Source organism: Hydractinia symbiolongicarpus, chromosome 1 (assembly GCF_029227915.1).
Source record: "Hydractinia symbiolongicarpus strain clone_291-10 chromosome 1, HSymV2.1, whole genome shotgun sequence".
Classification (NCBI taxonomy): domain Eukaryota; kingdom Metazoa; phylum Cnidaria; class Hydrozoa; order Anthoathecata; family Hydractiniidae; genus Hydractinia; species Hydractinia symbiolongicarpus.
The window spans coordinates 10,346,235-10,407,182 of record NC_079875.1 but is presented as its reverse complement, the minus strand read 5'-3'; the positions used below and the strand labels follow the sequence as shown (position 1 = coordinate 10,407,182).

Below are 60,948 nucleotides of genomic sequence, written 5' to 3'. Positions count from 1 at the left end.
TGAGTTTTAAATTAAATTCGTATAAGTTTTAAATTAAACTCGTATGAGTTAAAGTCGTACGAGTTTAACAAAAATTCGTATGAGATTTTAATTAGATGCGTATGGTTTTAAAAAAAAGAAAATCGTTTGACATTGTATTAAATTCGTATATGAGTTTCAAAATAAAATATTTTTTAGATCGCATTTTAAAAGTTTAAAAACGAAAAACGGCGATAGAAATGTTTTTTTAGATCGCATTCTAAAAGTTTAAAAACGAAAAACAGCGATAGAAATGTTTTTTTAGATCGCATTTTAAAAAGTTTAAAAACGAAATATAATTCGTATAAAAATTCGTTTAAAAGAGAATATAATTTGAATGACAATTCGTATGAAAGAGAATATAATTTGTATGACAATTCGTATGAAAATCGTATAAAAGAGAATATAATTCGTATGACAATTCGTATGAAAATCGTATAAAATTCGTATTAGATTTTTTAAAAATCGTATAACTATTTAACACTATACGAATTGTATACAATTTTTAAAAGCAATTAAATTTGTATATATTCGTATAAAATATCATACGAAATTTGTAGACGACCCCTATGCGAGTTCTATGATTACTCAAGAAAAAAAATGGAACAAAAATGAGCACACGCCATCGCGTGCCATTGAAAATTATTTCGTGCGAACATCGCACACCTCAAAATGATTAAAAAGTATCATGACGTGCGAAGCTCGCACGCCAGTATTTTTCTTCCTGACGAGGCCTGAGCCTGCCATGTAAAAAAACACCAAATTTTGAGACTGGGTTTGTAATGTTGAAAAGGTTATTTAATTAGGTTCGTCGTATTATCAGCTAAAGACTAAGCTTAGTGGCAGTTCTACTAATACTTATTGGTACTCTGCACATTTGTATGTCTCATATTTTAGACTTTTTTCTTCTTAACCAAATTATTTGCTTGTTTTAGGCACAATGTTCCAAACTGGAATGGCCCAGATTAAATTTTTAATAAGAATGCTTAGTTAAACTTCAGTGCTCGTGCTGCATACTCTCATAGCTGTCTGTGCCGCTCGCAACTTTTTGTACTAAATATTTCCGTCTATAAGGAGTACGTGTCGCTATATACGAAGTTATACTTTCTATAAGCATGCCTATGCGGAGCCATACTTCGTATAGCTGCACACTCTGAATGGAACCAATATATATACAATATATATTTCTTTTCTGATCTAATGTAGCTGCTACTGAAAGTCACACAATTGTGAGTGCATATATGCGCAACACGCATAATCCACAAGGCTATCGCGATCTTCCCAATAGGAAAAAACATTGTAATTAACATTTTAAGGTTGCAATGATCAGAAAGGTTCACCATGTTTATTGTTAATTGTGAAATGTTAATGATACATTCTAATGATATATCATAGTGTGTTTAAAATAAAATATTTTGTTTGTTTCTTTAAATCACAATCAGTAATTATTTAGATTGTTAAAAATGTTTTTTTTTTTATTCTCTATGCACAACTTTTAAAGTGCAAAACATGTTAAAGATTTTTTAAAAAAAGTAAGTAATATTCTCATGTTTCTTGAAGAACATTATTATTTTTTGTGTTGGAAACAAGTGGGGGACATGAGAACCAAGCGTCTAAACTAGCCACTCTGTTAGTCTTGACTTTCTTGTCTCCCATACAGTACTGGAATCAGGACACCTAACATCGTGAGCGCATATCATGCACGACACGAACGATCCGCATTCCTATCTTGATCATCGCGATAGAAAAAATGTTAACGAAGAGCTTCGCGATAGTCGCGATGTATAAAAAAATAACGATGCTATCGCAATCGTCACTATTAATCGTGATTGTCGCGATGGATCGTGAATAACATTAAAAATATTAAACAATAGATGTGTATGGCTAATCTTGTGTCTTTGTTTTTGTTTTTTTACATTTAAAAATTCTTTTGCATCTTTTATTTTTATTAGAAATTGGATTTTAGAAATAAGGTGACTCCAACTTAATTACTTGTTGTACGAGCGAAGTAGATAGTAGTTTACGGTCTGTCGGTCGACGAAATAAAAATAATTTTACCGAGAATGTATAAATGGTCGGAACAACAAAAAAATAAAAAACAACAACGGAGGAGGGTGTGACGACAAGCATATTTTTCTATGTATGTTTTGCTTGTATTAGCGGATGTTAAATTAGCGAATGTCCGATTTAATGAAAGTTCATGGAAAAATAATAAATGTATGATCGGAACAACAAAAAATTAATAATGAAAAATAACAACAAAGAGGGTGTTACGACAACCGTTTTCTATGTATTTTCGCATAACGCACGCAGTTTATATTTTTTAGTTGTGAAGGAAAAATAATAATAATTTGTCTCACTAAAAAAATGTAACCAGTACTCAAGGTAAAAAGATTGCATCATAAAAAACTTGTTTTCAAAAGTTATGCAGCAAGTTTTTTTGTGTTGTTTTGAAAGCTGTACAGCAAGAATTATTCTTGTGCTGTTTCGAAAGTTATACAGAATATACCTGTGTTGTTTGAAAGATATACAGCAGATTATACTTAGGCTGTTTCGAAATTTATACAGCAAGTTATTATTTTCCCATTTAAAATAATAAAACACAAAATTTATTTTAATAAAAAAGTTAAGTGTTCTTTTAATGTTTTTTGCGCAGTCTTATAAGAAAATTAATATTTAACTGCAAAAAAGTTTCACGGACTATAGTTTAGTTGACAATATTTAAAGTCTTTCGCGACATTATAATTATTTATTTGTTTCATAAGGAGGAGGTTGTTACGATATGCGTATTTTATGTTGTTTTAATTATTTTTCTAATACCGTGAAAAAGATTTAATGTCATTAATTATTTTTCCTAAATGATATCAACTAAGAAATTCAAGATTTTAGCAAGCAGTGTAATTTTTAACATATATTAATCATAACGAAGGAGGGTGTTGCGACATTCATAATCTTTTTTTTCACGAGATGGGATAAGAAAATGTTTGTTTGTTGATATTTTTATTATTTTTTTTATCGTGAAAGTTAGGGTTGGGCAAGTCTAAACAAGAAAAAAGCTTACGACAACGAAAATGTTTTTGAATTAAAAAAACAACAAAAAACAATTGTTCATATTTAATTGTGCTATTCTCTCATGACATTAATGTATCATAGCGGTCGCGATATGGATCGCGGAAGTCACGATGCATCTTTAAAGTTGACTCCACGATGGATCGCGACCTTTACGATGCTAAAAAATTTTACTATCGCGACAGCATCGTGAATCGTGCGCGACGCGCATGATACGCGATCCACGATGTTATGTGTCCTGATTCCAGTACTGTAGCAGAAATAACGATTTATACAAAGAGAAAGCTTTCAAATATGTGTGTATTAAGTGCTTTAAAATGATCCACATCATTTTTTTTGCTTTCTATCATCTCATTTTAATTGTTTTTAAACAATGTATATACAACAATTTTTTTACTTTTTATGATCCCCTTTTGATGGTTTTTAAACAATCTACAGCGATGTTTCTGAGTTCTACGATCCCGTTTAAACTAGCAACTGTTTTTAAACTATCTAACGCAATATTTTCACTTTATACATTCCTGTTTTGTAAATTTTTAAATGATCTATGGCGATTGTGTCGACTTCCATGTTCCTGTTTTGATGGTTTTTAAACAATCTTAAGTGATTTTTTGCTTCATGATCCAGTTTTAATGCTTTTTTAAGTAATGTAAGGCAATGTTATAGCTTTCTAAGATCACATTTTGATGGTTTTAAAGCGATCTAGGGCTATGTTTTTACTTTTGCGATCCTATTTTGTTGATTGTTAAACAATCTAGCACGATTATATTCCTTTGTACAATCTCGTGTTAATGGTTTTTAAACGATCCACAGCAATTTTCTTATTTAGTTTTGTGATGAAGAATGCAGATGTATACATAATTTGATAATAGACCTATTTTGATATCAATTTCGTTCCATGAAATGTTCATGCAAAAATGCAAAATATATAACATGAAACAAGATTAGTTATGAGCAAATTTCGGGATGTTAATTGCTTACATGTAAGCTTGAAGAATGTATCAACAACTTATGGACTTTGGAATCCAAAAACTAGCCTAACTTGGAAAAAATTAAACAGGGTACATTACCCACATGGATAACTAAACTACTATTTTAAAACCACTGTCTAATGTTATTTTTACAGATGTTAAGAATAAGGTACACTCATTAACTGGAAACACAGGATATATACGAGCAAACACATCACCAATTTTGGTAAACAGCTTGAAATTTCATGTTTGTTTGGAACAAGTCAGCTTACCAACTAGGTACTCATATCATATTCTAGGCTAGCTAATACCTAGATCATTTAACACCAAGAATAATAAACAAAACTGATACATACTATTATCCCATATTATCACAAAATGTTAATAAAAATCTGTATGCCAAATAAATTTTGCAAATATTGCAACAACCCATTTCTGCACTGCTTCTCTGCAAACTGAAAATTTGCTCATAACTAACCTCATTTTCATGTTATGATATGTATATTCAGCGAAACGAAGATGGATATGGTAATAAGTCTATTGAAATGTCTTTAGAAATGTGTGATAAACATGTGTTATTAGAAGCGATGTGAAAACGCTCTGAACTGAAAAAAACTGTTGAAATGAACTAATTTTGATTCTTTTAAAATGATTGCGAAACAAACGCAAAATGATTTGGAAACGGTTATATACAAAATAAATTTCAATTCAACAAAATGATATAAACTCTTGAAATGAATTTGAAACAAGAAGCCCTGGGGGCTCTAAGGGATCGTCTCCGAGATCGTTTCAAAAAAAATCGTTTCAAATCGTTTCATTTTTTAATTAGCATAGCATGTGATACGAATTTGAAACGATTTTAAAGTAATGTTTAATTTTTTGAAATCGTTTCAGATCGTATGGAAATCGTTTCACTATTTTGTAAATTGTTTCATTAAAAAATAAAATCGTTTCATAATCGTTTCATAATCGTTTCAAGATTGTTTTATTATATTCTTGAAATCGTTTCACATAACCATAATTCGTTTCAAAATCGTATCATTATGATCGTTTCAGTATATTTATTTTAGATCGTTTCAAAATCGTTTCAAGGTGTTTGTTTTACATTTTTTTAACATAAAAGAAATTATTAATCTAATAAAGGTCTCTCCATAAAACCTACGCGCTGTCACATAGGTAAATTTCTACATCGTAAAAAATCGCGTATATAAAAACATTATTTATAAAGATTTGCTTTCGGAAATTGTTTCAGCATATTTATTTGAGATCGTTTCAGGATGTTTGATTTAAATTTTTTTTTACATAAGAAGAATAAAAGCAATAATTATTAATAGAACTCATTACGTTAGGGCATCATTAGGTTGTATATCGCAGAAGTCGCCGGTGACATGCTTCGAAAATGCTTGTCACCGGCACAGTTAAACATGAAGCAAAACTGTACAGGAGACTCAATTGTTAGAGTCTTCGCAGAACATCTCTTCTCACAAAACCGAGGGCAGGGCTGACTTATTGCCTGCTGTGTCGTGTGGGAGAAAGAACTTCTGGACTTCTTTTTAATACGATATACAATTTTTTCGATTATTATTACGAATCGAATGGTACCACAGTATTTCAGTAGCCTGAGTGATTTTAGTTAATGATAATGGCTTAACTTACTAAAAATAGATTTTTTTTCTCTGTAAACACCAGCTGTTCATTGACATCATACCGATTGTGAGTAAAATTGTACCTGTTTCAAAACATGAAATTGTTTAATATGATTTAAGAATGCTGAACGTCGAGAGCGTGTTTACGTTTTTCGGGGGCACTTGCTTATGACAAACTTTTTTAACTATCACTAATATAACGACGTGGGAGAAAAGAAAGAGAATAAATTTTTGCTGAAATATCATAACAAACACTATTTACACACTTTTTATAAAAACATATACAAAAATAACGGTATGTTAATGATTTTATTCGTTCATTACGTTGTTTTCTTTTTCTTCCAACATTTTTTTGACAACAACCCTTCTTTTTATTTGTCTACATTTTGAATTAACAAGTTCGTTCATATTTGTAATGGTTTCAAAATCGTCTTTAAAATTTTTTCTAGCCAGTGAAAGTATTGTTTTTAGTCGATTTGGAGAGAGGGCTGTTTTCTTTATGACTTCTCCATCATAAGTTCTTTTCCCTCCCTCCACGGTTTCTGCTACAATTTCAAACCCAGCATAAGTTTTTTGATGCCAGAATTTAGCACACTCTATTGTCGCATTGTCTAAAACTTTAGCCCAGTTTTTTTTATCACTCACCGCAGGCACAACTCCTTCAATGTTATCCGATAAAGTTACGCCAATGATTTGTTTAGTCAAATACGACCAACTCCTTTCGATCGGATTAAACTGTGAATGCCCAGGTGCATAGCATTGCACGATCAGCGAATCCAACTTGGAATTCTGCCACAGAAAACCCAACGACATAAAATTTATTATTCCTTTCACTGACCAATCAGGTCCGCCATCGGCAATAATACGACACTAAAAACATTTTTAAAACGTTTCTCAAGTTTGATAAGTTCCATCAAATGATTTACGTGCATTACGTTTGTACTTTCTACTAACCGCGACGGAAAAAGTTTTACAGTTAAATTTCCATTTCTTGGCCATTTAATTTTTTTTCTTTTGAGTTTGTCTTCACATGTTTCCGCTTTGCTGTTGATAAAATTTGTCACTGTGTCTCCTTTACACAATGACCGTTTTCTTGTTTTTCGAAACAAAGGTTTAGGAATGGAAAATGATCGACTCCTCTTTAACTTTGTCCGGAGTACTTGATAACCAGCAGGTACCAGTTTGCAATTCGCATGTGGCAAATCATGATCATCAAAATTTGGGGCGTCCTTTTTTAAATAAAAAGTTCGATGTCTCCTACGACGGCTGGTTGCCGGGATCCCAACCTCCACCTTGATTTTGTTGTCTACTGACAAACAAAGTGTGTCAACATCGCAAAGAGTCACCATCTGGCTCACTATGCTCACTTGCGCGCTTGTATAATGGAAATCTGGATGAAGCCTTTTTTCCATTGTGTTCCGTTTTGGCGGAACACGAGCATCTACCAAGTTTTTAAATCTCCTGCTCGAAGTTGTTTTTCGACGTGGCGGTACCATCAGTCTATGGATGGTATTTCTACTTACGGTGATACCCAGTGTACTTTTTACATGACGAACAATGTCCTGTAAAGTTACGCTATTTGTATACATCGTATCGCTTCGACGTCGAAGATGTGCTCCAGCTGAGCTTTGTTCAACATAATTTCTTATGCATGGAACAAGATCGTGGTGTTTTATATGCGTGGAAAGATTTTTATCTTTGCTTGTCATTTCTAAAAACAAAAGAAAAAGCTGCATAAAAAATTAAAAAAAGGCGCACCATTTCTCTTCGCGTTATCAAGATTTCTAAAAGAAAGTCTGAATAAAAAAACAAGAACAAAACAACGGTGCCGCGTACTGAATTTAAAATAAATCCAAACCTCGATAAAGTTGTTCAACTTTCTCTTCGTCACTATGTTCCGTTTCCGAATCACTGTCGAACATCCAGTCACTATCGTCAGTTTCATAAGTTTCTGAAATATTTTCCATTTTAAAGGAAATTGTTAGTTTTAAGAAAAACTGTTTATTTTTAGTTTTGAAAAACTGTTTTACGATATTTACGATAAAAGATGTTGTTGATGATGTCGATGTTGTGTTGAATAAAAGAAAGAGAAACAATAATTTTACATTTATAAGTTTAATTGGTTTTTAATTAGTTCGTCATCGTTTCAAAATTCGTTTCAATAACTTCAAAGACTTTTACATCGTATCACAAATAATATTTTGACAATCGTATCAAATCGTTTCAGAATTTTTTCTAATCGTTTCAAAATAGTTTCAAAATCGTTTCACAATCGTTTCACAATCGTTTCATTTTTAACAAAATCGTTTCGCAAATAAAATATGAAACATTTAATTCGTTTCATGATACGATTATGAAACGATGTAAAAAAATTATTGAAACGATTTACATCGTATGGAAATCGTTTCAATTCGTATCAAAACTGAAACGATAAGTATTTTCTAAAATTTCGCTCATTATTGACATGGTTTATTTCGCATGGCAGGCGCATCCGTCTAGCGTATTGGAAACGCTGCTGACCTAACCTACGCATCTGAAAAAGTAGTACGTCCACAGGGTGCTACAAGTGTGTGCATAATTTTGTGGAAAATTGCAGTTTTTGACCATTTCTCGAAATGGGAAAAGAGCATTGCCTGAAAAATGCTATGAAACACTGCGAATGTCCTACTGATTCTGTGAATGTCCTACTGATGCAGATGTTTGGGTGAAGAAGATAGGCTAGTTGCAGTTTCTGCGATGTCAGCATTATGAAAAAATTAACACAATGGCCCGGAAAGGAAGTGTTATTATAGCTTAAAGATATTTTGGATCTAAACTAAGATCGTAAGTCTTAAGTCCGTTCTTAACATTGACCAGTGAACTTTGTGCGTGAATCTAATAAGAATAGGTAATCATTGCTTGTGGGTATGATACTTGAGATTAAGCATTTATTTAAAAAAAAATCTTTAAAACGATTGTATTTGCGGAGAATTTGCGAGATTAAAGATTGAAGGGTACAGATTGATAGCAGTTTTTCACTGATTTGTACATCCTTCTAAAATATTCATAATAATAACAATAACAAGAAGCCCTGGGGGCTCTAAGAATTTCCGCGCGCTACCAAAATATTTGATGAAAACCTGCTAATTCGTTGTGTTATTGTGCCAAACATTCGAAGGGGTTTGGTGCATGAACCTCTGAAGATAAAGCCCATCAGTGACATTATATCTTACAACAAACGCAAACAAAACGAAACGTGTCATAATAAACTCACATTTTAAAAGAAATTGCTAACAAAAAATACAGCCTATCATTCATGGTTGAAAGTCTTGCGATTGAAACGTTTATGGTCTTAAACGGCATTAGTTGACAAAAAATCAAAATTTTGATGTGACCATCATTTTCAGCATACTTTTTTTATTAACTGTGTCAATTTTTGTCGAAAATAAAGCAGTTTTAATTTTAGGATAAATTTTGGCCTGAAATGACATTTAGGTGACAAAAACCAAACTTTTGTACCATCATCATTTTCAGCATACTTTATTTGTTAACTGTGCCAGATTTAGCCGAAAATGAAGTGGTTTTAATTTTTGGACCAATTTTAGCCTAAAATAGCATGTAGGTGACAAAAATCAAAATTTTGATGTCACCATTATGTTCAGCATACTTTTTTGTTAACTTTGCCAATTTTTGTTGAAAATAAAGTAGTTTTAATTTTTGGACCAATTTTGCCCTAAAATGACATTTAGGTAACAAGAAATCAAAATTTTGATGTCACCATCATGTTTAGCATACTTTATTTGTATACTGTGCCAAATTTTGTTAAAAATAAAGTAGTTTTAATTTTTGGACCAATTTTGGCCTAAAATGACATTTAGGTAAGAAGAAATCAAAATTTTGATGTCATCATCATGTTCAGCATACTTTTTTTGTTAATTGTGCCAAAATTTGTCAAAAATAAAGTAGTTTTAATTTTAAGACCAATTTTGGCCTAAAATAACATTTAGGTAACAAGAAATCAAAATTTTGATGTCACCATCATGTTCAGCATACTTTATTTGTTTACTGTGCCAAATTTTGTTGAAAATAAAGTAGTTCTAATTTTTGGACCAATTTTGGCCTAAAATGACATTTAGGTGACAAAAATCAAAATTTTAATGTCACCATTATGTTCAGCATACTTTTTTTGTTAACTTTGCCAATTTTTGTTGAAAATGAAGTAGTTTTAATTTTTGGACCAATTTTGGCCTAAAATGACATTTAGGTAACAAGAAATCAAAATTTTAATGTCACCATCATGTTTAGCATACTTTATTTGTTTACTGTGCCAAATTTTGTTAAAAATAAAGTAGTTTTAATTTTTGGACCAATTTTGGCCTGAAATGACATTTAGGTAAGAAGAAATCAAAATTTTGATGTCACCATCATGTTCAGCATACTTTTTTTGTTAATTGTGCCAAAATTTGTCAAAAATAAAGTAGTTTTAATTTTAAGACCAATTTTGGCCTAAAATAACATTTAGGTAACAAGAAATCAAAATTTTGATGTCACCATCATGTTCAGCATACTTTATTTGTTTACTGTGCCAAATTTTGTTGAAAATAAAAAGTAGTTCTAATTTTTGGACCAATTTTGGCCTAAAATGACATTTAGGTGACAAAAATCAAAATTATTATGTCACCATTATGTTCAGCATACTTTTTTTGTTAACTTTGCCAATTTTTGTTGAAAATGAAGTAGTTTTAATTTTTGGACCAATTTTGGCCTAAAATGACAATTAGGTAACAAGAAATCAAAATTTTAATGTCACCATCATGTTTAGCATACTTTATTTGTTTACTGTGCCAAATTTTGTTAAAAATAAAGTAGTTTTAATTTTTGGACCAATTTTGGCCTGAAATGACATTTAGGTAAGAAGAAATCAAAATTTTGATGTCACCATCATGTTCAGCATACTTTTTTTGTTAATTGTGCCAAAATTTGTCAAAAATAAAGTAGTTTTAATTTTAAGACCAATTTTGGCCTAAAATAACATTTAGGTAACAAGAAATCAAAATTTTGATGTCACCATCATGTTCAGCATACTTTATTTGTTTACTGTGCCAAATTTTGTTGAAAATAAAAAGTAGTTCTAATTTTTGGACCAATTTTGGCCTAAAATGACATTTAGGTGACAAAAATCAAAATTATTATGTCACCATTATGTTCAGCATACTTTTTTTGTTAACTGTGTCAAATTTTGTCGAAAACAAATACCAATTTTGGCCTGAAGCATCAATACTAGACTTCTCAGTAGTTAAGGAGCTTGAGTACGAAGTTTACATCTTTGACGGACCAACGTGAAATCCCAGGGTCGATTTTTTCTCAAAAAATGCTCCGAAAGAAAAAACGACGGTTTTAAAGAATTTCCTACGCCTTCGGGCGCGGAAATTCAATAAAATTTTGGTAAAAATTATTTTTAAGATTTTTTTTAAAATCATATAGAGGTTGTTTTAAATGACATATTGTACAAATTAAAATAATTATTTTTGAAACATGAAGACAAACCCAACAACATGTAAGGTAATACCTCTAACGTCAAAAGTCAATGTTGATGAAAGTCTTTCTTTTAAATAATTAATCATTTTTTTAAATGAATGATTTTTAAAGGAAGCAGGTATTTGCATATGGCATTAAAAGTAAATAGGAAAATCCAGGTTTACTTTGCAAATGTTTCCTCTAAAAAGTATTGAAGATATCTTCAGCGTTTTTAATCAGTTTGTGTCATACTTCTTACAGCTTTGAAGAACATTCTTGCTTTGCAATTGTTTTAGAAATTCATTGAGAAAGATAAATTTAAGTTACAGCCGTTAAAATTAGAATTATTTTAAGTTGGCAATAAAACTGCCGACGTGAGATACATTTTAACTGATTTGTGTCAGCAATATTTTTTTGTAGTAAATTTTTTCAGCTGGCAATAACTTTCGTCATTCATCTTTTATTAGGGCTAGATCTCTCATAAGTTCAATGCATTGATCTCCTAAGACGATGACGAATGGGAATGGAGTACAAGTCTTATTGACATACCTTCCTGATGGTAACTTCGTTAGGTTAATAGTTCACTGCCAACTGGCTTTTTATGTTTCGAGATGAAATCATTAGGTTGAGGCATCATTAGGTTGTTATCACAGAAGTCACCAGTGACATGGTTTAAAAATGCATGTCACTGGCACAGTTTAACATGAAGCAGAACTGTACAGGAGACCCAATTGTTAAGAACATCTCTCCTCACAAAACTGAGGGCAGAGCTGACTTATTGCCTGCTGTGTCATGTGGAAGAAAGAACTTCTCGACCTCTTTTTAATACGATATACAATTTTTTTGATCACTATTATTACGAAGCGAATGGCACCACAGTCTTTCTGTAGCCTAAATGATTTTGGTTAGTTATAATGGCCTAACTTACTGAAAATCGAATGTAATTATTTTGTAGTCGCAAGGAGTGGGAGTAGCTTAAACAAAACCAAAATATTGTTATTTAAAAACTTCACAACAAAATTATGTTGGCCTTTTAGGCTAATTTTAAGGGTTAAATTTTGCATCGTGAGTAAACTAAAATACTGTCATTTATGTCCTTGCAAGTAAATAACAAAAAGAAAGTACACTCCCTCAGGAAAAACAGATAAATTATTGATTTTTAAGTTAAATGAAAAGTTTAGAGGGAATAAGTTTCAAAGCAAAACGATTTGGTAGATTAAGCAGTTTTATTTTCAGATAAGCATTGTAACGAAATTGTTGTTTGTATAAAAAGTAAAACAGAAATCTTAATAATTTTTTTAGTAAATAGGCATTTACATAAACATTACCACCATCATTGTAATGATGACATTTGCACTAAAGAATTTATTGGATAACTTTATAACATGGTAAGCATGTCTACTTTTTTTTCTCATGGCTATCTGATTTGTTTTTATTATCTACTCCTTTTGTAACTTTGAAAGAGAATTTTTTTCCAATCTATTGTTATACTGGTCCAACAAGCAAAAATAATTGCTATTTTTTTATTTTTAGGCACTGATTCCAGAAAATGTCCTTGATGTTATTTCTTTCTCTCTTGCTGGAGATTGGAAACGATTTGGTAGATTAATGCGACTAGAAGAATCACAGATAGAATGCATTGACTTAGAAAATGATTTAGTCTATGAAAAATGCAGACAAGTTTTAAAAGAATGCACTCGAAAGCAACCAAGCATTGAGTGGGATGATGTAAGAGTGGTTTTGGAGCAGATCAATAGAAACGATGTTGTGAAAAAATGTGAGAAGATAGAAGGATGTGGTATGTAAGATTTTAACTTTATTTGATGTAGTGTGTAGTGCTGTAAGATGTGTAAAACATTCTTAGAAAAATACATGGCAAATGTCAGTGGCTGGATAGGTTTTTCTACAGAAATTGTTATAAAAGTCCTTTTTCATAAACAGAAAATTTTTGTTCCATTAAATCCAGCATGTTGCATGGTAAGCCTTATACTTATAATAACTCCAAAAAGAGTAAAATTTCTTTTGAAAAACATATTTAAATATTTTCTCAAGTACTTTTTAATCTCCTACATATTAACATCTTTTAATTGGCATCTTGTAGAAGGGATTGAAGTTATCTTGAATACCAATAATTTCACAGGGTTTTCACTCTTGGGTTTCCGCTGACAATACTGCATTGTCTTAAATTATGCAAAATTTATAATTCTTATTGCTTGAAATTTTTATGTAACAGAGATAAATTTTTATGTGCCTGCTCATTTCTTTGTACCTTTGAATTGGCTTGTAGATGATATTTTTTTTGATAAAAGTTGCTAAATATTCTATTTTTTAACATTTAATTTTAGCTGTAAAAGTATCACTAAATTCGACCATGGAAAAAAGCTTTGGTGAGTATATAGTTTATTTCATATTCAGTAACAAAAACTTTATATGTAATTACTTTAAAAAGATATCTAGATATTTATTTTGTTTTTAGAAAAAGCCAAGGAGCAGCTGAGAGAGAGATATTTACATCAATATAAGTGTTTATTTAACGAGAATTCTAATGAGCAACACAATTTAGACCGCATATCAGCCTTTGTTGAACTAGCTATATCATCTTCCAACGATGTGCATGAATACTGGAGTCGTAACAGTGACCGAGATTATCACCTGAATCAACATCTGTTTAAGGGCAAAACCATAACTATCGAAGATATAATGTGTGAAAATAAAGACCTGGTTTGTTTGGGAGGTGTAGCAGGCAGTGGCAAAAGCACGCTTCTTCTTTATATGCTGTTAAAATGGGCAAGACAAGAATTGTGGACTGGCAGTGTTGGCCAACAATTTGATTTTGTTTTTACTATTATTTGTCGTGAAATCAATTTTATTGAGAATTGTAGTTCCTTGGAGTCTATATTGAAGAAACTTTATCCAAAAGTTTTTCAGTTAATTTCATTTGAACAATTGCTCTTGATTGCAGACAAGGTTCTAGTAATTGTGGATGGTGTCGATGAATTTATTGGCTTGGATGACATGATATCACAGCAGGATGGTTCACAAAGTGGCTTAGATCTGTCCAGGTCCCTGTTTCAAGCTGTTAACCCTCTTCATCCATCCTTATTCAGACATAAAGTCTTAATATCTGGTCGACCAGAAGCTATATCTAAGGTTCAAAAAAGATTTCAGAAAATTGTTGATGTTAGATCGATAGAAGTACTTGGCTTTAACAATGAAAATGTGGCCCTTTTTGTTCAGAGTTATTTTTCAAACAATCGTCAGCAGTATCAAACAGTGTTGCAGAAAATCAAAGAATCAACTAATCTGTCTGTGATGGCAAGTTTACCTGTTTATTTATCCATCATATGCAATTTGTTTTTCAATGAAAGTAATGCTACTGTGAACACGTCTGTTGAATTGTTTTGCTGGGCGTTAGGCCTGTATCTGAAGGATCATTTTCGTGGAAAAGCTGTATCCACTATGAACTTAAGGGAGCTGTTTAAACAGGAATTTGTTCGCAATATGTTGGCTGTCGTAGCTGCAATGGCGTATGAAATGTTATGTTGTGGTACTGTTGTCTTTGATGCTGATTCTCTATCTGGTCAGTTTGAAGAATCTCTAGAATACTGCGGATTGGTAACAAAAGTTTTTGTTGATGAATTTACAGTCAAGTATCAGTTTCGACATCTCAGCTTGCAAGAATTCTGTGCAGCTGCTCACATTTTGAGAAAAGACATACCTCGAAAGGATGTTATAAACAATAACCGTTTACGTGGTTGTGTTCCATTGTTATGTGGTTTAGAATCTGTATTTTCAACAAGCAGTAATTCACCTCCCATTTTAAAAGCTATCGTTCATGCAATGGAGGTACAAAACTTAACACAGGAGCCTGTTTTAAGTTATCTTGTTGATAATTTATTTAGTTATGGTCATCAACCATGTGTTTTAACAGGTATATATATATATACTTACTTGTTTTTATTTGGATGTAAATTTCTTTTCAGTGTCTTCATATACGTTATTACACGAATTTATATAATTGGAAAAGTAGGGTTAACTATTTTTTCTTTTAAGAATTATATAAGGTTTTCCTTTCAAAACTGTTTGTTTTACATACTCATGTCCCTGTGTTTTTTACGTCAACCTACAATTTTGATCTTCTACACTTAAATGCACTTTTACTAGACAACATAATCCATGAAATTATATGCACATGAATGATAAATTTGTTTTATTTCTTTTACTTTGTGTGTTAGGTTCAAATGATGCTTGGAATCTTTTTGCGACATCTTATTACGAGCACCACAAACCATTGAATCAATCATTAAAGTCTGTTATATCGAAAAGCGAGATTATTTTGTATTTGAAGAATATTTCACGTATTCAAATGACATTCATGATTTATTTCCTTGATCAAATAATAGCAATAAATCCATTTCCCGTTCAGGATATTTACTTGCAAGTATGGCGAAATGATGTCTCAGAAAGTGAGTGCAAAAGAATGGCAAAGTATATTTGTTTGACCAAGCGTGTTCACATAGAGAGAATGAATGTTCTCCTTCCAGATGATTTAAAATTGATCAACAATGAGTTTGAAAGTATGACAGAGAAAAAAGCCACCCCCGCTATTAAAGAATTGCGTTTTTATGCCTGTAAACTGTCTTCCCACCATTTATTTTCTATGGAATCAGTTTTGACAAACTTACACACACTTGTTTTAAGTTATAACAAAAATATTTCCTTGGACGGATGGAAATTAGTGGCAAGTTTATTTGAAACCTGTTGCTTTCTACAAAAGCTGCATGTTAGGGATTGTAACTTGAAAGATCATGCATTTGCCAGCCTTGCTGCAGTCGCTCCAAAGTTATTAGAGTTTGAAGTATCTGACAATCCTTCAATCACAAACCAAGGTTGGATTAAATTAGTTGAATCAGTGAATAATGGAAGTGTATTAGAGAAGCTTTATCTTCGTGGTTGTTATCTAACTGATTCCTCTCTGGAATCATTGCTTCCAGTTTTCACTTACTTAAAGGAGCTTGATTTGAGTTTCAACAAAGCAATTACATATGGTGGATGGAACAAGCTGTGTGATTTCTTTCTGCAAGGAAAAGGTGAATCACTACAGCGATTGTGTATTAAAAATTGTTTTGTTACTCAATCGTCCATCGAAGTTTTGAAAAAATGCATGCATTCTTTGGAACATTCTGTCGCTTTGCCTACCATATCTAACCAACAAAAAGATGATTTAAACGATGATGGTTCATCTCAAATGATAAAAATAAAGTGCAATTTGAATGATGGAAGTTTAAAAAAGCTCTGCAAGGAGATACAAAGCCCAAGAAGAATTGACCTGAGTTCCAATGAAAACATAACCACGCTAGGTTGGCAACATTTGGCTAATTCTGTGCAAAGCAAGACAAGTAATCTGGAGGAACTAGTCCTATGCGATTGTAATTTAAAAGATGATGATGTATTGGTTTTATCACCATTATATCCAGGTCTTAAAAAACTGAGACTTTCAAAAAACCCTGGAATTACCAATGTTGGATGGAATATATTAGGTTCAATTAAACGAGATGCAGCAGGTCGTTTTTTAAAAGGTCTAAACCTTCGTAGTTGTCGGCTTAATGACTCATCTATGGCGATCCTGCAACCTATACTAGGACATTTAAACTATCTTAGTTTAGGTAATAATTCTCATATCACACCTATTGGGTGGAAATGTTTATCTACTGCTGTCATTGATAGTAAAAAAGTGTGTCTAAAGTTTCTGAGTGTTCGCGATTGTGACATAAACGATGCTTCTTTGAAAGAAATACAACCTGTGATCCCCTTTTTGCATTCTCTGAAGCTTGGGGGAAATCTCAAAATCACTCCAGTTGGATGGAAAGGTATAGGAGAATGCATTAATAATGAAATATGCAATTTGTACGAGTTGGGTGTCATCAGGTGCTTGTTAACAGATGAGGATCTAATTACTTTATTACCACTACTTCCGTTTCTTCAAATGTTTGACGTGCGATTCAATAGATGCATCACAACAATTGGTTGGAAATTATTATCCAGCGCGGTCAGGAAACACCCTTCGGCCAAGTTGAAATCAATGAATATACATGGTTGTTTCATATCAAATTCAGATTTAAAATCTCTTCTAGAAGTAGTGGATATTGTGTAAAGTTATTGTGTAATTTTTTGAAAAATGTCGATTTAATTTGATTTTTATTCTTATTATTTTTAATATTTTATACTTTTGCTGCTTATTTTTCTTTGTTTATCTACATTTATATATATACAAAGATCTATTTGTTGTTTATTTACACATCGTTTATTTTAAATTAAAATTTAGTATGAATTGTATTTTTACTAAACATAACATATACATATACATATTTTATCTTAATTTTTTTTATACAATATTTTTTATGTTAAATATACTTGATGTGGGGATAAGATGCAAATTCAATTTAGATTACCTTCTGAAATAATTGCAACATGAAGCTTTGTGACTATTGATATTTTTTATGATTACCATTTTTTTACTTATGGAGATTTTTCTTTAGACGTTTTGGGATAAAGTTATGCCACCTGTTTAATTTGTTTTTTCTCATTTTCACTATTCTAAGGCAATATATAAGGCTTTTTTACATTTTTCAGGAATTTTGGTGGTACTTGTTTTTTTTTACAAAAACCGAAAGATGTTATCATTTATATCACTAACAGAAATTATTATCTGCGAGGTTCACACCAATTGAGTTTCTACTAAGAAAGTCTTGTCCAAGTTCTTTTTTACTTTTTTAAACCTTTCTTGGTGCGTTACTAATAAAATTGATAATCCTTCTATAATTACCCAAAATAAGCAATTATCATTTGTTGTAGTTATTTTGAATTCATACTTTATAATATTTTTGAAATGCAATAAATTTTATTTGTGTTTGCAAGTTTATTGTTTTTTTAAACTATTTAAGGATTCATAACAAATTGGGCTTAAATCTTTCATTCAAGTGAATATGAATAAAATAAATTATGTTGTGATAAAAAAGTAAAATATAAAAACAAGTTTTAAAATAGCATATGCTTCTCGGTTAATACGATCCTCAGTGCATACATAGATGTAATAAATTTTATTGTGAACATATTTTAACATTGGTATGAGTTTTTAAAAAAGTAATTAACATAATTATACAATAAATAAAACTACCCTCAAGAAAGCAATTATCATTTACCACATAAATCGAAATCACATTTGTTATCACACATGTTTGTAAAACATTTTGTAATAGCGTAGACGTATAAATTTCTGTCATGTCACTCCATTTTTAAATAACAGAAGTTTTTTAGATTCAAGTCATTCCTATTGCTGAAACAATTGAGTATATTTTGGACAAAATTTATGTTCACTAAAAACTGCCCATCAATTGTAGCAGACTAATTTTCAGGAGGCTGTTGTTGAAACTGACAACGGAGAGCACATTAATTTTTCAGTCAAAGTTGTACAAACAAACTGATGGCTGTACAATGGGTGGCCATATCGTTTTCTCCAACATCTTCTTAACAAATTAGAGAAGAAATTTGTTAATCCATTTAAACCATGATTTTATAAATGACACGTAGATGACGTCATAAACAGGTGAATAAAGAAGCAGCCAGGCGAATTACTTGATAAACTGAATGCTTATCATCCAAAGATATCTTTCACTAGTGAAGTTAACCCTGAAAGGTTCTTGGACACTAAATTAGTAAACGAAAAGGGTATTTATCGTACACAAGTATACAGAAAACCATCCAAATATCCCACACATTGGTCATCGTAAATTCCAAAACTATACAAAAGGAATGCCATCAATGATGATCTCAGTGGTGCAAATTGTATCTTAAATGACTTCGAAATGGAAAAGAATGCAATAAGAAAATATTTTGAAATGCAAATTTCCCTTCCAGGATTGTGGAAAGCATCATTGAGCAATTTCAAGATTGACTTACTAATAACACCAACAATGACGAGTTTAAAATTCCACCCAACTTCTTTGACTTACCAAAACCATTCATTCCTATAAAAGTTCCATTTTGTTAAGAAAATATTTCCAAATCATTCATTTCAAAGTTTCACAAGTTTACAAACAATAAGTTCGAAATTGCAACAAATTGGAATACAAAAAAGATACGCAAACTGTTTTCATTAAAAGATCAAAATCCATACCTGTTATGAAGGAATGTGTACCACTTGTAACACATCTTACATTGGGGTAACAAGACAAAATGCTGTGGTTCGCTGAAATGAGCATAATAATCCAACCGAGAATTCAGAACCAGCTAACCATATTTACCATAATCCTGAGCATCAGTTTAGTTGGAAAATTTTGGTAAAAAAAAACTTGGAAACTACATTTATTGCATTGAAACGTCCAAAATTAAATGAACAACTTGAATCTAAAAAACTTCTGTTATTTAGAAATAGAGAATTACTTTTTTAAAAATTAATACTAGTTTAAAAATATGTTCACATTAAAATTTATTACATCTATGTATGCACTGAGGATGGTTTTACCCAAGAAGCTTATGCTATTTTAAAACTTGTTTTTATATTTTTATCACATTCTATGGCGAGTTACTATAATAATAAATTATGTTGTCTTTGAACATTGGTTCTCACGTTTTTTATTAAGGTGAAAGGCCACTTTAGTAGTCATGTTGGGAAGTCATCTGAAGGTTATAGAGGTGTGCATGGAGGCTATTGATTTGGGCGCAGAAATAAGGAATAATGGCAACGGACATGGTGGTTTGCAACACATCATTCAGTAGTAGGCTGATAACATATGAGTCAGTTGATTGTAAGACACAGATAGATTACTTCCTGGTTAGAAAGTCAGACAAGAAAGTGGTGAAGGACGCGAAAGTTATATCGGGGGAAGAGTGTGTTTTCCAGCATAGGTTGCTGTTTTGTCATATTATCTTAAAGAGTGTTAAAGAATCCAAGGGTAAGTACAGGCCCTGCTGTAAAGTCTGGAAGCTGAAGAAAGAGTTTGTAGCAAGACAATTTAGTGCAAAAGTTCAGGAGTTAGCTCACAATGGTCAATGTGATAGTGACAATGTTGAAAGTACTTGGACTGCTTTGCAGAATTGTCTTCTAGAAGCTTCTCATGATACCAGTGGGTGGACGAAAGGACCAGCTAGACATAGTCAGACGTTGTAGAAGGGCCAGCTATGCAGATCAAGACAGAATGGGTAGTGGAGGCTATTAGGAAATTGAAGATTGGCAAGGCTGCAGGAGTATCAGGTATTGTTGCAGAGATGGTAAAAGCATCTGGATATATTGGAGTTGAGCTTATTACAAGTCATGCTAATCAGATTATCAAGGATGGTGCTATTCCGAGTGAGTGGCAGTCGAGTGTAATAGTGAATTGTTTCGAGGGCAAGGGTGATGCATTAGAAAGAGGTAACTATAGATGTTTGAAGTTGGTTGATCAGGTAATGAAAGTTATTGAAAGAGAGAAAATGTTGGTGTACATCATGGTCCTGTACGTAGTCCTTTTTTGTTTGTTCTAGTCTTAGAGACGCTGTCGATGGAGTTCAGATCAGGTTGTCCATGGGAGTTATTATATGCAGATGATTTGGTTCTCATAGCAGAGTCGATGGAAGAACTAGTTGAAAAGTTTGAGAAGTGGAAGAAAGGACTATTATTATTATTTTGAATATTTATACAGGATATAGCCACTTCAGGAAACACTGTTATCAATGTGGTTCCTGTGTTCGGGATGTATACATTAAGTATACACCGGCATTACCTTCCCAATTTCCCTCACATGGCATGGGTTGACCCGTAGCTGTAGTAAAGACATTTGCTAAACATGCCCGCGCTGTGGACCGAACCACAGACCTTGTGATTACGAAGCGAACTCCATAACCACAAGGCCACACGCTACAGAAGAAGAAAGAAGAGAAAGCTAGAAGAAAAAGGGCTAAGGGTTAACACAGCAAAGTCTAAAGTCATGATTAGTAGCATTGCAGCCAAGTGTGACCTTGTAGTTAGAAAGTGACATACATTTCAACATGAGAGGATACCTGCATAGGGCATAATATTAAAAAAAATAACCAAAAACTAGTGAGTTACGCAGTAAATATTTTTTTCTTGGCAGTTTTTTTTTCATTGTTGGCATTTTAAAAAGGTTTTTTTACAGCTAGAAAACATGACTTTTGGCAATTTAGGTACATAGGCAGATGTAACAACCAATTACTAAATGAAAATAAATCTTATTTTTCTTTAAATTTTTTATTTATTTTATTTTATTTATTTAGGCTTGTGAGGTACAGTTTCTCATTATTTTTTATTGCCTATTTTTTTTTTCTTGTTGTGGTGTGAGTTTCATTATTTTTTATTACCTATAATTTTATTTCTTGGTGTGTTGTAGTATATCCAGCCTGCTAAAGCACACTAAGTTGCTTTTTAAATGCAGTATATGTTAGTTCTGGAAAGTTTTTTTCCATTGGTCAACTGGGAAGGTTGTTGTCAAAAGTAAAGGAAAGAAATCACAGAAACTTGCTAAGCAAGTTGCTTGATTTTTGGGCGAAATTTAAATCTAAAAAAATTATCTAGGTCACATGTATGGGGTTTTAAAAAAAAATGTTATTTTATACTTATCTGGCTAGCCTTTAGTAAAGTTTTTTAAATCTAGCTAGCTAGACGCTGCAATCTAAAACCTTGTCCCAACGAGGGGTACTTGCCTTGTAAATATAAAAGCTAGCCAGCTAGGTAACAAAATCAGCTTTCTAGTCACAAGTTTTTGATAAATAATGCTCCTTGAGTAATATCATCACTATAAAAATAGTTTCAGGGAAAACATAATGAACCAGGATCCTTCTACCGCACCATGTGCAAGTAAGGAACAAGGACTTGAACAAGCCATAGGAATTATAACAGCGAGACAGCCTCATTAATTATTTATAGTAACCAACATAGTGGTTATGAAAAGCAGCCTGTGCCAGGATCTTATTAGCTCTCAAGTAAGCGCTAGTGCCTTTGACATCTGGCAACAATCCCTGAGGACGAGGATATTTATTTTAAAAATGACCTTACCCCTAAATAAAGAATATAAGTTTTATGTTTACGAAAAAGTACCAAAAACTTAACCTGTTTCTTAAAATATGTTTAATGTTTTCATCCTTTGATTCATCTAACTATAGTAAATATTCTTTTATAGAATAGATAATTGAATAATAAACAGGAGTGTTAGATTCATTTAATGCATCCTAACAAAAATGGCAAACATTAAAGGTACACTACATTTCTTGAATTGTGTCACAACACTTGTATTGTCATTGTGTCACATCATAGGCAGTTTACTTTGTGTTTTGTTTTACAAAATTTCACATTGTCTGCCATTTGTCAGTCTAAAGTTAAAATTGGTTAGATCTTACCTACTGTGATTATTCTTTTGAAAATCCACATTTTACTCTGGAAGAGTTTTAAGTTGTAAAAGGGTTCCCTTGTTTTGTAATAACTGATTCTTGTTTCAATAGATCAATCCTTATCAGAGTCCATCTTGGATTGCGTCTCTTATTCTCTTGCCAGTGATTGGAAACGATTCGGTAGATTGATGCAACTGGAAGAATCACAAATAGATTGCATTGACTTAGAGAATAACTTGGTGTATGAAAAATGTCGAAAGTGTCTCGCAAAGTGTATTCAGATGCAACCTAATCTAAGGTGGTTGGATGTACAAAAAGTCTTGAAAGACATTGGGCGTAATGATGTCATAAAGAAATGTGAAACTCAAGGTAATTCAAAGCAAAGCAAACTTTATTGTGTTAGTGTTAAATGAAATTAACAATTTAAGTGAGAAGTAATGAATTGTTAATCATAGATTTTTGTAGCATTGTTGTTGAGCATATTTTAAACCAGACAAAAAAATTGTAATGTATAGTCTTGTTTTTGCATTGATTATAGCTACACAGATACCCTTTAAAGTTGGTAACCCCAAATTTGGTAAGTATTTTGCCAATGCAAATGCATAATTCAATTTTCTGTACGATTTCCAATGTTTATGCTTATATATATATATATTTTATACCAGACGAGGCCCGCAAAAAACTTCAAAAACAGTATCTCCGACAGTATGCAGAGCTCTTTGACACATCACATAACAATGTATCTCCACGTGGTATTGATCGGATATCCGCCTTTGTTGAGCTAGCTATTTCCCCTTCAAGAGATGTACGTGAATACTGGAAGCATAATAGTGAGCGAGACTATCATCTCAATCAACATTTGTTCAAAGGGAAAACAATCACAGTGGAGAATATTATGACAGAAAACTCACCCCTTGTTTGTTTAGGTGGAGTTGCAGGAAGTGGGAAGAGTACATTGCTACTTTATACAGTTTTAAAGTGGGCCAGAGAGGAGCTTTGGAACGTCACTGAAGGACAGCAGTATGATTTTGTCTTCACTATTATTTGTCGTGAAATTAACTCTATGGAAAAATTAGATTCCTTAGAATCTTTGTTAAAATTTTTATATCCAGATGTTTTCCATTGGGTTACGTTTGAGGAGCTACAGTCTATTGCAGACAGAGTTTTGATAATAATTGACGGCATTGATGAATTTATTGGTTTAACTGATATGATATCACAGCACCACGGTAAGATGATTGGAATCTCGAAATGCTTGTATCAAGCGATTAATCCTGTTAATGCATCATTATTTGATCACAAAGTTTTAATATCTGGTCGACCAGAAGCTATAGGAATGGTGCAACAGAAATTTCGTAAACTTGTAAGTTTAAAGTCCATTGAAGTTCTCGGATTTGATCAAAAGAACATTGAGTTGTTTGTTCATAATATATTTTATGATAACAAAGAAAAAGAGGTACTAGTTTTGCAAAAGTTGAAAGAATCCACTAACCTGTCACTGATGGCAAGTTTGCCTGTGTATTTGTCCATCATCTGCAGCCTTTTCTCGAGTGAAACAAGTATGAATGCTGATACATCTGTTGAACTCTATTCCTGGGCTTTAGGATTGTATCTAAAAAACCACTTTCGCACTGAAGATATGTCATACATGACGCTAAGGGATATATTTAAGCGAAAAGATGTTGGAAAAGTATTGACTGTTGTTTCTGAGATGGCATATCAGATGCTATGTAATGGAACAGTTGTATTCAATGCTGATTCGTTACCACAAATTTGTGAAGAATCTCTTGAGTACTGTGGTTTAGTAACAAAAGTGTTTGTAGATGAGTTCACAATTAAGTATCAATTTCGACATCTCAGTTTGCAAGAATTTTGTGCAGCTATTCACATACTGAAAGAAGGTTTTCCTAGAAAAGAAATCTTGGAGAATCATCGTTTGCGTGGCTGTATTCCTGTGCTATGTGGTTTGGAGTCAGCGCTGATCCCTGGTTGTCATACAGCAAATATAACCAAGGCCATTTTGAATGCTCTTGATGTAAAAAACGGTTTAGCTGAAAAGCCATGTATACATCTTCTGGCAGAAAATTTATTTGTAGAGGCTCGACATTGTGTATTAACAGGTATGTAATGTTTTTTTACTTAGGATTAAGTATATAGACCTATTTCAATATCGCCTTTTCATGATCAGCCGTGGTGGCAAAAAATCAAAACATTGCATGAAAACGAGGTTAGTTTATATAAAGTTCAGGATGTTAAGTAGCAAATGTTGGTTTTATAATTTTCAACTTTTTGTGGTAGTAAGACACGAGACGTTTGTTGGCTACCTAACTATAGTTAGCCAACATTAAATATATGGCATTGAAAGGATCGTAGTGAATAAAAGTATATTGAGGGTATAAGTAGTGGTAGTGTGACAATAATTGTGAATATTTACTGATATTAAGTGTGTATTTATGGCAACTTTAATGTTGGCTAGCTATAGTTAGGTAGCAAACAAACGTCTTGTGTCTTACTCCCACAAAAAGTTTATATTCTATACTGTAAGGTATAAGATGTTTACCTAGTTTATTGAAACTTCATATAACTTATGTAATTATAATTTATGTATATTATAATTATATAGGTTATAATATTTTTCCTAAAAAAGTTACCCAGCTTTTCATAGCCAGATATTATAGGTTGGATGTTATAGTACTCAGTGCTGCCCAGCTATGTATCATTATTATTGTCACACTTCCCTGCTAATATGCTTTAACCTTTCCATTTAGTACACATTTATAATAAACATATTTTGGCTTAACCTAGTGTTCTTAGCAATCACAAAGTGTTTATTGTTTTGGTTTGTTTGTTCAGATTCATATTAGCATTGTAGGTGTATCATTCCTTGAACATGTTCAAGAAATCACAAATTGTTTATTTTTTTGATTCTGGCATAAACCTATTTTTTTCAGAACGTGAAGAAACAACTGAACATACTGCTGTTCTTACGAAAAAGTTTTTATCACAGGACACATCTTTTCATAAATAAAAATATTTAGGTCTAGTGTTGTTCTATTCTCTAAGAAAATAGATTAAAGGTTCTTAAAATTGTTCTTATTCTCTTTGGAATTAACTTGACAGCAAGATTAGGCCTCTATCAACTATTTTGAAAATGACAGTGTTAAACTTGTAAGGTTGTTTGGGTTATCCTCAAGAAAATAAAGCGAAGCCATTTATTAGTTATAATGCCGTCCGTATATATTTAAAACTTTCTTAACTTTCTTAGGCCATCTGTTATAAGTTATTGTGGCAAATCGATCAAGTATTAAACATAGGTATCTAAGGGAGTGCTGCCCAACTTAACTGGCTAAACGTTATTGCATTGAAACAACATGTGACTTAAAACAAATTATGACTTGTTCATCTACTATTCTCTTAGCTTTTAATGGAATCATTGTTCCCCCCTCCCACTCCCCCCAAAAAAATGCCTACTGATTATTATTTCATTAGAATACATAGTTTTCTGTATAAAATATCTATTGCCCTCTTACAGTATCTTAAATTCGATAACTCAACAAGTATAATACGGAAAGGTTTTATGTTAATTCTATCAGGTTTTTCTAAGAAGAGGACCTTTCAAAAAAAGTTGTTTATCTTTGCTTTTACATACAATAAAATTACAACACCCATAGTTATACCTGACATGGAATAACAATCTGGCAATAGTTATAATTATAATATTACTTACAATATTACTAGAAATACTACTTATTGACAGAATGTTTTGTGAATTTAAAAAGCAACAACAAATATCTGTAACTAACTGCAACTGTAACTTATGAGTATACATGCTTTTACCTTAAGTGATTGCATTGCTCTTATTACATTTTGTTGAATATATAACACGATGAAGACCAATATTCAGTCTAATACCACCAACCCAACATGCTTAGGATAGCCAAGTTATGTTATTTACAGGTGTTTTAAAAAATAAAAGATATCCAATAACAAAGAGTAAAATGTATATATATGTTAACAACATTGGTTGAAGCTCCAACTAGCTAGCTAGTAGTAACGAATGCTAGTGCTAGTGTAGCTAAATATAAAATCCAATGCAATCAACCTTAGCTAGCTAAACACTAGAAAAAAATATAAATCAGCAACTTTAATAAGCCCACTGGGTATAAAATAAGTGCCACTTTCTATATACTTTACCAAAAGTTCAGAATTTGCCCATTTGACAAGTTAATTTGAGAAATAACAGGGTAAACAAACTATATGTGCATCACTTGGCCGACAAATTAAATTATCTCTATACTAACCTTGTTTTCATGTTGGTATGTCTGTTCTGGCTGTGTATTTTTTGGAATGGAATTGGTTATTAAAATAGGTCTATTGGATAGGTCTATTGGTCTCATCCATCTAATTTTTATCCACATAGTGTCTGCATATGCGGCAGTTTACTTCAGACTAACTGTGGAATAATTTTATTACTTCACACTAACAGTCAGATAAAAATACTTAAAGGAATGTTGTAGGATATATATGCAAACGGTAAAAAACGAAAAACAATAGATTCTTCCACAGGCCAACAACTAGTGCAATATATACACTAGAAGTCTAATGGATTCTCTACATAAAGCAACGTTTATGTGATTTAACTAGTTAAAGACACTTTAAGTTGCTCAACTTGTTCTGATGAATTTTCACAAACCAAAAATTTAGCAAGATATGATTACAGCAACTTATTTGAGGATGTAATTTTTTTAAAAGTCTTTGGAAGAATTTTTATTTCTCACTGTTTGTTCAGTATTAAGATTTAGTTTCATTTCAATGGTTCAAAATTTTGTTAAACAGAAATTTATTTTTTGGACACGTTCTGGACAAACTTTTCGAAAGAAGGATTATGTCCCCTGAAATATTTCTGTTAAAATAAAATTCTAACTGTATGTGTCTGTAGACAAAGTAGATATAATTTTAGCAAACCAGACACATTAGGAATTCAATGGGTTAAAATGAATTGAACTCAATAATGATTTTAAAATTAGTGTAACATTACACTTAAAAAGCTTGAGACACGAAAACTTAAAAACAAATGTAAAATATCTGACAATATCTCATGCATAGATAACTAAGTGCCACCTGGGAGCAAAATGGGAAGCTGGCTCAATTCCCAGTTTTGGAACCAACAGGTTGATGATGTCATCAGAATAATATCTCCCTAATCAAGCAGATTTTCCCATGGGCCATTTAACTAGTCATTTCTATAAAAGCAATTCTTTTCTTTGTGTTGCATATTTATGCTGTAATCTTTTTTGTATATATGTTTTATTTATTACTTTTTACTTCACCTATTTTTAGGCTCAAATGAGGACTGGAATCTTTTTGCTGCTGCTTGTTTTGAATACCACAACTTGTTAGATAAAGATTTATTATTTACTATCGCACACAGTGAAATTACCCTATACATTAAGAACTTCTCAAACATTCAGATAAATTTTATGGTTTATTTTCTTAACCAACTGACGTCACTCTCTCCATTTCCTGTAAAAGAGATCTATATACAAATAGGAAGAAGTGACATCTTCGGAGATGCATACAAAGTTCTTGCCAAGTGTATGTGCTTGGCTAGTCGTGTTCACATTGAAAAGGTTGATGTTGTAATGGCTAAAGATTTGTCTGTGATCAATTCAGAATTTTCAAGAAGTTTTGAAAATGGTGTAACGCCAGGAATAAAAGATATGCGTTTTTATGATTGTAAATTGACTTCTGATCATTTGTTGTCGTTAGGAGCTGTTTTGCGTAATCTTAATTCACTTGTTTTAAGTTACAACAAAACCATATCTCTAGATGGGTGGCGATTGATTGCTGAGATAATTGAGAATGAGCAGAGCTGTTTAAAAAAACTTCATGTTAGAGACTGCAGCATCAGTGATAGTTCGTTTGAAATTTTGGCACCAATTGTGCCCAAATTAAAGGAATTTGAAGTGTGTAATAACCCTGGAATTTCTCTCAAATCATGGAGTTGCTTGGCAAAGTATGCACTTTCTGAGAACTTGTTACAACGGTTCCGGGCACGTTGTTGCTACCTAACAGACTCCATCATAGAGAAACTAATTCCATTACTTTGGAAAGTGGAAGAGCTAGATGTAAGCTTTAATCAAGCTATCACATCAGTAGGTTGGAAGCACTTATCAGATTTTGTTCAGCAACGTTACGAAGATTCCAATCCGTTAAAACGATTGTTTATCAAAAATTGCTGCATTGATGATATATACCTGAAAAAAATATCGCTTTTTGTAGGGTTTCTGGAAAGTTCACCATCCCGACCCCACATGATTGCAGATCCTGATGAGAAAGAAAAGTCAGAACTGCTAATAATCAATTGTGATTTAAATGATAAAAGCATTAAGCATCATTGTCAGAATATGCTTCAATACGAAAGAATTGATTTAAGCTTTAATAGAAATGTTGGAACTGCAGGATGGAGGTACTTTGTTGAATCAATGCAAGACAAAAAAAGTAAATTGCAACAGTTAGCGGTGTGTGACTGTGAATTAAATGATAAACAAGTTTCAATTCTGTCAACATTGTTTCCACGATTGAAAGAATTGAGACTTTCGGGTAACAATAACATAACGGAAATTGGTTGGAGCATTGTGGGTAATGTAGATCTACACCAACTTCCTTTTCAAGAATTAAACTTTCGAAGTTGTAATTTAAGTGATGCATCTGTTAATATGTTAAAACAAGCATTTTGTCACTTGAGGTACGTGAGCTTTAAGAATAACCCGAATATTACAGAAGATGGATGGAAGGTGTTTGCAGAGAGCGTTCTCCATACGAATGTTGTGTCATTAAAGTATCTAAACATTTCGGACTGCAATATCGATGATTCAAAGTTGAAGATTTTGCTTCCTATTATACCGTGTTTACACACATTAAAACTTGGTGGCAACATGAAGGTGTCGACAATTGGGTGGAAAAGTCTTGGGGATTTTGGGAACAGTGATAAGTGCAAGTTGACTCAGCTTTATATTTTTCGTTGTCTGTTGACTGATGAAGACTTTTTTGTACTAGTTCCACTAATAGCAACTGTTGAAATTATCGATCTTAGATATAACAAGGGTATTACAAACACTGGCTGGCAGGAATTAGCGAGTTATCTTTGCAATCATCCGAAACGAAACTTGCAACAAATAGACATGTATGGCTGCCTGATAGCGAATACTAAGGTGGAATTGCTGAAAGATATGGTCAATTACGTTATTGCATAAAGGCTCTTAAAAAATTCTTTATTATTTCAATGTAAAATGCTTTTAGTATTTCGATGTAAAATGAAAAAAGTCTTATATTTTGTGGAAGTTAAGTTGCTGCTGCATTTATGTAAATAATATTTTTTTATTTAATTTTTTTTTAAATAATTCAATACATATACTTTATATCTTCTCAACATTATTTTATTTATGCTAATTTTGATGTAATGGAGTTTTTTAAAGAATTTTTATAAAAAGTCTTCTAAATAAAAATGTTTTTGAATGACAATTTTTTTTAGATCCCAACTTAAGGTGGATTCACATTAAAGGTCTGTGAAACACAGTGACACTGCAAATGTTTTTTTTTTATATGTGCTTTCCTTTTAACCCTGCAGTTTTGTTAAATTAAACTTCTCATTGTACAATAATCATGAGATTCAAATTAACGTAATATTGCTCTTATGGTAACACGTGTCTTACCGCAGAGAGCAGTTTCAAGCAATAAAAATGGATGCTGTGCCACAATGCGACAGCGTTAATTTTGCCATTGTGAATCTGCCTTAATGCGTTTTCAGTATAATCACCTAAGTCTAACCGTTCTTGTGTTTAATCTTGCCAGGTAAAACTCTATCCTGTGCAGTTTTTAAAAAACATTAATGTAAAACAATAAATTAATTGTCTATATAAAAATTAATTAGTTTTACTCTTGGTTTAGATGAAAAACCTTAAATGGCTTTATAAATTAATTGTCTATATACAATTTAATTGGTTTTACTCTCGGTTTAGATGAAAACCCTTAAATGGCTTTATGAACTTTTTCAGTTATTAATTGTCATATTTAAATTTGTTTTTAATCAAGAATTGTAATTTTTTTAGGAGCAATTTTCTTTTCAACTATAATCTTAAAAGTTGCATTTATTGTTTCAAATTTGTAGTATTAATTCCCTTTCTTTCTTAATATTTCTTTCTATTTTTAGTGATTAGAAGTATATATGTTTAGTAAAATGCAAATTAATATATTTATTTTTGTGTAAATGCAAAATGGCAGCAGCAAGTGTCGATACACCTGTGCAAGATGAAATCAAATTTTATTTTTGTCACTCTTGTAGCCGTGAAATGAGACCCATATTGCCAGTAGGTTACGTCATTGTCTTTATGTTATTGTCGCTGTTTTTGTCTTCATCGATATCATTGTTTTTTATGTTGTTTCTGTTGTTGCAAACCTATCAGGTGATGAATTTTGAATTATCACTACATCTTTTAAGATCCTTTGTCAGAACCTTATATTTTAACCTGTATGTTCATAGAAATCGTTGTTTTTTCCATTTGATAAACCAAAACCTAGAACTAAATATTTTAGTTGATGCGTGGCTTTAAATAGTTTGAAACCGCATAAAATAGCATTGAAAACGATGAAAAATGGCATTGAAACACCATACTGGTGTTGTTACTTTCGTTCGGTTTTGTTGTATTGTATATTTGTGGTTATTGTTGTTGTGGTTATTGTTAGTGTGGTTATTAGTTGTTGCGGTTATTGTTGTTGTGGTTATTAGTTTTTCCAGTTTTAGTTTTTCCAGTTATTGTTGTTGTGGTTATTGTTAGTGTGGTTATTGTTGTTGTGGTTATTGTTGTTGTGGTTATTGTTGTTGTGGTTATTGTTGTTGTGGTTATTGTTGTTGTGGTTATTGTTGTTGTGGTTATTGTTGTTGCGGTTATTGTTGTTGTGGTTATTGTTGTTGTGGTTATTGTTGTTGTGGTTATTGATGTTGTGGTTATTGTTGTTGTGGTTATTGTTGTTGTGGTTATTGTTGTTGTGGTTATTGTTGTTGTGGTTATTGTTAGTGTGGTTATTAGTTGTTGTGGTTATTGTTGTTGTGGTTTTTATTGATGTTGCTGTTATTTCTAACTATGCAGTTTCTTTTACTTCGATGTGTTTTTATTTATTTTTTTATTTTTAGGACTACCTGTGCTCTGAATGTTTTTCAAGTTTTATAGAAGAATTGGAAGACAGGTAATATTCATAGCTCATAGCTGTGCAGGAATGACAGTAAGCATGTCTCATAGAATACAACTGTGCAGGTGTAACAGTATACATGTCTCATAGAATACGGGTGTGCAGGGGTAACAGTAAACATGTCTTTTAGAATACGGATGTGCTAGTGTAACAGTAAATGCCTAGTAGAATACGATTTTAAGTTCAATTTAAATTTTGTTGGCCACTGCTGTATCGTTAGGTGTAATAAAAGTGAAAGTGCTATTATTTTCCAATAGTTTGCTTGTTACTTCATTGGAGGTACTAGATTAGAAGCTGTCCTAGATCAATCTTTAGAGTGGTTTTTAATTCTGTGACGATCATATATGCTTTGTGAGATAAACACCCTCCTTTACTGCTTTAAACTTTCATAAAATTAGAATTCGTAGAAGCAATAGCTTTTGTGCCCTATGTGTTGCCATCTTTTAGCATAATACTTTTTCAATTTAACCGATTTTTTTTACTTTTTTTACTAAAATTGACTGATGTTTTGTGTACGAATTACTGTTCTAAATATATGTAAATTTAACTAGCGATTCCAGTACTACAGGCACTAGGTTCCAGGCCCTTGTTACACTGGTCCTTAAACGCCCCACACTTTTTTTCTCTATGTTTTTCCCAAAATACAACCTGGAAACTTTGTAACTTTGGTGCAATCAGGAATTTTGGGTGTCCATGTAATTCAGTTACTGGCAATACTGAGAAATGAGAATGAGAAAATGTTAAAAATGAAATAAAATGAAATAAGCGAAATTTTAACAATAGCGGGCATTCTGCACCAGGCTTGCGAAATTTTAACAATAGCGGGTGTTCTGCACCAGGCTTGTAATGGGTAATACCTAGAATGTTGTTTTAATTTAAGCGAAAAACTAAATTTTCGCATTAGTTTTTGGAGTCTGTGAAAGGTACGACATCTGATATTTTTCAAAAAGTAGCATGCCTTACCGGGTAAGTTGTGGTGGCACATTATGTTGTGTTTTAACTTTTGGTGTGACAGGGTGAGCGATGTAATAATCTTCCAGGTTAAGTAGTTAACTGAATTGGATTTTCACAAATTATCTGCTGGGATGATTAAAAGATCCCTATTTTGTTCAAGACAAAATTTGTTTTTGAAAATGAAGCTAAAATGGCAACTCTCTGAAATGGGAAACTCTCTGAAATGGGAAACTCAATCGATGAATTCCGTAATAGATGACACCAAGGTCACAAAAGCAATGCCTTGTAAGCATCGACGTTTGATAGTGTTTTCGTTTATGATCCAGTTGTTGTACTAAAAATTTACCTTACGTTATCATCGTTTTCATGGCTATAAAGGGGATAAATCTATGGTCTTTTTGAAGTACTACTTGTACAGTTAAACAATCATGGTGATAGCTTTAAACATGGCTTGTTGTAGGGTTTCGTGATCATATTATATTCCTAATGAACGAGACGGATCTATAAATTTGCCAAAAGTATTACATAGATTATTTATTTTTTAAGTCTGCATGTTATCATCTCTTTACATTTAAACGTCTGACAATCACTCGACATATACATTAACTTTTCATGCTGTGGATAAGAAAGATACAGATTGATCTTTAACAATTGTTGTAGTTTATGTGTATAGGGCATTTACAAAGTGACAGTTCTATCATGTAAGAATGTAACATAAAAACCTTCTCCGTTGAATTTTTTTGTAGTGTAATGGAAACCGACACACCAGAGTTGCAAGCAGATTTGCTTGGACAAGCCATGGTAAGTCTGCTAACTTTGTGTTCTAGAGAAACTTAGATCATGTTTCTCCCATTTTTAATCAACGTCTTATGCTCTTAGCTGACGGACAGAACACATCCGAATCAATCCAGAACTCACAGATGGAGAAGGCGCCGCAGGAGTCCAGGTACATTGTTTACAAAATTGTGGCCTCTGAGATGTATTTTGTTAAATTTTTCGAGCAATTTTGTGGTTGTAGTTGTTAACAGGACTTAATTATATAGCGCTTGTAAACGTGCACGTAAAAATCGATGCTGTCAATTTGATGGTTATTTAAAAATGGTAGTAAATCTTAAAGCTCAATGTTCAAATTAGTTTTCATTTATTTAAAATCTTGTATAAACCCTCTCTTGATTGATCAGACAGACCATATTGTGATAATTGAAATGTGAACATTTTGCATTTTCGAAACATTGTTTAAACATTTTCTTACAAATGAAAATTAACGCAACTGATATTGAGGTGTATGAATAGAATACATATGTTTATCACCTGACTGTTAGTATGAAAAAATCCAATAATTTGATTGGTTTATGATTTATTTTAACGGGGCTTTGTATGAAGCCATACTAACCTGTTTGGGAAGCCATTATTAGAATAGTAACATAAAAACGTAAGCGAATAAATAACATTATTATATACCCGTAAGCAAAAACAGCCATTGAATAAATAATCGTATTCCACCCGTATTATTCAATGCTTGTGACGTAACAATAGTTTTGACAAAACATTCGTAAACGCATGTTTTGATTTTATCCTTTCCGCCTCATTAATTTTTATCGTAATTAACTGTGATTGGTTGTTTCTTAGTGGTCCGTTTTCTGATTGGTCGATTTCCAAACACGTGAAATGGCGGGAACTTTTTTGTCGAGAAAATTCTTTTTACAAAAACATCAAAACAAAGAAATCGAAACAAAAATGAATCGCTTCGGGGACATAGATGATGCAAGAATTGAAAAATTAATAATCGATAAAGATAGTGTTAATACAAAAAAGAGTACTGAAGCAAGCTTTAGGTTATTTTGATTTCACAAAAAAATGTTTCGATCTACTCTATAAAATGAAACGAAAACAAAACAAACACAAAACAAATTAAGTAATATTAATTATAACAATCTCTTTTGGGTATATAATAAAACATATATACAATAGGTAAACATAGGTTATTGGATTTATTAACCCTCGGTGATATTATATTCAACTCCGCTGCGCGTCGTTGAATATAAATCACCTCGGGTTAATAAATCTCAATAACCTATGTTTACCTATTGTATATCTACTTATTATAGCACACAAAAAATATAAAAGTAACTCACCTAAAACTATTTTTTTCGTTTTAATTCATATAAACAATTATTTGAATTTGTTTTGTGAACTTACAAGTTTAAACTCAAACGATCTTAAATTTCGAAACTATGAACGTCGAACCTGCGTTTTTTTTCTTGGTGTCTGTACTTTTGACCTCGGGCTTTGTATTTCCATGTACAACATCAAAACCGGTCAGTGTTCGCTTAGTACCAACAGTGTTTTACGGTGCATAAAAGTACAAAGTACACGCTGGTGAACTTAAGTAACCTACATGGTACACGAATTTTTTTTAATTTTTGAAGCCCTGGTTAATACTGTGTTGTTGTTTGTTGGAGCTGATGTTGCTTTTGATTGGTGGATTGGTTGGTGGTGCCTGTTTAGTAGTTTTTATTAATGCGGCTGTTGTCAGTCTGTTTGTTATGTATTTATGTAAAAAAGTTTTTTTTTAGCTTTCTATTTGAACATGTCACAACGTGGTCCAATGCCTGTTGGTCCAGGCCAACCGTCTGTATTTCAATTTGAACAAGGGGCACCTGATATTGACACGTACGTTATTTTTATTTCTGTCAACCAAATAGCAATCATATAGAGGATTAATCAAATATTGCGTTTGGTGAGTGATTAAATTGTTTTTCTTTTTGTTTTAGATTTATGCATCAACTTTTCAGTAACTTGGGAGTTCAAGGTAGGTGTTAATATTTGGCTGCTCGCCCTTTCTGCAATTGCTATGTATGTTTTGTTGATTTTCTTGGTGTTTTTTAGTGATGGGTGGTGGCATGCCTGGTGGAATGAATCTGTAAGTATTAATAACAATACACATATGTGTTACGGCGTTTACTCCTGTTCTTATTCTTTGAAAAAACGTAACTTTTTAATGAATCTGAACTGAGAAGTTTCCTACGGTGAAGAAGCACATGCTAGACCTTGAGAATCTTGAAACCTTTAAAAACCTTCAACATCCATCTTTTTATAAAGAGGTTCCTTGAATTTGAAGTAACTAAAACTGTACATGAGTCAGTAGAACTTGATTTTTCTGAATTATTTTAAGTGCCATTTTTTACCTTCACCTTGAAAATAGCTCGCCTTGTTCATGACAACAGTGTTAACTAGCCAGATAACAGGACCCTCTGACAACTGATAATTCCATGTTTTCCATGTTTTTTTGTAGTGGCGGCTCTATGGGTGATTACGTGTGGGGTCCGAATGGTTTAGATAATATAATAACGCAAGTAAGTTACAAAAAATATTAACTTTTGCCTTTTTTTCGTTTTAAAAATTTATGCGTCTGGAAAATATATTAAAAAATTCCATAGCTTTTTCATAACGAAGTTAACTGTTTAGTATTTCACAAACTGGTGGTATCCTTTTATCTATTGTGTACTACACCCTTTTTCTTTTGTAAGAGTACGTTGATAAGAATACCAGGCTGAGTTTTCAGGTTAAAAACAATTGATCTGTTTACATTTTAAAAGAAATTGCTAACAAAAAATACATCCTATCATTCATGGTTGAAAGTCTTGCGATTGAAACGTTTATGGTCTTAAACGGCATTTAGTTGACAAAAAATCAAAATTTTGATGTCACCATCATGTTCAGCATACTTTTGTTGTTAACTGTGCCAAATTTTGTCGAACATAAAGTAGTTTTAATTTTTGGACCAATTTTGGCCAAAAATGACATTTAAAGTGGGGAAAAACAAAATTTGATGTCACCATCATGTTCAGCATACTTTATTTGCTAACTGTGCCAAATTTTGTCGAAAACAAATACCATTTTTGACCTGAAACGTCATTTAGATGACTTCCCAGTGCGTGGGAGTTTGGGTACGAAGTTTAAATCTGTAAAAAAAGCGTGTAGTCCAACTTTTTATGTTCGATTATACATGTAATCTCACACGAGAAAAAGTAGTAAAGCGTAGTTGTTTCCTATTTGCATATCAACTCGCTACTTTTTTATGCATTTTTTACTTACTTTATGGGTAGAAAAGTTTGCGGGCAGAAAATTTCGCAAGGGAAGAAAAGGAGGAAGCCCGCATCATTTCCTTAATGAAGTTATCCGCAAAATATTTGGAACTTTGCGAAAATTTTGAAATTCGCAAAAATTTAATTTCCGAAAATTAGTACACACAACTAGTAGTTCTTCTTTTTTTGTAGCTACTAAATCAACTGGATAGCACTGGACCTCCACCAGCTAATAAAACGCAAATCGAATCTTTACCTATCGAAACTATAACACAAAAAGAAGTTGGTAAGAAAGAAATTATTTTGTCTCTACTATGCACATCTGACTGTCTATCTGCATCCTAATGCCTGTTGCCTGTATTACGGGTTTATACTTGACATTTTTAACTCACCAACTAACAGGTTTATTTTGCATATAGTAACTTTTGTGTAAAATAGTGCTTGGGGTTAGTTTTTTAGCGGTAATGTCCAAGGATTTACGGGTTTTGTAAGTTTCATATTTAACTTAATTTTTTTTTTTTAGCGGGCCATGCATATTATATATTATTCTATTATTCCTAGATTCTAGATTGGTATATGTACCAGACAGAGTACCATTTAAATTTATTCTTGCTACATAATTCGGTTTTGTTTGTGTCCAATGACGACTTTTACTCGAACTGCCTTTATTACGAGCGAGAGTTTTTGCGTTGTTGTTTGTTCATGTTTGCATACTCGGCGTTTATTTGAAAGGACGTCTGTTTTTCCGTGTTTGCATCCTCGGCGTTTAATTAAAAGGACGTCTGTTTTAATCATGTTTGCTTCCTCAGCGTTTATTTAAAATGACGTCTGTTTTTCCATATTTGCATCCTCTGCATTTATTTGAAAGAACGTCTGGTTTAATCATGTTTGCTTCACGGGCGTTTATTTAAAAGGGCGTCTGTTTTTTTCATGTTTGTATCCTGGGCGTTTATTTGAAAGGGCGTCTGTTTTTTTCTGTTTGCTTTCCTAGCGTTTACGTAAACGGACGTCTGCTTTTTCATGTTTGCTTCATGGGCGTTTATTTATACAAGTCGTCTGTTTTGAAATGTTTGCTTTACGGGCGTTTATACAGACATACGTACATAGTGTTATTATTTGAGCTTTACGTGCGTGTAAATTAAAGATTAATTTGTGGTTGTTATAAATATAATAAATTATTCTCTTTATAGATGATAAAGTCGAATGTGCCGTCTGCCGTGAAGAATACGCGTTATCTGAGCAAGTCAAGCGTCTTCCCTGCTTGCATCTTTTTCATCCGGGTTGTGTTGATCCATGGTTGGAATTGGTTCGTTTAGTTTTTGTATTTCTTGCTAAACCAATTTTTATGTGCTAACTAGTAGTCATGCCTGTATTCTCAGCTTTTTACGACTGAATTTGTCCTTTGACTCCATTTCCACTTCCAAAAAAAGTACAACGAGAAAAAAGAAATGCTTCTTTTTTTTTGCGCGAAAATATAATTTAATGAGATCAATATGACGCGTGAACAGGAGTAGAAAGTTTTGTAAACATCAGATGCTCAGTTAACAAAATAATCAATCACATTACACTAACACCTTATGTCCTTTTTGGAGTGGAATCCTTTCTTACGCGAGGTTTTCTAAAAATCAACTAATTTAGATCCATAGAATCATACGCTGATTCATTTTTTCGACTTCTTGCGTGCACACTTGAAACAATTTTATGTTCTTCGTTTCTTTTATTTGTTGTTTTTCATTAATTGATTCGGTGTGTTTTTATTTTTCAGCACGATTCATGTCCAGTTTGTCGTTGTAATTTAAACGGTGAAAGACCATCCTCTTCAGACAGCTAACACATGAACGTGTCCAGTACTATGCTTATACTCGTCAGCCTGCGTGAAACACTGTACACCCGCGGTTAGCACTACTGCTTACGCCTTATGTTCTTCAGGGTTTATCTCAAAATCAAGATAGATGTTTTTTAAAATGAACTTGTAAAGATTTTCTAAATAATTATGATGTACTTATAAGTAAGTAGGTTACCATTTTAAAATTTGTAGATGAAAATTAGGAACACGTGGATAGAAAGAAATATTTTGATAACACTGCTTTGTTATTTTTTATTACAAGATTTTGCCAACGTAACTATTGTTCTGATAAAGGACAACGTTAAATTATCCCTCCTGTTTTCAACCACAAATAAAATAGTTGTTAAAACCTTTGTAGTTGAAGTCCATTAAAAGCGAACAACTTTTTCGGTTCTTCATAGTTTACTTTTAAACCTTATAAGAAAACTCCTGTAATTCGAACTCCCATAGTCTGGAAAATCATTTAAATCAAATAGATTCTTCGGTCTCCTAGTAGGAAATTTCAACATCTAATTCAAATTTTGTAAGGCTGGATTTTTCACATCTTGGGATTCGAATGCTTTTACGAAGAAAATTTGTAAGGCTGGAAAATTTTTACATTGTAGTATTGGAATGCCTTTATGAACAAAATCAATTAAAGAAGATTTGAAAGAACGATGCAATCTTTTATCACTTTTTTCTAAAAATTAAAAGAGTAATCAGGATTCCTACGCCTCCTAAAAATCTTAAAAAAATAAAATCCTCCTAAATAATCCTTAAATATCCTAAAATTTCCTGATTTTTTGCAAATACTCCTAAAAATCTCCTAACTTTTTTAGAGAACAACTATTTATGAAACTCTTTTATTTTGTTTGTGGAATATAAGTCAGAAATATTTGCTAACTTACCCTTGTCACTAATTCAAAGGATATCCTAAAAAAGTTACTTGCAAAATAAGTGGGAACCCTGGTAATTCTATGTAAAATATTTGTTAAACAGATAAACGATTTTTACGAATATACCTCGTACCCTTACTTATAGGTTGTTACACCGTGTAAATCACCCTTTACGTATTTGTTGTAAAATTTGACCAATAAAACTCCCTTACAGTAGACTGCTGGTTAATTTAAACTCCATGGGGGATAGAAATTTACTTCGAATAACTAAAATTTCAAATAAGGAAATTTTTTTACAGTAAACTCCTGGTTACTTGAAACTCCACAGGGTGTAAAAATTTACTTCGAATATGACACACTTCATTTGGTTCCTACACTACAAAGACTTTGAGACCATGCTTGATATTTGTTCATTCAAATAAAATGTGTCAGTAAAGGTCTACTTTGCATATGTATTTTCTTCTTTTTAAATTTTCCGCTTTTCTGAGCTGTACTTCTTCTGGGATAGACTTACCTCGATTACTGTACATATTTTGGCGAAATTTGACTTTCTTCGAAATAAGATTTGTTCCTTTAATGCGTTTTCACTATCGCTATCTTAAGAAAAACTGGAATAACTTTGTAGATTTTTATCCTTACAGTCCATACTTAGAAATACCTAGCCTAAACTAACTTCAACCTGATGTCATATTCTGAAAATAATTCTGCCAATATTTCCTGATAAGAATTTTTATTAATTCATCAAGAATGTATTTACATCAACCAGATTAGTAAATAAAAAACACATTAGAAAAATTAAGAAATAATTACTCTTCACTTCTTAAACCTATATCTTTTTAGACAAATTATGTCAGCGCATGCGCACATTGAACATAAATACGTGGTAAACCAATTTTCTACTTGTGTTATGACTGGACCAGCGAATTAAAGTTGTTTTGATGCCTGTGTTATGTTTTCATAAGTTAAGCCGCGATTTAAATTAGTTTTGCTGTTTGTTTTAGGGCATATTAAATTTTAAAGATTTGTTTGCTTCAGTTAGGGTTCACCTGCGGAAAAAATTTAATGGCACTAACGGTATCTCGAATTGTATTTTCCTTTTGGGACGAAAATACACAGGACAACTTTTAAGGTCGCATAAACATCAAATTCCACATTTTGTTGTTAAAACTTATGTTCATCGCAAGAACCCTACAAAAACATTATTTTGCATGTATCAGAATTATTGCAGAGTATAGCGACGCCCATTTCTTCATTAAAAAGTCAAATATAAGGTGCTGTGAAGGGTGTATAGAATTTCAAAATTTTCAATTTTTCGTCAATTTTGGATTACCAAGTAGTTTAATCTGGGTTTTTTCACGTAAAAGTTTAATTGGACAAGGCAAATAATGGAGTACTTTTACTTTTTTAAAGATGCGTTAGCAGGGACAAGTCAGCCTAACGTTTCACTTACGTGATTCATATCTTCACTTCTACTAATATCACGTGACATTTTCTCAGTTACGTTCCGCTTCAAACGTAACTCGCGTTAATCTAAGCTGTATCACCCTGGCCGCAAGTGACAGAAGGACATTTTTAAGAAACACGAAGTCCATAGCTAGTACATCACTATTTTTTTACATGTATTGAACCCCTTCTTAGCCTCACTCACACCTAAAGCTAGCTAGCATAAAACTCCTGACTTAGCTGGAATAATAATAGAACTTAGATAGCATATAGCTAGCTAGCTATTTTAAGACTTTTAGGTGGCATAAAATAAAGCAAACATATAAACACATAAAGACATCTACCCCTCACATAGCTTGTTCTAGCTACAATCGTCCACAAAATATGTTGACTCTGACAATTTTACACCAAAAACCAAGAACCAACGAGTTGTCAGCAAAGTCAGCAAAAGAACATAGCTTCATACATAGCCTAAGCAGTCCGCCCAATGTTAACAAAAAGCTGCTACCTATGTTTATATTTGACAGAAGTTGCTCTAAAGTTTTTTTTATAAAGGGGATTAAACCTACATGGATGTGCGACATCTGTCTGTACTAAGCGCTCGTGCACGATTTACGATATACTACATGTCTGTACTAAAACGCTCAACCTGAATGTGTGGCACACTACAATTCGCATTAATTGCTTCACCGGGCAACACAGTTAGTTACCTGTGACTTAGTCATTTCAACGCCGGTTCCCCCGTCCAGTTAGTATATGCAACAAATTTGAATTTTGATATCCACAAGTAAAGTTAACTAGGCTATATGTGATAAGCATATAAGATGCACATGTAAAGTTTTGTATATATTCATGCCCTAATGGCTGTGACACTTATGCAAATGAGAGATCCAAGTTCAATTCTTGGACAGGGCTAGGAAAGAACATGATTATCTTGCATCTACAACAACAACAACAACAAAAGGTAATAATGAGTAGATGATATGTTTATAACTATTTTAAGGATTATAGGTATTCTTTGAATGCTAGGGCATAGTGTTGCATACATGCATTACTTTCATTTATAGATATATAGATAGATGTGCATATTATACATGGCTAGCGTCACAAATATCGATATATCCTGTCTATTATTTCCAGAAGGGGCCATGGCTCAGATGGATATTCCTAGAGTATTTAATGCTCATTTTGAGCTACGCAGACCCAATTAGGGCCACGCCCTACTAGACAACTCCCAGCAACATCCAACGGTCCACACAGTGCCATTTCCCTCACATGGCTTGGGTTAATCCAGAACTACGGTAACATTCACTCTCCCATGTTGAATCGCCGTCAAGAGGAATTGATCCCCGGTCTCCCGCACAGAACCACTAATCTACGGCGCCATATAGAACACAAAAAGGCAGCTATACTTGTTCGTTTTGCCTTGTCTCAAATCATATTTTCAGAATAAGAATCACTAAAAATTTTCGCTTGAGAACCCCTCCGTAACCCAAGACGCAAAAGTACCTTAAAATACTTAGGTCGCTGCATAAACACTAATACACATTTTTCATGCTAAAACTATTGATTATCACAAAGACAACAGTAAAAGCCATTATTTGTAGCAATAAACTTTTTTGAACGGTATCTTAGATTATTTTTGTCATTTAAACACGTAAAAGCAACCAAGATATTTAACTTCGCATAAACACCAATTTTTCTCATTTTGTTGCTTAGCCTTGCGCTTAGCAAAAAAACAACAGAAAAAGCCATTATTTGTAGCAAAAAAATTTTTTGAACGGTATTTTGGATTATTTTTGTCATTTAAAGACGCAAAAGCACCTAAATATATTTAAGGTCGCATACACACTAATTTTTCACATTTGTGTTGCAAGAAATTGCTTGAGACAAACGCTCTATAAATGAAGGTGATAAATGTATGCCACTGTTCCATCTACAACAAAGATTACCTATTACCCTCAATATAGGTATATATGTCATATACTCATCATTACCTCGTTGTACGTGCAAGGTAATTATGTATTTTCTAGCCCTGTCCAGGATCTCTTATTTGCCTCAGTGTCATAGCCATTAGGCCATATATACCAGGGAATTTACAGCACACAAATAACTGTGTTACCCGGTGTTGAACGACCGGTGGAACTTGTAATAAGAACTGTAAACTGTGCTACATATTCAGCTAAAGCGTTTTAGTACAGTTGTGCATTATTTCTAAATCGAGTGAAGCGCACAACATTGATGTGCTATAACTTTTCCCAAAATTTTGTTGACATTTTTATACCCTGTCATAGCAAGAACAGTCGGCTAGTCTTTTTTTTTTTTTTTTTTTTTTTTGGGGGGGGGGGGGGGGGGGATTTTTCCAGTGAAAGCTCAAAAATGAATTTTCATCCGGTGTGAACACTTACTACAGGTACACAATGTCGCACTTCCATACAGGAGTAAGCTTATTTAAAAAAACATTAACACAACCTTGGTTGGACAGGAACACAAGTAACAGCTTGTCGTTAAGAGTATGCTGAGTGCTTAGTACATGTTTACCGTGTCGCACATTTGTATAGCCCTCTTTTCCTAAAAACCATATCCTAACTTCGATTAAATAACAACACTGGAAACAGCCTGTTTTTACCTACGATGTTCCTATGGTTCACTTCTTAAACATTCCTTCTATTTACTCCGAAATATTTCCTTCTGTTTGAAACAGTTCCCTTCAAAGTGTAAAACACATCTCTTCCATGAACTCAAAAAGTTCCGGACCCAACTTTGCTCCGTAATATGGAGTGAGCAAGATTTTGACTCCCGTTTGTAAATAAATGACATACCGGTTCCCAGCCATGAAAAAAATCAAGTGTTATATGCAATAAATAACTCTCCAAAAAAACTACTTGCATATTATATTTCTTATTCTGATATTTTTGTTCTTCTAAACACAACACATTTTAACCTAATATCCCAGTCTGTTATTCTGATAAAGCACGTGCTTATAAAGGAAAAAGCATGTAGTTTGCTTGGTGGACGCTATCACAAGTCTGGGGAATCTGGGCCATTTTGACATTGATGGGGTCTATTGATAAGTGAAGTTTACTACTCCGCTATTGAAATGAATTGATTCGTGATACTATTCTATTTTATGAACATGCACATGTGCAGGAACCTGCTACATTATAAAGCTGTTAGCTTTATATTTAGTTGTAATTACAACTAAAGAGAAATGTTCGGTCCACATGTAGAGAAATGTTATGTACATAATACACTTCTCTTATAAGTCAATCTTTTGGTCGTGCGACTGAGCAAATCATCGCGCGGTGTTGCTGCCATTAAGTTTGTGCCGTGAGAGTTGTTAAATTTGTCGATAAAAAATCGTCGCTATAATAATTGATGCGTTTGTCTGTTCGAGCGTTAGTATCAAGCGGTGCTTCGCCAGCACAAAATATGTTAAATGTGCACGAAACATGGTGATATCTAGCCCTGTTTTTCTTTCAGGAAAACACACCGTTAAAATATTTGAGGAAAGGTTAAAAGTTCTTATACCGTAATGCTTCGAATAAACGTCCCTTTCTATTAAACAACCCCTCCCCTCGAATAAGGACCCATTTGATTTGTATAATTAGAATTTTGTATATTTGTGTAAATTTTGTATACAAATGATCTTTCTAGAATTCTTTTTGTTTTTCTTGATATCAATATTTAACAATTATGATTAACTCCTGATTTCAGAAACAGCAATCAATGATTCTTTTTTTACGCTCTTTACACAAAGTATTTTCTGCAAGTTGACAACTTATTGTTAGCCCATAAAAAATATATTGATTTTTAAAAATTTAAGCTTTCTGTTATTACATGCGTACAATTATCACAAAAGCGACAGAAAAAAGTGATAACAGATAGTTGTGACGATAATGTATGCCGTCGTAACTTGCGTAACCATTTCAACCTTAATAGACAATTAACTGTTAATGAAAGCAGTGTAATTCCAACCTTAATAGACAATTAACTGTTAATGAAAGCAGTGTAATTCCAGCCTTAATATACAATTAACTGTTAAGAAAAAAGCAGTGTTACTCCTATGGGAAAATTTTGAGCGTCAAAATGTTGTGTTTTAAAAAATTGAGCAGGATAAAAAAATATGAGAGATGCGAACGCACGCATGAAAATATTTTTTTCATCCGAAGTATTTTTGGAATGTTTTAAGGTTTGTGAACCTATTTATTTATTTACGGTTGTTGTTTTTGTTTTTTTGACCACAACAGTACACGCTTTAATTTTTTTGGTTTTTTTTTTATTGTTTGCTTGTTATTATTCTTAGTTTAAAAACACTTCACACACAGTATTCCATTTAATAGATACACTCTAATAAGCGCCCTCTGTGTAATTTTAGTTTGTTCTGCATTTTTTTATCCTCGTCGTATCAAACATTATTAATTAATTTTTCATCGGTTAATTTTTTCTTATCTTTTTAAGCACTTTTATATATATCATTAATTTCACAATTTTCTTTTAGATGTCGATCAATCGAAATAACACGTCTTTGGAACGCTGGTTATGCGATATTATATATCATGGAGTTATATGTGCATATTATGAAAGCAGAAAGCTCTCGAGTAGCTTCCTTTCGATTAAGCTATATCCTTAGTTGATTATCTCATCCACCATAGTTACATTGCTACAAAGATTTAGTTTTGTCTAAATGCAATTCGAGAACTTTCTAGTAAAGGTATGTGGTTATGAGTACTTGTGGAATGCATAGGTTTGCGTGCGCGTCAGGTAGCGTCACTTTTGATCATGCTTTGGGAGATTTTTTGAGTTAGAAGGTTTGAGCGACGGTGTCGGTGGCTGTGTTGGTGCCAATAATTTGGGCGATTAAGACAAAATATTTTTGGGAATATGCACCGGTAGTGTGGAAGGTACAAGTAGGCTAGGTAGGTTTTAATGAGTGGAAGGTTTTCAAAGAAATTCGACCTAATGACTTTCGTATAAATTTTGAGTTGAATAGAAAATTTTGCTCCGCTATATAAAAATAGAAATAAAAGCGATTGAAGAAAGATTTTCAATTTTTTCTTTACTCTTGAAATAACTGGATTCGAAAATCACTGCATTGCTTTCAGACATATGAATTTTAGTTCCATTTATCAACTTGATTGGCCTTCTTTATGTGTCCTTGTGTAGAGGCATTTCATACTTGTAAATTTTGAAAGATAAAAAGCTGATAATAATAATAAGCACAAATAATATTTGGCAAACTCATTTGGTATCCCTTTTCATAAATATTCCGAAGATTTATCAAAATTTCGTGGTACTAACTCAGGCAAAAATGGCTCAGTTTAACTTACGACTACAGTTTAGTTCTACAGCGTTTTTTGTGAACTTTGCAAGTGACAAAAATTTCATTTGTTGAATAAGATTCTTTCCGAGATAAAATGTTTTTTGACAAATAATTCATTCCGAACGAATACGCTTCTAAAACCTAATTGCGACAAATGATTGAGCAAAAATAAAAAGAATAAATAACCGAGTAAAAAAAACGAAAATAAATAAAATACACCCTTTCCGAGACCATGAGTCATACTTTTTTTAAACTCGTAAAATATAAATACCATATTTGAATTCAGCATAGTTTGTTTAATTTATGTGTAAAAGTTTAACTTGATACGCCAACAGAAAGTGCTATTTTGAGGAGATATATCACCTTAATGCTCAAGTTACCATGTCCCGCCTCGTTTTCAAAAAGAGGTTGGACTTGCCACAAATCTTTAAATTAGAATAGCAGGTTGTTTACTTGCTGCATTGTTTCAATTTCTCTTTGTTTATCACATTTTTGATAAGGAATTCAAATCTGTTGTCCGTTTTTCATAAAACTCAACAAAAAAAGTTGCGGCACATCAAAAGAATAAGTCTAAGGAAAGGTGTATTAAAATAAAATTAAAAAAAAAGAAAAACTGCAATCTCCAACTTTAATTATTTTTGGAAAAATTTATTTCCAACATGCGATTAAAAAGTTAGATTTTTATAGTTCAACTGTACTTGATAATAATCCGGCACTTTGTGGGTACATAACTTTATTGGTATTTAATAAGCATTTCTCTGACAGTAAATAGAACTTCGAAACAGTCTCGTCATTTTATTATATCCTCCAGCACAATAACGTGCCATTACCAATGGTCTTGTTTTCATTTTAAGAGATGTATTTATAAAGCGTTAATATGATAAGGTTTTCTGGTATGCTATTTTATGAATCGTCTCTTTTATTAGTCCAAGCAACGCATTACTCTTCTACACTTGAAAATTCATTTATTCTTTATTTTAACAGTTCACCGAAAGTAATGCAGTGATATTTTTCCTCTAAGAATTAATAAGCTTACTTTAAAACGTTTTTCTTTCTTTGAAAATTATACCACTGAGTGAATAAAATGTGTGTATCGCTTTTATTTCTCTATTAAATTCTGTCCATATACGAATGTCACAAAACTGTCTCTCAATCAGATTTTGAAAATTCTATTTCCAACAGGAGGAGCTATTTTATCATTAAGACAAAAGTTTAGTTTCTTATTCTCGCATCTAAATTATTTTCTAGATGCAAAGATTACAAGTTTTGTTTTAGCTTCACGGTTTTTCCCTCTCAAGTTATTGTAAGGGAGGGTTTTTTAACCCAGTCGCAAAAACAAATCGTAGCATTTGCTCACTCGTTTAGTCCGAAAATGTAAAAATTTAAAATTTAAAGAAGGAAATAAGTATCAGGTTTGACAGGAAGCAGGATGTAAGAAGATGAAATTTCCCAAAAGGGTTGCCAAACTTCTCCCAGACGAAATTTTTATTTTGCTTTTGAAGAACTCAGGCACGATTTTTATTTTGATAAAAGAAGCGTTGAAAACAGGGTGGCAGTTTAGGAAGCTATTGTGCATGTAATGCCGGTCACCGTGTGAATTCCTCCAACGAACTTGGCTTGAATTATATTCCACTGCATGATCTTCTGTGACGCTAAATTTTTCAAAAACACAGCAAATACTCTCATTGCACGTGTAACTTGGAAGCAGAACGTGGATAGGGCGTAAGCATTTTGCGCGAACAAAATTCCACAATGTACTCAAACCACATGTCTTCCTTCAATGCACGGTGTAACTTGTTGATGTGCGACACATTTAAAAGAAAAGAACATGTTCTAACTGGATTATGGAATGACTTAAATTCATTCTTGCAACAACAAACACATTTTGTCTGTTGTTGTGAATGGATTTAAGTTATTTCAAATATTCAGTTAGAACATGTTCCTTTCTTTCAAATGTTTCGCATGTCATCAAGTTACACTGTGCATTGAAGGAAATTTTAGGTTTTTTTTTAATTCTTAATAAAAAAAACGAAATAAAAATTGAGTAAGACCCCTGCCTTTTTTATTTTTCTTGTTGTCAACTCTGCAATTTATTTGTAGTTGCGTTCTGGTAGTGGAATCCAACTGTTTCCTATGTCCCTGCTTACTTATACAGAGCAACTGATTTGTATTTCGAATGAGACTATTTGACACTATTTCGATCGAACGCTGTTCAGAGTAACTGAGACAATTTCAAACGAAGGTTACTTTGAGTAATTGAAGCTATTTGAGACTATTTTGATTTTGAACGAACGATGCTTAGAGTAACTGAAACTACTTATTTCGACTGCACGACATTCACATTTTGATTTTAGATAGATGCATACGAGATATTCACAGATATTCACACTTTATTTTATTATCGAGACTAATTCGATCAGAGAAATGTTTGCGTTACCAGTGGCGGGTTCGAACCACCGAATCAGTAATCACTCGTTCAGAGTGCAACGCGCTAACCAACTGCGCCACTGATCCCCTGTCAAGTAAAGTATAAAAGCTTATGACATTTAAAATTTTTTGTTCTACGAAATAATTTTTCAATTTAATATGATAAAAATTCAATGAGATATCGCATACATTAACGCGACAATATATTGTGCCGCTGAAAAGTAATAATACTTTAAATTGCTTTCGCAATCAATTCCGAATCGCTACGATCCATGCCAGATACTGCAATGCATTGACGTGTTAACCGACTTCACCACTGGTTTCATATACTTTATGCACAAATATTGAACATACTTTATAGAAGGGTTCACGAGACATGCATGACTACCTTTAATTTGAATCCACCTGAATCCACCAAACACAGAAACATTTAAATGATTGAGGTGCAACATGCTCCATATGGTGGAGGCACGACAGGGTATATTAAAAATGGATAAAATTATGATCCACAATAAAAAAACTGTCCCTGAAGTACCGGCACAAAATATATTTAAACCTATTTTGCTTCTGTGCTCTTTGGACAATTTTTGTTGAATTGCAGAAAAAAGTGTGTATGCAATGGAGCATTATTAACCGTCTGGAATATGGAAGCGGGAAATACGACGAATTTATAACACATGCACGCCTTTCCTCAATTTCAGACTGAAATTAATATAAAAATCGTCAAATACGATGTCACTCTTGACTTTAGTTAGTTGGAAGCTATTCAATATTTGCTGCAACTAAGCATCGTAATGTTGGATTTTATTGTACAAGAATTTTCGAATTCTGGATAGAATGTTTATTGAAAGGTGGTGTTATAAGAACACTAAAATTATTTTTTTCATTCATTTTTTTTTATCTAACTCAGACAGTTAACAAACACAATAATAACCGAATACCTAGTGCTGTACCGCAAGCTCAGTTAGTCGGCACTTAGACCTTGGGCGATATTTTGCGGCTCGGATTGCTCGGTTATTTTTCATTAGTGTTGCATAGCATGTGCATGAAATTTTTCTTGTGACTTGAATTTTTGTGAATAAGTTGCAATTATTTTCTCATGTTATGTTTTTGCCCGAATTTAAAACAAATGGTACACACATTAGCTACCGTTAAATTATAATGAATTGAGTTAAAATATAAATAAATGTTTATTCTGTCTAAGAAAGGAGAAAAGCATTGAGCATTGAGCCAAGTGGGATTCGAACCCACGTCGGAGATGTCTCCCGCTCTACCAACTGAGCTACTGGCTAACAAGAAACAATGAGCATTACATCAATTACGTCTTTGCGAAAGACTGTTTCCATACACTTGATACGACAATCTATAACAAATATAAAATAAAATCCCCCGCCCAATTTAACTATGCGCACATTCTTAAATATTCGAGCATGCTTAAGTAAAGACTACAAGAATTTTAGCGAATTAATTATGAAGAAGCAAGTTACTAGGAAGGATTTTTTCGATCGGCGTCATGGGGTTACATTTTTACGATAGTCAGCGGTGACATCTGAGATAAGATCAGTTTTGAAACGGAGCCAAAGCAATCAGTTTTCCCTCCGAAAAAACTTCACACTTTCTTGATACTTGAAGCAGAATGAGTTTTTAAGCACAAGACATTGGGGCAGAGGGAATAAAGCAAAAGGCTCAACCATAATTTTTTTTTCTATCCAATAAATAAAACTTCTTTGATAAAAGGTAAGACATATTTTGTAATTCTGATGGTATCGAATAAAATCTTGCAAATATTAACAAAAAGTTATATTTGCGAAAAATCCATATAAGACTAGCCTAATACCTAAACCTGTGCTTACACTACCGTCTATAAGAATGTTCATAGACCGTAGCGATGACACAGGAGTTCTATGAGCAGATTGGAGAATATGTGCTTGTAAAAAATGAAGTGAAGACACAATTATAAAACACAGGAATATTATATAAGACACAATTATAAAACACAGGAATTTTATATAATTTTTTTTTTCAAAAATATCACAAAAAGCTCTATATATCTCTATTTCTCCATAAACACAAACAAAACAAAAAAATCCAACGTTATATAAAGGGTAAATAAATCATCGGAAAAAGGTATGTTTGTTTGTGATAGACGTACTGGGTAAAAAAAGTGAAAAAATTGGTTGTGCTAGATATGCAACGTCATATAAAAGTTGATTGACTTTACACACAAAAAAATCAAAATGAAAAAAACAAATGTAACAAACAACTTGACAGTCATACATGCTAGCACCAAGACACACAAAAAAATATAGTCAAATTTAACAAAATTAAACTACATAACTGGATCCACTTCTAATAACTTTTTTTTTTGATTTTTACTGTTGAGTCATTTTTTTCCTTTGTTGCCATTTGAACGAAATCCCCTTAGCTGGTCGTTTATTGCATATGAGTTGAACATTGGCATTAGTTGTAAACTCTGCCAGTTGAATTTTTTGGCCTATGGCAATTCCAAAATAGGACTCAATCTTATGTATACGGCTTGGAAACAGAGTGGTTCTTTTTTTGTATTAATCACATCAGTGAAAATCAAAGATGACGACTTCGAAGCCTTGCTTCTAGCAGACATTGCTTAACAGAATTAAAAAACTATTATACCATTGTCCGGTACGACTTGCATTTCATGCATGAATATTTCATTTCAATCGTTGATAAGTCTATGGATGATATAATAACACTCAATTCCTCTGTTGGACTTGCATTTTAATGCAGGTATTTTCAATGATTTAAGCATAAATTTAGACACTTCGAAGCCTTGCTTCTAGCAGACATTGCTTAACAGAATTAAAAAACTATTATACCATTGTCCGGTACGACATTAGATTTGCATTTCGTGCATGCATATTTTGTTTCAATCGTTGATAAGTCTATGGATGATATAATAACACTCAATTCCTCTGTTGGACTTGCATTTTAATGCAGGTATTTTCAATGATTTAAGCATAAATTTAGACACTTCGAAGCCTTGCTTCTAGCAGACATTGCTTAACAGAATTAAAAAACTATTATACCATTGTCCGGTACGACTTGCATTTCATGCATGAATATTTTATTTTAATCGTTGATAAGTCTATGGATGATATAATAACACTCAATTTCTCTGTTAGACTTGCATTTTAATGCAGGTATTTTCAATGATTTAAGCATAAATTTAGACACAAGTAATTCTGTCAACTGAAAGGTTTGTTTTTTTACCAGTTCGTCATAAACATGTCCGAAAACTTTTCATTCAAAACTCGACTAATGGTATTGAACAGCATGGGGTGTGTCATGTTATTAAAGTTCAAGTTGACTTTCTTTACTGAAGTATACTTATTAAAAACTACGTCGTTTCCAAGTCGTATACATAAGGTTGTATTATGCTACACAGCCGAAGTAACATTTCTTCTAAAGCAGACAAAATCTCTGGTCCTTTTTTTATCCGCTTAAAGTACCAGAGAATAATGTGGGCATGCCTAATGGATTTCCGACTTTAGAGTAGAATTTTGTCAGCGTTTTTCTACAAAGAAAACTTTTCTCTAAAGCGGACAAAATCTCTTGTTCTTTAAGTGTCCGCTTAAAGGAGGTTTCACTGTATTTTAAAATCTGAAATATGTTAAAACGATGGAAATTACCTTTTTATTTTACTTTATGATAATACACCTTAAAGCTTGGTATCTTCTGTTGGAAGAGGCAATGTTTTCAGTAATGGAAATCAGAATTTATTTTAATAAAATTTGGCATTTTGAGGACTTAACATTCGCACTAGCTAAGGCATAATTTTTGCCATCTTTGTTTAAACGTTGCCATTGTGAGAATACAGATTAAATATTTTATCACAGTTAGGAAGAAAAAAACTAACCCCTGTTACAACGGTAATAAGCCTTAGTGCCGTAGGAAGTACTTTTGTTTTGTCGGGCTTAAAACGATTTCACCCGAATGGAAATTAAAACTGAAAAAACTAAGGTGAGTTAATTGTTCAATAGATAAGGATTAACGATAAATTGGATGGCCCTTTGGGTACACGCATTCTTATTGCACCTGCCTATGTACATACTTAAATTTCCAAAAGTCATGTTTTTTACAAAACTTTAAAAAGAATCTTTCTTTTCATTTTAAATGTCAACAATGGAAAATGGAAGCCCAAATGACATATTTCATAAAAATATTTACTGTTTGGCTCACCCTTTTTTGGTCAATATTTGTGAACATTTCTCATAGTCAGAAATCCTTTCATGTTTCATTATTTATGTAACAAAATCCGCCAACGTTATAGCAAATCTTTGCATATATTATGACGCGTGAATGAATTCTCTATGTAGGATGTAAGTCAATCGCATTACAGAACTCACCAGCCTGTCCCAGGGTTTTTCTTGCCGCCGGTCTCGATGTCAAAAAGGCAAAAGCCTCTCGGGACGAGGTTGTAAACTTGGTCAACTGTAAAAATTAATTCTAAAGGCGAAAATACACGATGAAATATTTGTTTAAAAACATATGAAATTGTAGGATTTTCTTTTCTTCTAAACCGCTTGCAGCGGAAACGCCGACACCGATACAAACTATAGTTTTATATTTTTTGCTGCAGAAGAAGTTTGTATCTTTTTCGCTTGAGATAAGTAGTGAAGTTAAGGTGAATTTTTAAACAAGCAGAAAACAAAAAAACAATTGTAAAAAAAAGAAAAAGACGATTCTGCTAGGAAAAGCACTAAAAAATATCAAAAAGTTAACAAAAATAAATTATTTTTTTTCACGTTCCATCATCTCACATCTTCTTTCTCGCAGAACTAGAAATACACAAAAGCTTTGTTTACAATCAACTGATGCGACCTTGAATTTTTACTAGCCGTCTGTTTCCTTTCATATTTGTTTCAACACAGGAAAAATATAACCGTTTAGTTGGTAAAACTGGCAAACTTTTGCAACACGTGAAATTAATTTTTATTACGTTCAAATTCTTTCTAAATATGGGATACTTTACGACAGAAAAGTTTGAAAAAAATATTTAGAATGTTTCTCAAGAAATATTTTATCGTGTATTCCCGCCTTAAGGATATGTTAAATTTTCGCGGTTTTTTCAAAGGAGCAGTGTAATTGCCCAAACAGACATAACCGTACATTTTAGTAAAAAAAATAAAAAATTAATAGAACTGACTTGTTTGTTCAAAAGATATAATCTCCCATTATTGGCAAAGAAATTCCTCTCAACATTATTATCTTTGAACCACATGGGCTGTGGCTAATTAATGATATTAACTAATCGACCGATAGTTGCTGAATTTTTAACTCAGTATCATCAAGTTTTTTTTAATTTCAGATTGTAAATTAATGTAACTACTATGGACTTGAATTCCCCTCCCCTTAGTACGGACGTGCCCAAATAGCCTACCATAAAATAGGGTTAAACATAAACCTCGTCCCCAGGGTCTTGCGGTCCCTGAGCCGTTATTACGGAGTGCCGCTATAAACTTCATCAAAAAGGCAAAATGACCTGGGAACGAGGTTGGATTAAACATCTGTTCTTTTACTCACCAAAAACGTAAGCAGTGCCGGGTAACCAGTATCCTGCAAAATCAGCACCAATTGCCTCCACCTCTGAATTTAAGGCGGAAACAAAAGAATTGCATTACTTCATGTTATGTTCAAGTTAACTTCATCAGTTATTTTACGTTCTTGAATGATTTCATGTAAGGGGGAGTATAGAACATCATCAGTGCAATTACTGTATCAACATTGATTCATTTTGTAATTACTGTATCTATTCAGAATTTGCTGCTGTTACAGGAACAGTAAAGCGAAGACGTTTATGTCCTGTTGTCTTTATCTTGACAGCCTTAAACCTCTCTTCACAAGACCTTGAATTTTCTGAAGAAAACCCTTGAGTCTCTACACTACATTCTTTGAAACGCCTTGATCAACACTTGGGATACGCCTACGAATCAAGTTATTGCGTAGGCACATCCCTCTAAACCATCCCCTATAGGCTTGGAAATTTTGTAATGAATACCCAATAAAATAGTCAATTAGAGCCTTTGCCTCTCTGGAACCTTTTTCTCCGTGACAGTTGTCACATTGCTCTCGCTGATGTACTCATAGGCTATACTCATAGGCTTGTCTAAAAGTAGGACTTTCTCATTTTAAAAATGACCACGTACCTTGATTGTTGATTATCTTCCCAAAATTCAAAAAAATTCGCAAATTGACCTTTTTCCTTTTATTTATAACATTTTAAAGTTTTTAGCCAAGAATTATTTTCTCGAATCTGCTGTCACATTTTCGCTGCGGTAACAGACTTTATTTAAATTGAAAAATTCACGCAAATTTATCTTCGCAAAAATCAATCAATAGTTGGTTATATGCAGCGGGAACTAAAGTTTTTTTTAAGTATGTCCTATTAAATAGTTGAAGGGGTGGCCTGGAAGTGTCATGTTCATACGTTCAACCGACTATATAATCTGATAATTTCAGATTATTTAAGAAGAATCTCCCTTACCCAAGACTGTTATTTGTTATTGTTTTGACGGGGTATAAGCGCATGCGCTATGCTCTGGGCATAACAGGACGCTGCAATTTGTGTCCACTTATAAAATTCTACTTAGAATTTCGACGTTGACCACAAAAAAGGCACCTATAGTTATGGTAAAACAATCTGATAAAATTCTGAATTCCAAGATAATATAAATGGCTACCGTTGATTCAAAAGTGTAAAATTTAGCAGTTTGTAGTACAATCTTTAAAATAAGTATTAGATTCATTTCGACTGTGCAGCAAGCTACATGAATAAACAGCAATCCCGAATGCTTGTTAACTATAACGTAGATTTTCTGAAAAAACTATTGAGTCAAGCCCACTCTTTATACTTTCACAAAAAGTAGCTCAAAAAAAACTTCACGGGAAAACCTGTTACGGCTGAATCCAAACGTTTTTGATCATTTCTTTTTATTTTTTTAAAATATCTTTTCCACACTGTTGTGCAACCTTTAGCTCTAACATTCCACAAACTTTCTTCGCATATTTGGTTGACAAAACTTCCTGTAAATGAAAATTATTTTGTTGCCCATGTTTATCAAAAAGTGTTGGGACCGTTTGACTTTAATGCAAATTTTTATTGATTTTTATTTGATTAGCAAAAAGGACCTAATTAAAGACAAATTCTTAACATTAAAATCCCTGCAAATCTATCAACTTACTTTCCTAATTTTCTCAATATTGTGGGGGAAACGTGTGCAAAGTAACGCCAGTATTTTTACATAGAGTTGTTACGCTGAAAATATATTTTTTTTCGAGTGACGGTGGTGACTTGTAATTTTTATGGCAAGACATTACGGCGAGCACGATCTCGCCCACAGAGATCTCGCTGTCCAAGATGGTCACAAACAAAAAAGAGCCCTAGGAAAAAGTTAAGCTCCACCATGAAAAGATGTGATTGGTGGTTGCTTAGTCCTCCGCCCAGTTCTTTCTGGCAACTCTGTAGTATAGTCGCCTGACCAGTTTGTAACATTATAATGGGAATTCTTTAAAATGCATGCCATGCTAGGATTTAAACGTTATCAAGAATACGTCGAAATAATGAAAACTCTTCAGGTGCACATGGTAAATGAATCAACGAATTCTATTGTATTAAAATCATTTTACTTAACTCTGTTCAGGTTTAATGGGGTGGATGGGGTGGATGGGGTGGATGGGGTGGAGTGTACTCCCAGGGTTTTCGGACTGTACTTCACGTAATAGATCTGTATTGTTATATTGTTTTTTAAGAATCGAGTCATTGGAAACATTCTATATAATTGTTGACAATTTATTTCAATACCCTTAATATTACATAATTCAATACATAATAATACCAGTATTTCTGTCCGTCCACGGATTTACTGTCCTTTTTATATAGCATTGCGCGCGTCTTGCTACTTGCGGTACCATTTTGCATGAGAGACAGACAGACTAATAGTAGCCCCGTTGACAAACATAACTGCCTTCCCCGCTTTTTATTGGTCTCTATATTTTAATACACGTATTTAGTCTCTCTGTACGCCAGAAAAAGTCGTGCGGACACACGAATTGCGAATTATAATGGACAGGAATAATAGCCATATTGTGTTTAAAAAAGCTGTGACACAGCTTCATTTTGAAAAATCTCCGCAGATGCCGTTTTTTACAGACTTTGTTTTGGTTGCACGCAGCTCAATTTTAGAACCACAGCGGAACCCGAAAACAAAACAGAAACATGCGATTACGGTAATTTTGTTTGGAAGTGGTGTGAGTTTTTTATGTCTCCTTTTACCCATTTTGTCTTCTACATATAAGAATGTTTATTTTCTCTATGTAATGTTTATAATGAATATATTATCACGTTTTCTATGTATCAGTCTTACCAAAACCAATTGTACACCTTTTATTACCATCATAAAAAAAATATTCCACAAAATAAACTTGATTCTTTCAGTTGGACAGGGTAACAACGGGCTGTTTCCTTGTTGTTTTTATTTAAACCGAGGTTGCGATAAAATTTTTGAAAAGGGTGTTATGCCTATACGGATGTGCGACGCAGTTTACCAGTTGCACGCTAAATTTTTAAAATTCTTTTTATTTAACTACAATTGCGGAAAAGTGTACTGAAGCGCTACAAGTTAGGACTTGTATTATAACTACTTTTGAACAAACCAAATTTAAGGTTGTGGCTACTAGCGAAGTTGCTAGATTAGAGTTGTTTATCCCAGCCAACATTATTTCTTTGTGTTATCTTCACCATTCAGATTTTATTAAACTAAGCTGCAACTGTGGATGTAGCTAGCATGCTATTAGCTACCTCTGTTCAAAAAGTGAATGTGTTTCAAGTGGACGTGGTAACGATCTGTGTCCTTTACACCGATAGCGATAAAATCTTTTTGAAAGGGGTATTATGCCTAATGTGGCGAACTAATGTAAGCAGTGTATATAGATGTGCGCGATGGTTTACTACTGATAACTGCTCAACTTACCACAAAGCTGTTTGATTGTTTTTAACGGGGTTATGACGGGCTAACAACAGGTTGCAACCTATGCTCTAATTTCTGCTAACCGCTAAAGTTGCGGTAAAATTTAGAAAATATATTACCTCTAAATCATGTCACTGGATTTATGTACTACAGCGCTCCACCTGGTCGCGCATCGCAGTTTAACCGCACTTAAGCACTTGACCTGATGTTCAACGACGAAGAGGCTTTATCACTGTAGTGTAGTGGCGCATTTCCTAGTAGTTATGGTGTTCGTTTTAATCACAAAGTTCGTAGTTTGATCCACAACGTTGGTATGTTTAGCAATTGTCTTTACCACCACTACGGGTAAAACATGCCATGCAAGGGAAATTGAGATGCCGGTGTATACCGTCGGCTTGTCTATATTGATAATGTTCATATCCCCTTTCTGTCACGACGAATGCCGGGCTTAAAGTGCACGAAATAACGATCTTACTATGAGCGAAATCCTGAGGTCCGGAGAACAAATGGGTTTTTCCATTTGCTAAGGAAGACCTTATCGGAGAAAAAAAAGGTAAATGTGACAATCTTGATTTTTGGTGGCTACAATTTTCACCGACTATTTTTAAGATGACAAAAAATCTACTAAAACTTTACTACCGGCCTATTTTTTGTTGAAATGTTTCAATTTTGTTTCAACTACGTAAGGCTAATCAACTAGTTTTTTTTAACCAAACTACGCACGAAATCATCAAGCTACAAATTATAAATGCGAGAAGTTTTTATATCTTTAATAGCCGCTGTCTTATACTTCCTTTTAATTTTCAAAATCGGTCATAAAATGGTTGCAACATACCGAATTGAATACGTATATCAAGCAACCTGGTCCCCAGGGTCTTGTGGACCCCTGAGTCGTTATTACAGAGTAAGCTTCATCAACAAGGCAAAATACCCTGGGAATGAGGTTGTATATCATGTTGCGGATGATTTAAGTTCACACGCTCTTTCTACTTATAAGCAATATTTTGTTAAATGTGGCTCAAGCGTGCGTTATTTTAAGCAACACAAAATGTTAGCTGAGGTTTAATGTTGTTCAAGTTTTTGTATTGTTTTTGCTTACAGATTGCTCCGTGTTTTGTGATCCTCTCAAAAGAAGCGTAAGAGTGAAGTAAAAATGATGAATTTAAAGAGTATCTATTTTCCTTTTTCTTTTTAAAATCGGTCTTTAATTTCAGGGTTTCAGCTTCGATGTTTTAGGCAGCTCTTTAGAATACCAAGACAGCAGTTCTTGAAGGAAATGTGTAACATTTTTAAACAGGAATGGATTTTTCTACGGGTGAAGAATACGCATGTCACTTACATGCCTGCTGCAGCTTCCTTCCAGGTAATCCAAACAGTAAATACTTTGCTAGCGGGCGAGCCTGCAGATTTTTCTAATGCTTAACGACTAGTCTATTTGATGAGAGCAGTAATCTATGTGTTCTAAATACCTTCCCCCAACAAAATTTACTTCAGGATCCTGATGAGTATTTTAATTAGCTACTTCGTGCTGATAGGCACAAAATGCCGATACGGGAAATATGTAATACAAAATTTTAGGTATAAATGTTTATGCGATTGGTTTGATAACAACAGAATCAGCACAATTGCAACGATTTCAACCGTTTCAATAATTTTGACGATGCGTGTATTAACTCTATTTATACTGGGAGGGAGAAATCTACCAACAAACCACTTTTTATTATAACTCCTAAACTCCAAAGGGCAAATCTTGGATAATTGTAAAAACTTTCTAATTGGCAACTTTTCATGGAAACACCCATGGCAATTTTAATACTAAACGTAGTCCAGATTCTTCTATACTGGCTAACACGTGTTTGACGTCATAGCAAAAATTGTGAACATTAGAAACATTTTTCCAATACTATGCTATTTTTCTGATAATTATCAAACCCCTTCTAAAGTTGTTTGAGGCAGTTAAGTCACGCTATCCCCATCCAGGATATTTAATACGAAAAGATCCCTGCATAAATAGGGTTAAGTAGCGTATTACCGTGACTGTTGGTTCACAAAGTCAATTACAAAAAGTAATAATATCTGAACGTAATTATAAGAACAACAAAGAATAAAAAAAGAACAAATAGAAATTGACTTTGCTTAACAAACTGCGCCACGAGAAGGCCAGTCATCGGATTTTGCAGTTCGCCACCCGAGCAACAAAAAACAATCAGTTCCTAAAGATTTTTTGTGGGTTAAAATTTTTTTTGAAAATCTGAATTTTTAATTGTGCGGTTTAATATTAGAATTATGAAATATTTCTTTTTTGTCACCCTGCAACAACAGTTACACGACACAAACAAACACGTTACTTACAGTTGCTCAATCCCACCCTCACACAAAACAAGACAGACAATATTCTTAACGAACGACACGAATAACAGTAATACCACACACCAACATCAATAAAAAGAAGAACGTAAAATTATAGAGAGAGAAGTAAAATAATGGAGAGCGAATTAAAATAATTGAGAACGACATAAAATAACGGAGAACGACATAAAATAACGGAGAACGAAGTAAAATAATGGAGAAAAAAGTAAAATAATGGAGAAAAAAGTAAAATAACGGAGAACGAATTAAAATAATGGAGAACGAATTAAAATAATGGAGAACGAATTAAAATAATGGAAAACGAAGTAAAATAAGGGAGAACGAATGAAAATATTGGAGAACGAAGTAAAATAATGGAGAACGAATTAAAATAATGAAGAAGGAGGTACGGAGAACGACATAAAATAACGGAGAACGAAGTAAAATAATGGAGAACTAAGCAAAATAACAGAGTAAAATGATGAGTTGTTACGGTCTTGATAGTGCTTTGAATTTGATAGAAAGATTGTATTTTGACAAACTCTTGGCGTTACGGAGTGTCGGGATTGTTATGGAATGTTGGGGTTGTTATGACCAGTTTGGGTTGTTATGGAGAGTTAATAGGGAGTGTAGGGATTATTGAGTGTTGGGGTTATTTCAGTTGAGTTGGAGTTGTTATGGAGAGTCGGGGTTGTTGTGGAGATTCGGGGTTGTTGTGGAGAGTCGGGTTGTTGTGGAGAGTTGGGATTGTTGCGGAGAGTTGGGGTTGTTGCGGAGAGTTATGATTGTTGCGGAGAGTTGGGATTG

General features: G+C 32.9%; 3 protein-coding genes across 3 annotated transcripts; all 3 read left to right on the top strand.

The window, feature by feature from the left end:
- The first annotated feature begins 12,460 nt into the window (after positions 1–12,460).
- Positions 12,461–20,754, top strand: LOC130637571 (NACHT, LRR and PYD domains-containing protein 9-like). Its single transcript, XM_057446939.1, has 5 exons — positions 12,461–12,588; positions 12,734–12,998; positions 13,546–13,587; positions 13,677–15,131; positions 15,436–20,754. The coding sequence occupies exons 1-5, from the start codon at positions 12,586–12,588 to the stop codon at positions 17,352–17,354; spliced, it is 3,684 nt and encodes a 1,227-aa protein (XP_057302922.1). The 5' UTR covers positions 12,461–12,585; the 3' UTR covers positions 17,355–20,754.
- Positions 20,755–22,095: 1,341 nt separating this feature from the next.
- On the top strand, positions 22,096–30,100 carry LOC130637587 (NACHT, LRR and PYD domains-containing protein 3-like). Its single transcript, XM_057446940.1, has 5 exons — positions 22,096–22,448; positions 22,694–22,951; positions 23,121–23,159; positions 23,248–24,702; positions 27,923–30,100. The coding sequence occupies exons 1-5, from the start codon at positions 22,433–22,435 to the stop codon at positions 29,836–29,838; spliced, it is 3,684 nt and encodes a 1,227-aa protein (XP_057302923.1). The 5' UTR covers positions 22,096–22,432; the 3' UTR covers positions 29,839–30,100.
- Positions 30,101–30,766: 666 nt separating this feature from the next.
- Positions 30,767–38,956, top strand: LOC130637603 (E3 ubiquitin-protein ligase RNF115-like). The gene is made up of 11 exons (XM_057446941.1): positions 30,767–30,951; positions 31,776–31,828; positions 33,532–33,586; positions 33,665–33,731; positions 35,362–35,458; positions 35,560–35,597; positions 35,675–35,708; positions 36,081–36,141; positions 37,066–37,159; positions 38,064–38,179; positions 38,639–38,956. Exons 1-11 carry the CDS (start codon positions 30,859–30,861, stop codon positions 38,702–38,704), a joined length of 774 nt encoding a protein of 257 aa, XP_057302924.1. The 5' UTR covers positions 30,767–30,858; the 3' UTR covers positions 38,705–38,956.
- Positions 38,957–60,948: the final 21,992 nt, after the last annotated feature.

Bases quoted from the DNA above. Each gene is read 5' to 3' on its own strand.
- LOC130637587 (XM_057446940.1), top strand. The intron at 22,952-23,120 runs GTAATTCAAAGC...CATTGATTATAG, and splicing joins AAAGAAATGTGAAACTCAAG to CTACACAGATACCCTTTAAA. The intron at 24,703-27,922 runs GTATGTAATGTT...ACCTATTTTTAG, and splicing joins TCGACATTGTGTATTAACAG to GCTCAAATGAGGACTGGAAT.
- LOC130637571 (XM_057446939.1), top strand. The intron at 12,999-13,545 runs GTATGTAAGATT...ATTTAATTTTAG, and splicing joins TGAGAAGATAGAAGGATGTG to CTGTAAAAGTATCACTAAAT. The intron at 13,588-13,676 runs GTGAGTATATAG...TTTTGTTTTTAG, and splicing joins GACCATGGAAAAAAGCTTTG to AAAAAGCCAAGGAGCAGCTG.
- LOC130637603 (XM_057446941.1), top strand. From the start codon at position 30,859: ATGGCAGCAGCAAGTGTCGATACACCTGTGCAAGATGAAATCAAATTT. The intron at 36,142-37,065 runs GTAAGTTACAAA...CTTTTTTTGTAG, and splicing joins TAGATAATATAATAACGCAA to CTACTAAATCAACTGGATAG. The intron at 38,180-38,638 runs GTTCGTTTAGTT...TTTATTTTTCAG, and splicing joins TTGATCCATGGTTGGAATTG to CACGATTCATGTCCAGTTTG.